Here is a 71,837-nt window from a genome sequence, read left to right as displayed (position 1 = left end):
TGGGTCCCGCCCGCACACATTGGAGCTGAACATTCACAGAGCAGGTGAGGGTGAGAGTCGCTGACTACTGTGACCGCAAGAATCCCACCTTCAGACGGGACCATCTTTCACTCCCCTCGAACCATCTGAGAAGGCTTTCTGGAGTAGAAGGTAAGATTCCAGAAGCTACACGAATGACAGAGAGACAGCCTGGTGTTCTAGCCTGCCAGGGGGCGCTTGACAGGACCGGGAAGGGGACATTCAGAGCGGGGAGTGTGGAGTGGTTTGTAGAAGGGACTTTAAGGTCAGGCAGCTGTGGAATCACAGCTCTGCCATGTACCGCCTCTATGTTCCTTGAGCAAGCTAATGGCCATCTCAGAACCTCAGTTTCCTCATCCATCAAATGGGGATAATGGTTCCTCTTAGAGTATTTCTGTCCATTCAGTGTAATCATTTGTATAACACATTTGGCACAGGACCTGGTACCTAGTGCCCACGTATGATTATACACACACACACACACACTATATACGCACACACACACACACACACACACACATATATACTATACGTGGTCATGGTTTCAACAGCAAATAGGACTCTGAGCAAGAGAGAAGAGTATTAAAATATGTGCTTTTTTTTTTTTTTTGAGACGGTCTCACTCTGTCACCCAGGCTGGAGTGCAGTGGCACAATCACGGCTCACTACAACTTCAACCTCCTGGGCTCAAACCATCCTCCTACCTCAGCCTCCCAAGTAGCTGTGACTACAGGTGTGGGCCACCATGTCCAGCTAATGTAATTTTCTTTTTTTTTTTTGTAGAGATAGGGTCTGACCTTGTTACCCAGGCTGGTCTCAAACTCCTGGCCTCAAATGATCCTCCCACCTTGGCCTCCAAAAGTGCTGGGATTACAGGTGTGAGCCACCGTGTCTGGCCAAGATATGTGCTTTGGGTCTGAAGTCCAAAGAGAAGTGTCCTTTGCTAGAGATTTGGTGGAGAAAGATCTGGCCTAAGACTTCAGACCTGGGCTTTTGTTGAGATTGTTACTTCTAAGCAGGGCAACTTCCTCCCAGGTGACCCCTGGACCACAGCTTTCTCATCTTAAAAAGTGAGGTCCTTTTCAACTCTGGAGAGACTAGAGGTCTCCAAGTAGGAAGATTTGGCACAAAAGAAGGAAGTCAACAAAGGTAATCAGGTGATCTGGAGCTCCTTGTCAAAGAACTGTGAAACAGAAAATCTGAGGGGGGGACAGAGAGTCACAGTTTGAGAAAGAAGAAAATGCCCCTAAGCACGGCCCAGAAAGACAGGAACAGAAGAATGGTCAAAACCAGAGGGAAGGCAAAAAAGGTGCAAGATGCAATCAATAAAAATTATAAGGAGAAACGACATGTTTTTTTCATGGATAAAAATAAAAAGAACACCAGGAAATAATAACTCACATTTGCAAAGTGCTAGCACATATATATTATTTCATTTTGTCCTCTGAGCACACTCAAATACAGTTCTTATTATCCTCTTCATCTTCCAACAAGGAAGCAAAGACACAAAGAAATACACTTCCCAGCGTCAACAGTTTATGAAGGACGGAGCTAATTCTCACATTCATTACGCTGATTTGTTCTAAAGCTATGTTTTCTGTCACCACATCTATGTTCTTACCATAACAGTGTCAGCTGGCATAGAGAGGTATAATGAGTCATTGTATTTTTTAATTTTCTTAATGTCAATCTACTGTTTTGATAATAAAATTTAAAATGTTAAATCCGTACATTCTTGTTAGAACCTTTATCTATTCTCTTTACAACTCACAGTATTTGAAAAGAAATACTTGATTTTGATGCCTTTCTTTTCCCAGTTTCATTTCTCAGCTGCTTCAGACAGATGTGTTTTTATCTGAGCAGGTGATGAGTGTGAAGTCACCGAAGGTGAACTCCTGCAGGTCCCCAGATTAATCATGCTGTGTTTTGTCAACTGTCACCCAAAGACAGACACTTATATTGTTTGCTCAGTGAAAAGGAAATTTTATGCATTTTGATTTTTTTTGCTTTTCGAATGTGAATCATTTAAGAAGCATACAAAGTTACCCAGACTTCAAGCCTAGTTAACGTAATAAATTTCAGATCTTTGAGCATGCAGCTACACGATTTCATTTCTTTTACAGTATTTTAGAATTTGGAAAGAAAACATGAGCCTTTCTGCTTTTTCAGCTTTCAAAAGACTTTTCTGCTTAGAACAAATTCATCTAAAGGAATATGATTTTTTTTCTGTGCACATAGAAAAGTGGAACAAACTCCAAGGTCATTTCCTAACCCAAGTGTTATATTCCTGCTGTAGCTCTCAGGAGGAGCCTTATGCCACTCTGCATCCTTTGACCTCACTTAATCTGACTTGGCCCTGGGTAGAGAAGCTTATATACACTGAGTCAGACCCACAGGCAAACAGGACCAGGAGGCTGTCTTCAGCAGACGACATTTAATGATACCTTCCAGTGTGATATTAAGACTTGTAATATCACATTCCCTTCCTTTATCTCATCTGGTCCTCAGGACAATCCTCCAAGGTACACAGGACAAGTAACATTCTTGCTAAAGCCCAGGGAGGCTGGACAACCTGCTCAAAGCCACAAGGCTGGTGGCTTGGCTGAGCCTCGCAGCAAAGTACCTCCAAAGCTGTGCCCTTCACAACATTAACGGTACATTCCAGACAGCCTCAGAGTCCCTTCATAGCTGTGATAGATACAACATTCGTGAAGATATGAACACTGGGGCCGGGCGCTGTGGCTCGCGCCTATAATCCCAGCACTTTGGGAGGCTGAGGCAGGTGGATCACTTGAAGTCAGGAGTTCGAGACCAGCCTGGCCAACATGGCGAAACCCTGTCTCTACTAAAAAAACAAAAATTAGCCAGGCCTGGTGGCATACGCCTGTAATTCCAGCTACTTGGAAGGTTGAGGCACGAGAACCACTTGTATCCAGGAGGTGAAGGTTGTAGTGAGCCAAGATGGTGCCCACTGCACTCCAGCCTGGGTGACAGAGTGAGACTTCATCAAAAAAAAAAAAAAAAAGAAAGAAAGAAAAAGAAAGAAAGAAAGAGAAAAAGAAAAAACATAGGGTAAGTAATTTTCCCAAGACCACATAGCTGACAAGTGCTGGAAATGGGGTTAGCATCCCAAATCCGTCTGACTTCTGAAATTGCTTTTAATGTTGCTCTGTGCTCTCTATCCAATCTCCCAACTCAACATCACCTTCAGATGTGGAAATGTTTTTGTTATTCTGTCCTCCAGAGAATTCATGAAGCTTTCAATAAGGTCTATCCACACAGAGATTCTTGGAGAGGGTTACTTGACAATGCTTTGTGTAGACAAGCTTCCAATTTTCTCTATGGTTGGTTTTCTGTTAGAAACAACTCCCTATCTGTAAGGCAATATAACATAGTTCAGAGTGTAGACCAGATGACGGCTTTTTTAAAAGCTGTAGAGTGTACAGGTTCCTCCACCTTCTGTTGGAATTCTGATTACATTCCTGACAAGCTTACTATCTGAATCTCAGTCTCTTTATCCTCAAAACAGGGAAAATGACATCTATCTCAGGTTGTAAAGATTAAATGAGATAACATCAATGAAAATGATAGTGTATGGCATTATACAACTTTATTATACAATTTTTCTCTTCATCATAATTTTTTCAATAGCCTTGGGTGTTGGACTTTTTTTAACATATTAAGAAAGTCTAAAACAAATGTTGCAAACTCGCTGCTGTCAAGCTGGATTAACAGATGTATTTCATTCCATTTGGACAGTATTATTATCTGAATTAATTGCCAAAATTTAAAAATCCAAAGAAGTCTGGTCTGCCTGTTAACATTGACCAGTACTTTACCTATACCATGCACTCAATAAATACTTGCTAATTGATTGATATAATTCTTTTGCATTCCCTCAGAAGATCTAGCACAAATCTAAGCAATCAGTTATTCAATAAATAAGCCCTTATTGAATCTCTACTACGTACCAAACAATAGTTGCTTAATAACTTAATTGCTTCCTGTGGTCTTCTCATCACAAAGAAAAATTACTGTGTCCTATAAAATAACCCTAATTGAATTAATCACAGCTCTACTCTCATGAGATGGTTCTTACATCACACATACATTCTTCAAAGTAACCAGAAGGAGAGCCTGGATTTCTAGAATTATAGATTTAAGGAGTATGGGCAATGGATTGTTGAGACCTTGGTCTCTGAGTCAGGCAGACCTGGATTTGAATACAGGCTCCACCACATGGAAGGCCTGTGACTTGGAGCAAATAATCGACTTCTCAATCTTCCATGTCCTCCTCTGTAATCCAGGCAGGAGAACAGGATCTACCGTATAGGGATGTGGGTATGAAATGAGATCATGTGGGTAGAGCCGTCACACAGAGTAAGTGTGCAGCGGATATTAACAATCGGACGCACAGAACATGGGACCTGGAAGGAATTTCAGAGATCCTCTCTTCTGAGCAGTTGTTCCCTTAAACTTCTGATTCCAGAGCAGTCCTCTGACATCTTGCAGCAGGGTATTTGAGAGGCCAGAATTCTAAAGACCCACTTCCTGTGCTTGGTCTATCCTCCTAGGCCTCAGCCCACGCCTCGGAGTCTGAGGCTGCCCCAGCTTCCTTTGGTTCAACACTGAACCACAGGCTGTGGCATAGGAGTGAGTTTAGAGCCTCAAGGCTAACCCCAAGTTTAACCAGCCAACCATCTTCAGCCCTGCCTGGACCCACCTGGGGCCCACTTGGTCTCGGTTCCAGTTTTGGGATGAGGAGTGAGGAAGACCAGAGAGTCCTCCTGTGCCACTACCTGATCCTCTGCTCAGCACCAGGTGCCCTGGCTGTCCACTCACCCCCAGTGCCTGGCACAGCCAGTTCTCCCAGTCTGCACTGGGCCAAGGCTGGTGTGAGGCAGAGCAGCTGAGTCATGGTCCCTTATTCAGTTTAATTACCTATGTGTGCAGATGACACACACAGAGGGGCTAACAAGGGTAATTACCCCGGGTGGGGTGAGCCCAGCTGACTAAGAATGCTTTGTTCTAGATGCAGAGAGCTGGGAGAACATGGCCAGAAGTGCTTCCTGAGTCTGGACCTTGTCTGGCCCTCCAAGACCCCCTTCCCACCATCTCCCAGCACTTCCAAAGGCCAGGGAGCTGAGGTCCTAGAGGTGGAGAGTGCATGTTCACAAATACTATGAGTTGCCATCTGTCAGTTGTGCATTTCTAGGTCCAGAGACCAGCTCATGGGACATGGGCCACCTGCTGTGTCTTCTCTAGAGCCAGGAGGCTATTGGAAGGGGCAGATCCATTCATTCATTTCACAATAAAATTTTAACAGCTTTATTGAGATAGAATTTACATACCATACCATTCGCCCATTTAAAGTATGCAATTAGATGGTTTTTGGTATATTCAGGGTTGTGTAAGATTGACCATCACAATGAATGTTAGAACATTTTCATCATTCCCAAAAGAAATACCCTACTCTTTAGCACTTACTTCCCCAGCTTCCCTCCCCTAGCCCTAAGGCAACCACGAATCTACTTTCTGTGCCTGTAATGTGTCTATTCTGGTCATTTCCTGTAAGTGGAATCATGCAGTGTGTGGTCTTCTGTGGCTGGCTCCTTTCATTCATCATCATGTTTTCAAGGTCCATCTGTGCTGTGGCTTATGTTGGGACTCAGAAAACAACACCTCAAAATGAAGACCTCAGAAACAAAAGTTTTTCTCTGACCTGCTCCTGCCCTCCTGTTTCTCAGTCCCATTCTCCCCCGAGGCCAGCCGTGGAGACTGGAGTCCCTCTTTTCCAAGGTAGGTCATAGAAACCCAAACCCCTTTTCTCCAAAGCCAGCCATAAAACCTAAAAGTATCAATCTCTCTTCCCCAACTCCACACTGCCAGTGTAAAAACTGGCCATAAAACATGATGTGACCTACCTCACCTGACCGTAGGTCATCAGACCCTCATACCCAGAAGAAGGAACACATGCTCAAAGGGGTGAACAAGAATCTAGATGGACAGCCTTGCTGGATTTCCATACTCAGTCTGTTAGCATTAGATCAGACCCTTTTTGTCCAATCATATTTCTCCACACAGCTGTCCATACTTTGTTGAACCTAAGCATAAAAATGGACAACTTCCCCTGTATCTTTGGGTCTTCATTCTGAAAGCTCCTGTGTCACCTAAAACTATGGTCAAATAAATTTATGTACCTTTTCTCCTATTAATCTGCCTCATGTGAGTGATTTTCAACAACACTTCAGAGGGTGAAGCAGAATTTTTCCCTTGGACTTGACACTTGTATCAGTACTTCATTTCTTTGTATTGTGAATAACTGTGGATAATACTCCATTGTGTGGATATGCCACATTTTATTTATCCATTCATCAGGTGATGTCAGTTTGAATTGTTTCCCCTTTTGGGCTATCATGAATAATGGTGCTATCAACATTGATGTGCAAGTTTTTGCATGAGCATATATTTTCAGTTCTTTTGGGGATATTCATAGGAGTGGAATTGCTGGGTCATATGGTAACTCTGTTAACCTTCTGGGGAAATTTTCCACAAATAATTTTGAGAGTCTCCTATATGTAAGGTCTGGGCTAGGTGCTGGGGGTTCCGAACAAATCTTGTGAAAAATTAGGAACAAATTCTGGTGAACAATACATGAGGATTCTAATAAGGAATCCACATTTTAGTAAGTGCTAAGGATTACAGGAATGAGCCACTAAGCTGGATGAGCTTGTTAATGTCTACAAAAAAACGTCAAATAGAATTTTGATTAGGATTGCAAAAACTCTGTAGATCAACATGGGGAGAAATAAACAATATTGAGTCTTATGATCCATGAACATAGTGTATCTCTCTATTTGTTAAGGTCTTCTTTAATTTCTCTCAGAAACATTTTGTAGTTTGCAGTGTATAGCTCTTACATACATTCTGTTAAATTTATCCGTAAAGATGTCATGTTTGTCAATGTGACTATAAATAGTATTTTTAAAAATATCTATTTCCAATCGTTCATTGCTAGAAATGCAATTGATTTTTGCATATTGACTTTGGACACTTCGGCCTTGCTAAAATTACTTATGAGCTATTTTGTCAATTCCTTGAGTTTTTTTTTTAATGCAGATGTTGTTTGTGAGTAAAGCAGTTTTACCTGTTTCTTTCCAATATATATACCTTTTATTTGTTTTTAGTACTTTGCTGTTCTAGTACAACATTGAGTTGAAATGTAATTATTTCTTGCTAGGGTTTTAGTACAATGTTGAATAAAATGACGAGAACAGGCATCTTTGCCTTGCTCCTGATTTTTGGGCGAAGTCGTTAGTCTTTCACCATTAAGAGATATGTTAGCTATAGATGTAAATGTCCCTTATCAAGTTGAGGAAGTTCATAGTTTCCCAAGAGTTTTAAACCATAAATAGAAGTTAAAATATGTCAAATGCTTTCTCTGCACCTATTGAGATGATCATTTTTTTTTTTAGTATATTGATATGGTGAATTACATTGATGGCACTACCTGATTTATGTTTTTAAAAGATATCTGAGACGTAAACCAGAGAAAGCCAGGGACACCAGTTTAGAGGCCCCTGTTATTATCTAGGTGAGAGATGATGGGGGCTTTGGCCAGGCTGGTAGCCATGGATCTGTTTTAGAAGTAGACCTGACTTGCTGCAAGATCACATGAGGGAAATGATGTTAAGACTCCAAGAGGTTTTACTAGATAACCGAGAGGATGAAAGTGCCATTTCTATCTCATGTAAAGGAAGAGGTCTGTTTTTGGTGGAGGCCTTGGAGCACTGTAGTTCTTGGAACTTTATTCTATATACCGAGCCCCTTTGCCATCAGCACTGTGGAGATTTCAAGGCTGAATCCCAGAATATTAGGCAGACTTGGGTCCTCGCACGGACTGTGCCAGTCCCTAACATTAGTGTGTAAAGGAGGGTCAGCCTCTGACCCCCAAATACAACCCACGTGGGAAGAGGCATGCACTGGAAATGGCCTTCACGGAAAGAAGGACGAGGAAGGGACTCTCTGGGACAGCACCTGGCTCTTTCCCCAGAGATCTCCTTTAGCTTCTCTAGTGGAGGTTAGAGAGACTGGGGAAGGGGAAGGCCAGGACAGAGATGAGACAGAGGAAATGACATCACCAAGTGATCCTGACCTCGTGATCATGGTCGGAGACAAGCAGCCTTAGAAGCTCAGGCAATAAGAGGTAGGAAGGAGAGAGCAGCAAAGGAGAGAATGAAGGAGAGAAAGAAGTATATTATGTCATCAATAGGAACAACAATGGCAACTCCAGCCAGCCCTGGGAGCTTGGGGAAAAATGAATTAATGGATGCACATATAACTAACTCACCCTAGATGAGAATCAGAGTGCCACAAAAAAACTTTAGATTAACTAGAGCAATGGTTTTCATTCCTGGCCTCATATCAAAACCATCAATGGGAAGTTTTACAAATCACTGACACCTGGGTCTCATACCAACCAAATCTCTGGCAGGAAAGCCTGAGTATTGGTATTTTTTAAAGAGACTCCTTGCCTATTCTAATTAGCAGCCAGGACCAAGAACGCTTGTTCTAGTCGAACTTCTTCATATTACAGAAGAGGAAGCTGAGAAGCAGTGTTGGGCAGAGACTAGCGTTAAGATGACTGATGTCCTGGTTTGCCCAGGACTGAGGGAGTTTCCAGGATGCAGAACTTTCAGTTCTAAAACCAGAACAGTCCCAGAATGTGGGACTTTTAGTGCTAAAACTGGGAAAGCCCTGGGCAAACCTGGATGCATTGGCCATCCTAAAACTCTCATCTCCCTATTTTCTCATCTCCCTGAAATTAGGGAGAATTTCCTTCCACTTGAAATGATAGAATAGGTGATTAGTGAATCCTGGACAGTCCATTGGGCCATTAGGTATCTTGCTATTTGATCAAATCCATGATGTGATAGAGTTTGTGTTTCTAGCTGCCCCTCAGGTCATGACAGCTCCCAAATCCAAATGCAAAGCAGTCAATTAACCTCTAGGGGGACAGAAGTCAGCGTGGAAGCAGGGGGTCTCAGCTCTGCTTGGACATCTGCTTGGATATCTGTTTCCATACTGGTTTCCTGGTTTCTTTCCATACTGGTGAAGGAGGGGCTTGTTTCTTGGCTAAATCCTCCTGTGACATGCTTTCATGCCACCATGTGCCTATCTGTAGCACTAATCACAGCCATCATTTTATATTTGTATGATAATTTGGTTGATGTCTGTCAAGATTTTAAACCCAGTGAAGACAGGCCATATCTGTTTCTGCTCATTATGGCATCTAAGTATCTACCTATTACAGTGGGTGATGTGTAGTAGGCACTCAACAAATGAATGAATACATGAGGGAATAAACAATGAAGATCATTACCTATTCTTGTACCCAGGGAATGATATTGTCTTGTATCCTTCTATCACCAGGAGATTTCAAACCAGTAGGAGATGAGTGTGAAGTCTTTGTCTAGTAGGATCCATAGTGTTACAATAAATGTAATCCATGTTCATCTGTAATATAGAGGCACAAGAATAAAAATGAGGGTGGTGATGGCTTTGCTGGGAGGCCTCTCTGTGCCAGCTGCTGCCTGAGACATGGCTGCTTCCAAAAAGAGAGCTGCTGGCTACTTTCATGTCCAGTGTCATGCACCTCCCTGCCTCAGTGACCTTTGACATCTTTAGTAATATCTGTGGTATTCAGACCTTGCCAGGCAGGGCCTCTGTCACATTCCTACCACCTCCTTGCAGATGGCCCACGGATTCATCATCATCAACATCATCATCATCATCAGATCTTCACTGAACATCCTAATGTCCAAGGTACCGTGCTAAAGCCTGGGGAAGCAGGGCTGGGTGGGAGCTGGTGAGATAGTGGTGAATGTGATATGACCTGGCCTGTTTTACCATTCAGCTGTGGGGCAGATAAGATATGTGCTTAGAAAAAGTTTATGCCGAGTGCAGTGGCTCACACCTGTAATCCCAGCACTCTGGGAGTGAGTTTGAGACAGAGCTGTGGGCTGGGCTGAGCCAGGGTGTTCCCCATTGCATCATCTACATCCCCCATTTTCCATGCTCAGACACCAGTTTTTGGACCTCACTCTCATCCTCCCACTACACTGCCCAAACTCAAGAGGGAGCAGGACAGGAGTCTCTTTGAGGAAATGCTTACCTTGTTGCTCTAGAACAGGTGCAATGCCTTGTACCTTGCAGTAACTCATTAGAATGCTGATGAATGTAGAATGAGAAAAAGAATGAATGAGTCAAGAGACCACCCTCAATGGCACTCATCACCCTGAGAACAGCTCAGCTCTAATGGGGTGATGCAGTGCTCCTGGGCCTCGCCCCACTGATCCCAGCGAGGAACATCCCACTGATGAAGTCATCCCCCCTGAGTCATTTCCTGGGAAGTGGCTTGGAGAACAAGCTCCCTTTGGCTTGCTTAGCCTTCCAGGACTTGGCTTAGGGCGCCACCTGGTGGCAGTCCTAGGAAAGGCTCTCCTGCTCACTCCACTCACTCCACCCACTCCACCAAGCTGGCCAGCCTGAGCCCCCCGGGCTAGAACAACCGCAAACCAGGGCCCCATGACAGCCAAGTCAACCCTCTTCCAAGACCTCCTCCCCCATGACTATATTCCCACTGTGTGGTTTTGGCCCTGAGCATCCTCTTGAGGAAACATGTCACCATATGTCAGCTTCTTAGATGTCCTTAAGGCATCCTGCTCTCAGAGTGGTCCAGCCCATGTATGGGCAAGGCTAGGGGCACTCTCCAAACCTTAAGGATTCCGGAGGGGTGTTAAGTTTCCCAGTTTTACCTCTATATCTGCATCCTATTCATGCCGCTCCTTCTGTATACCATGTACCCCATTAGACAACACCCCAGCCTCCACACCCCAGAGTGAAGAGCACACTTTACTGAACATCTCGAGTCAGAAGGCAGGGATCAAGTGGTTGGGGGGGTGAAGGGGCGGGTAGGGGGTGGCGACGTTGGCAAATCATTTAAAGCTGAGCGTTAGACATCCCTGTTCAATCCTGTGCAGGATATGAAGGTACAGGGATCAGGTCAACATGACGCCATTTGCAGACCTAACCTTATAGTGGGAAGACTGGCTCCAAGGCAGCTGTGGTCAGTTCTGGATAAAAGAGTGCTGCGCTGTGCAGATAGACAAAAGCCCTGCTCTCAAGAAGCTTACATTCTAGTAAGGAATGGGAGACAGGCAACAGACAACTGAACAAGTAAGTAAACTGATGATTTCTGTAGTATTAAGTGTCATAAAGAAACGAAAATGATGGCCGGGCGCGGTGCCTCAAGCCTGTAACCCCAGCACTTTGGGAGGCCAGGGCAGGTGGATCACATGAGGCCAGGAGTTCAAGACCAGCCTGACCAACATGGAGAAACCCCGTCTCTACTAAAAATACAAAAATTAGCCAGGTGTGGTGGCACATGCCTGTAATCCTAGATACTCGGGAGGCTGAGGCAGGAGAATCGCTTGAACCCGGGAGGTGGAGTTTGCAGTGAGCCGAGATTGTGGCATCACTCCAGTCTGGGCAACAAGAACAAAACTCCACCTCAAAAAAAGAAAAGAAAGAAAAGAAAATGATATGAAATGATAGGAAGTGGCTGGTGGGGCTGGGCGTGGTGGCTTCCTGTAATCCCAGCACTTTGGGAGGTCAAGGCGGGTGGATCCCTTGAGCTCAGGATGGTAAAAACCTGTCTTTACAAAAAATACAAAAATTAGCTGGGCGTGGTGGAGTGTGCCTGTAGTCTCAGGTACTTGGAAGGCTGAGGGGGGAGGATCACTTGAGCCCAGGGAGGCTGCAGTGAGTTGAGATCACACCACTGCACTCCAGCCTAGGCAACAGAGCAAGACACCACCCACCCCGCCAAAAAAAAATAATTGATTAACTAATTAAAAAATATTTTTGGCCGGACGCGGTGGCTCACCTCTACCCAGAGACTGTCACAGCCAAGAGGAGCCTATGGAGACATGGCAACTAATTATGACACCCTGGATCAGATGCTGGAATAGAAAAAGGATGTTAGGGCCTGGCGCTGTGGCTCACGCTTATAATCCCAGCACTTTGGGAGGCCGAGGTGGGTGGATCACCTGAGGTCAGGAGTTTGAGAGCAGCCTGGCCAACATGGCAAAACCCTTTCTCTACCAAAAACACAAAAATATTAGCTGGGCGTGGTGGTGCATGCCTGTAGTCCCATCTACTGGGGAGGCTGAGGCAGAAGAATTGCTTGAACCTGGGAGGTGGAGGTTGCAGTAAGCCGAGGTCACGCCACTGCACTAAAGCCTGGGGTATAGAGCAAGACTCTGTCCCCCTGCCAAAAAAATTATTTTTGTCTCAAAAAATAAAAAAAATAAAAAATAAAAAGGAAGTGGCTAATGGGAAAGAAGAGAGGCACCTCTAAAAATGAGGTCAGGGATCTAAGAAGCTGATGTAAGATGACACCTGAATGGTGAGAAGGAGACAGAGAGAGGGAGGAGAAGATTGAACAGTGAGGAAGGAAGACAGAGATAAAGAAGAAACGGCACTTAGGATGATGCCTCAATAAGAGACTCCCATGGCAAGGCACCCGATGTGATTCTCAAGCCAGGAAGATCAATGTGCACATTCAATCGTGTGTCCAATCAGGGCACAATGTGGTCTCTCCCCTGAGCCCTTCATTTTCACGAAATCGATCATAGTCATGGATGTTTTATGCAAGGGGATTTTTATCTTTTAATTTGGTTTCTGTCTTGGTTTTGGCGGAAATCAAGGGAAGAACTGAGATTGCTACCCATGGAGCAGAACAGAAAACACATGTTTGAAAACAGAAGCCCAGAGGTAAAGGCAGGGTGGCCCACACATCCCCCTGGAAATTCCTCTCAAGCAGGGCTCCAGACCACACCAGGCCTGGGGCTTGAGGTTCAAGCTTGTCTTATCTAAATCTTGAGGAGCAGGGAGGCCTTGGCTGATTTTTAGGATATAATCCCCAATGTGTATTGAGCACTTACAAGCTCTTTCCTTTCAATATCTCATTTTGTCTTTGCATCCAGGTACTGCTGTTATTCCCACTTTATAGATGAGGAAACTAAGGCCAGGAGATGTTAAGTAACTTGTTGAAGATGGCATAACTACTAAGTGGGAGAAGTAGGATTTAAATTCAGGTCTGACTCCATCCCTGTGCCCTGAACCACGCTCTACATATGAAATATATGAATGAATTTTAAAATGAATGCTTCTTGGCCGGGCGCGGTGGCTCACGCCTGTAATCCCAGCACTTTGGGAGGCTGAGATGGGTAGATCACAAGGTCAGGAGTTTAAGACCAGGCTGGCCAAGATGGTGAAACCCCGTCTCTACTAAAAATACAAAAATTAGCTGGGTGTGGTGGCATGCACTTGTAATCCCAGCTACTCGGAAGGCTGAGGCAGAGAATTGCTTAAATCTGGAAGATGGAGAGATGGAGGTTTCAGTGAGCCAAGATTGCGCCACTGCACTCCAGCCTGGGTGACAGAGCGAGACTCCGTCTCAAAAAAAAAAAAAAAAAAAAAAAAAATGCTTCTTTTGCTCACCTGCCCCCAACATTCAGATAAAAGCACTTTCTCTCTTTTGAACTTCCATAGCAGTTGCTCTGAGTTGAAATTGGAAAGAACCTTTGAATACATAGGGCAGCAGTTCTCAATCCAGGCTCATTGGCAATGTCTAGACATTTTTGGTTGTCACAACTAGTGGTGAGGATTGCTGCTGGCATCAATTGGATCCAGGCCAGGACACTGCTAACAACCCCAAAATGCACAAGACAACCCTCCACGAGAATTACCCAGACAAAAATGTCACAAATGCTGAGGCTGAGAAACCCTCCGGTAGAGGGTGTTGTCAAGGAAAGCAGCTGGCTGGCTGGAGTGATGTTATCGTGATAGTTTAACCTCAACCTGGGGTTTGTTTCTCAGCTTGTCAAGCCCAGAACCTCGATTTGTGAATTCTCTGAGATGAAAAGGTCCTGAAGAAATGATTCACATCAAACCAAAAAGCATAAGAAACTGATTTTTAATTTTTTAGAAAAACAGTTATCCTCCTCCAACCCAAAACAAGCAAGAATTCTTCCTATTATTAACCCTTCCACTGCCCCCACCAACACATACAAACAAATACCCACTGGAATCCATCCAGGGAACTGGGCAGTAAACCCTGGGTGGTCACCTGCAGCTCAGCACCACTTTTGACTCCACCTGTCCAGGGCTACTGTGGTGGCACCTGGGGAACAGGTAAACAGAAGCAACCTTTCTAGAAAGATCCAGACTTGGAGATAGTCTGAGATTTGCAGAGACAAAGCCAAAGGGAGAGAGAGCCCAGGACAAAGGCCAGTGAATTATCCAAAGTGACGTGCATGCATTTGCCACAAGAAACCCGGCAGCCACAGAGTCCAGAATGCTCGTCTGCAGAGCAATAAATTCTGTCCCCAGAGAGAAGCTCACTTCAGGCTACAGACAGACTCAGCCACTGAAGCAAACCCTCAGGAAGCCAGCTGCTCATCCAGTGTGCAACAAACCCTCACAACAAAGGTATGTGAACTTCGGAGGCTCTTCAGCCTTCCAGAGGACCTTCCTCATCCCAGGATTGACCACGCCAGACCCTGCTAGAAGGATTCTAGCGCCGAATGCACTCTACCTTCAAGCTCTGCCTCTCAGTCCTAGGGAGACCTGTACCGTGCACTGGAGGCCCTCCCTCTCACAGAGGCTTTCTTCCTCTTGTTGGCACATAGACCAAGTTGTGGCTGAGCCTCTCTGCAGCCTGAAGTTAGCTGGTCTCTAGAGTTGATCTGGGATGCGTTGACTTTCTAGTTTAGCTCTCTTGTGCCCCTTGTTTATCAGTACTACTAGTTCAGAGGGCACCTGTCTGCTTCACTCTGGCCCTGTGCTAGATCACCAGTCACTTTCTACACTGTGGTAGCGTCACCTGAGCATGTATGTCACCCTCCCCACTAAGTCTAGGGTTGGCAAGACAGCTCAGGCAAAGTCAGAATTGCAAGCCGGCTGTACCGAATACTGGCTGTGTAACCCTGGGCAATGGATTTCATCTCTCCAAGTCTCAGTTGCCTCATCTATAAACCAGGACTGCTGACTGCAGCTGGATGGGGTCAGTGTGAGGATCAGATCAGGATAGACACACACAGTGCCTCACATCATGCTTGGCGGGTGGTGAGCACTCAGTGTGTGTGGGCTCTCATCGTTGCAGCGGACGCCCTGCACAGAGCCTGGGAGCAGGAGCTGGCGCCTCACAGCAGCAGGTGCCATGCATAGGTGACTCAGGGGATCGGTGCAAACTCCTTGTTCATGACTTGTTTCAAGCACATATGCTTGTCTGACCACTGCAGATTCAAGACTTTAGTAGGACAGAAAGAACAGCAGTGTGGCTAGGTGGGGTCACAGGCTTGATGCCAGCCCTGGCTCCACCCCTTGCAGCTGTGGGACCCTGGCAGGTTACTTAACCACTCAGTGTCCTCAACGAAAAGTGGGGCAGAGGGCAACCCTTCCCTTCTAGGCCAACACTGCCCATTAGAAATGGAACCCAAGCCACAAACACAAGTCGTATATGTGATTTTTTTAAATGTAGTACCTACATGTCACAGAAATTTTTTTAAAGGAAATTGGCCTTAGTCATATCTTTTCTCTAACCCAGGATACCCAAAATATTGTCATTTAGATATGTAATCAATTAAAGAATGAATGGGAGATACATATATATGAACTCTTTGAAATCCAGTGTGGTTTTTTTTTTGAGATGGAGTCTTGCTGTGTCGCCCACGCTGGAGTGCAGTGAGGCGATCTCGGCTCACTGCAAGCTCCACCTCCCGGGTTCACACCATTCTCCTGCCTCAGCCTCCCGAGTAGCTGGGACTACAGGCGCACATCTCAGGTCACACTAGCCAGCTTTCGGGTCCCCAGCAGCCACGTGGGGAGTAGCCACGACTCAGGACTGTAGCTCCAAATGAGCGCATGGAGGTAAATTAGCTGGACCCAAGTAGGTACATGGCAAATGTTGGCATTATTACCTCCCCACTTCAAACGGACAGTGCGCAGGTGACTAAGTAGTTATATAACAAGGTTTTCTTTTTATTCATGTTTTCACATTATACAGATGGTATATAGTAGCGTATAGAGGCTAAGCACACAGGCTCTGATCCAAACTGTTCGATCCTACCTCTGCCGCTTACTAGCTATGTAGCCGGGGCAAATGACTTAACATCCCTGTGCCTCAGTGTACTGATTTGTAAGGAGTTAAAATAGTGTGGTTGTGAGGACAAAATGAGTTAATTTATATAAAGTGCTTAGAACAGTGTGTGACACATAGTAAATGCACAATAAATGTCAGGTACTATTGTTTCAAGTTTGTTGAAGAAAATCTGAAAATATAGAGAAGTTAGAAGAAACATTAATTAACCTGAGTCTTTTCTACCCAAAACAACCACAGCTGACATTTTTCTCTGGTGGTTTTTTTTGATAAAACATGAGGCCCCACCTACTTCCTCTCTTGAAAAGTTATTAAGTGTCTCTCCCTCCCTCCTTTACTTCCCACCCCACCCCTCTTTTCTGCCCTTGCAATCAATCTCTGGCCCCAGGACACGACCCAGAAGCCAGGTGGAGATGAAAAAATATTTCTATGAGCACGAAAGAAAAGTAAACAAATGAACTTGGTGCTTTGAACCCAGCACCACTTCTCTGGTCTGTTTTCCAGTGACAGTGTCATTGGTAATTAGCATATGACATCTTGCTTCCAACAAATGTCAATTGAGATGGGACTGTTGATTTGGTGATATCACAGCATGGAGCAGCTCTAAATGTCAGAGATGTGGCACATTACATGTGATAGGCCCAGGGCCCTCTCTCAGTCATGCTGGGCAGTCCTCATATGCCTTGGCGACCCAAATATGAGCAGGGAACACCTGTCCCTGATTACAAGGGCTTCTACTGGGCCTTCAGCTCTGATCAGGGACCCTTTCTTCTAAGGAAACGGTTCTCAAACTTAAGTGTGTGTTCATGAGAGTCACTTGGTGAAATTGTTAAAATGCAGATTCTGAGTTCAATACTTAGAAAATATCATTTAATAGCTCTAGGGATGCTCAGGAATGTGCATTTTTTATACATGGGATTCTGATGTAGGTGGTCTCAGGCCCATTCTCTGAGAAGCCCTAGAATGTAAAGGCTGTAATTCTCTTTGTACCTCACTGGCTTCTACAAACACAAAGACTAAGATAGAGATAGCAATAGCACCAGAGCAAAAAGGGGGAGAGCCTTGTCTCCCCTCCTTGCCTTGGAAACTCATTGTCTGCTTTCAACCCTAGCACGGACAGCCCCAGTCACTGGTTTTGAAAATGGTGTGACTTTCATGCCACATGACACTATGGTATTAAGCATTCCAATGATAATGGAAATAAATATTGTATCTGGAGTCAAATCTTGACTTTGCAGCTTATTAGTGGTGTGGCTTCAGGCAAATTTCTTCCCTCTTTGAGTCTTAATTTACTCATCTGTGAAAATGGAGATAATGAAGCCAACCTCTTGTGATTGCTATGGCCATTAAATAAGATACTGTATATGAACAAACTTAGAGCAGTGCCTTCTGCAGAGTAGATAGGAGATACTCATTTTATTTATTCAACAACTATTTATTAGGTTCCAGTATGTGCCAGGCTGTGCTAGCTTTTAAGATGCAAAGATGAATAGGAGGCACTGCTGATCTGTAAGGCGTCCCCTGTGTGCTGGAGGAGGCATCCAATGTCTCCATTATGAGATAGAAGGAAAGCCAAGCAGTCGGGTTTGGCTTCCCAGAAACATGACTCTCTTTTCCCCGTTTACCTTTTAGTTGCCAAATTGTGGAAAGGTTAGGGAGCGATGTTCAGGGCAGCCTGGAGTGGAGGACAGATTGGGTGCTGCACGGATGGTTCTGCTCTTATTTACTAAGCTGAAAATCCAAGTAATGGCCTGGCTCTGTGGCTCGTGCCTATGATCCCAACACTTTGAGAGGCTGAGGCAGTTGGATCGCTTGAGGTCAGGAGTTCAAGACCATCCTGGCCAACATGGCAAAACCCCATCTCTACTAAAAATACAAAAATTAGCCGGGCATGGTGGCATGCGCCTATAATTCCAGCTTCTCAGGAGGCTGAGGCACAAAAATCGCTTGGACTTGGAAGGTGGAGGTTGCAGTGAGCTGAGATAGCGCCACTGCACTCCAGCCTGGGTAGTGGAGTAAGACTCTGTCAAAACAAAAACAAAACACAAATAAGACTCAGAGAAGAATTATGCATACACTAAAAGTGGTTGTGTGGTACATACATTTGTCAGGAGTCACCAAATTATACATTTAGGATCTGTGGATTTTACTGTATGTAATTATGTCACAATTGTTTTAATTACTGTGGTATAGAATGTGGTCAAAAGCCTGTATTTTGAACTCAAATGGATCTGGGTTGGATATACCAGCTCTACCAATTCCTAAACAAATTGTTTAACCTGTCTAAGCCTCAACTTTCTGCCTGTAAAGTAAGGATAAGGATAGTATCTACTTCATATTATAGTTGTGAGGATTAAGTAAGATAATTACTAGAAAATACATTAATACAATGTTCAACTTTTAGTTTTCAATAAATACGAGACACCCTTTGATAATATAGAAAAATACAATGATAGAATATGAAATATAAAAGGCAAATACAAAATTATACTTCTGGCATGAATAAAATTGTATTTTAAAAAGACTGCTTAATCTATGTCTAAAACAAAGACAAGGAGAAAATACATCAATATACTAGCAGCAGAGCATGTCTATAATTTCAGCTACTTGGGAGGCTGAGGCAGGAAGATCACTTGAGCTCAGGAGTTCAAGTCCAGCCTGGGCAACATAGAGAGACCCTATCTCAAAAAACAACAAACAAAAACTAGCAGCAGTGGTTATGTCATGATTTATTTTTCCTTCTTGTAAACACTCTGCACTTGCAAATTTTTTTAATAAAGTGCACCCCTTTTAAATGAAGAAAAGCATATTTTATTTTAAATAAGAAATCATTGCAAAATCCTATTGGTTAGAAGATGGGAGTGCTTCCAAATGCTAGGGTTTGTTAGTGTTGCCTGTCCCTAGAGTACTTAAAAGGGGATGAACCTTCGAAGTGGGAGAGTCAAGGAGCCAGCTGTAGGGAACCAGAGTGTGCAAAATCCAAGGAATGGGGCACAGACAAAGCTGCCACTGAACACAAGAGAATTCCAAACAATCGATGAGTGACTGAGCACAATTTGTACGAAGCTTAACAAACTCCAAGCGGGAAAAATGCAAAGAGAACCACACCTTGGCACATCATAGTAAAACTGCCGAAGATAAAGTCAAATATAAAATCTTCTTAAAAAAGCCAGAAGAAAAAGATAAATAATCTTAAAAGAACAAAAATAAGATGACTGACTTTTTGTTATGGGTTGAACTGTGTATCTCCCACCCCCTACCAAATTCATATGTTGAAATCCTAACCCCCGTACCTCAGAATGTGGCTATATTTGGAGACTGTGTCTTGTCAGAAGTAATTAAGTTAAAATGAGGTCATTAAAGTGGGCCCTAATTCAGTATGACTAGTGTCCCTATAAGCAGAGGAGATTTGGACCCAAACTTGCACAGAGGGAAGACCGTGTGAAGACGGAGGGAGAAGATGGTCATCTATAGCCAAAGAGAGAGGTCTCAGAAGAAACCAACCCTGCCAACACCTTGATCTTGGACTTTAGAACTATGAGAAAATAAATTTCTGTTGTTTAAGCCAAAGGCCCAAGACTGTTCCTCTAGAGAGGCCCAAGTGGCACTTTGTTACAAAAGCCCTAGAAACTTAATATACATTTTAACAGAAACAATAGGAGCCAGCAGACAGTGGAATGATATCTTTAAAGTGCTGACAGACATATGTAACAGATCCACAGCCAATATCATACTGAATGGGAAACAAGTGAAAGCCTTTCTTTTAAGATCTGGAACATGACAAGGATGCCCACTTTTACCACTGTTATTTAACATACTACTGGAAGTCCTAGCTAGAACAATAAGACAAGAGAAAGAAATAAAGGGCATCCAAATTGGAAAGAATGAAGTCAAATTATCCTTGTTTTCAGATAATATGATCTTATATTTGGAAAAACCTAAAGACTCCACCTAAACTATTAGAATGGATAAATAAATTCAGTAAAGTTGCAGGATACAAAATCAACATACAAAAATCAGTAGCATTTCTATATGCCAAAGGTAAGCAACCTGAAAAAGAAACCAAGAAAGTAATCCCATTTACAATAGCTACAAATAAAATAAAATACCTAGGAATTAACTTAAAGAAGTGAAAGTTCTCTATAATGAAAACTATAAAATATTGATGCAAAAAATTGAAGAGGACACCAAAAAAAAGGGGGGGGAGGGAAGATAGTCTGTGTTCATGGATTGGAAACATCAGTATTGTTAAAATGTCCATAGTACCCAAAGCAATCTACAGATTAAATGCAATCTCTATCAAAATACCAACGACATTCTTCACAGAAATTGAAAAAATAATCCTAAAATTTATATGGAACCACAAAAGACCTGGAATAGCCAAAGCTATCCTGAGCAAAAAGAATAAAACTGGAGGAATCACATTACCAGACTTCAAGTTATACTACAGAGCTATAATAACCCAAACAGCATGGTACTGGCATGAAAGCAGACACATAAACCAATGGAACAGAATACAGAACTCATTTTCAAAGAAGATGTCAAGAATGTATGTATTAGCCAGGGTTCTCTAGAGGAACAGAACTAATAGGATAGATGTATATATGAAGGGGAGTTGATTAAAGAGCATAGACACACACGATCACAAGGTGAAGTCCCACAGGAGGCCATCTGCAAGCTGAGGAGCAAGAAAGACAGTCTGAGTCCCAAAACCACAAAAGTAGGGAAGCCAACAGTGCAGTCTAGTCTGTGGCCAAAAGTCCAAGAGCCCCTGGCAAACCAATGGTGTAAGTCCAAGAGTCCAAAATCTGAAGAACCTGAAGTCTGATGGTCGAGGGCAGGAAGCATCCAGCAAGGGAGAAAGATGAAAACTGGAAGACTCAGCAAGTCTGCCCTTGCATCTTCTCCTGCCTGCTTTATTCCAGCCACACTGGCAGCTGATTAGATGGTACCCACCCAGACTGAGGGTGGGTCTGCCTCTCCCAGTCCACTAACTCAAATGTTAACCTCCTTTGGCAACATGCTCACAGACACACCCAGGAAAAATACTTCACATCCTTCAATCCAATGAAGCAGATACTCAGTATTAACCATCACAATATACTTTGGGGAATGAACAGTCTCTCAATATATGATGCTGGAAAAACTGGATATTCATATGCAGAAGAATGAAACTAGATGCCTATCTCTCGCCATACACAAACATCAAATCAAAATGGATTAAAGACTTAAATCTAAGACCTCAAGCTATGGAACTACTACAAGAAAACATTGGGGAAACTGTCCAGGACATTCGAGAAGGCAAAGGTATCTTGAGTAATACCCCACAAGCACAGACAACCAAAGCAAAATTGGACAAATGGGATCAAATCAAGTTAGAAAGCTTCTGCACAGCAAAGAAAACAATCAACAAAGTGAAGTGACAACCAGTAGCATGGAAGAAAATGTTTGCAAAGTACCCGTCTGACAAGGGATTAATAACCAGAATACATCAGGAGCTCAAACGACTCTATAAGAAAAAATCTAATAATCCAATTTAACAATGGGCAAAAGTTCTGAATAGACATTTCTCAAAAGGAAAACAGGTATATGAAAAGGTGCTCAACATCATTGTTCATCAGGGAAATGCAAATCAGAACTACCGCGGGATATCATCTCACTCCAGTTAAAATGACTTTTATCCAAAAGACAGGCAATAACAAATGCTGGCAAGGGTGTGGAGAAAGGGAACTTTGTGCACTGTTGGTATTGGGCAACACTGTTGGTGTTGGAGAACAGTTTAGAGGTTCCTCAAAAAACTAAAAATAGAGTTGCCATGCAATTCAGCAATCTCGCTGCTGGGTATATACTCAACCGAAGGAAAATCAGTATTTTAAAGAGATATCTGCAGTCCCATGTTTACTGTAGCACTATTCACAATAGTCAAGATTTGGAGGCAACTTAAGTGTTCATCAGCAGATGAATGGATAAAGAAAATTTGGTGCATATACACAATGGGGTCCTATTCAGCCACAAAAAAGAATGTGATCCTATTATCTACAACAACATAGATAGAACTAGAGGTCATTAAGTGAAATAAGCCACGCACAAAAAAGACAAACTTTGCATGTTCCCACTTACTTGTGGGAGCCAAAAATTAAAACAATTGAACTCATGAAGATAGAGTAGAAGGATGTTTACCAGAGGCTGGGAAAGGTAGTAGGGGTGGAGTTGGGAAGGAGTGCAGATGGTTAATGGGTACAAAAAAATAATTAGAAAGAATGAATAAGACCTAGTATTTGCTATCACAACAGGGTGACTATAGTCAATAATAATTTAATTGTGCATTTTAAAATAACTAAAAGCGTATGATTGGATGTTTTGTAACACAAAGGATAAATGCTTGAGGTGAAGAATACGCCATTTACCCCAATGTGATTATTACACATTTCATGCCATATCAAAATATCTCAGACCCCATAAATATATGCACCTATTATGTACCCATCAAAAATAAAAATAAAAATAAATAAAGTGCTGATGGAAAATAACTTCCAACCTAGAAGTCTATAATCAGCAAAAATATATTTCAAAAATGAAAGTAAGGACTTCCTCTTCTGGCCAAGATGAAGTTACAGAAACTGCATTTATCCTCCCACCAGAAACATGCCCTCCCCAAATGGACAACATGTATGAAACAATAGTTTTTGAGACTTTGAACATCAGGCAAAAAAAAAGTCAGGGACCCTTAGAGACAGAAAACAAATACGTAGAGCCATATGATTGCCCCCAGTGAATTGCCTTGAGAGAATTTCCAGGTGGAGGTGGAGGTCAGTGGGGGAACTCAACCCCTGTGTGGGTGGGGTTCATAGGGCAGAATACCAGAGGAGAGAGCGGAACAGAAAGGGAGCTTTGGATATCTAAACAGGGTTTCCTTCAAGTGTTCAGCAGAATACTGATGATTGTACTCATAAGAAAAAACTATCTGAGCCCAGGCAAAGAAGCTTCTGAAAGAATGAGAGAGAACAGTACCTGGTATGCACACAGAATTGAGAATAGTGCCTGTTCCCACTATACAGACAAGAGAAACTTGTAATTCACAGGGAATTAGGTGGAGGATTCAGGATGATCTTGCCTCAGTAGGGGGAAGTAACTAGCCCTAGGCTAAACAGTACTTTAAATTTACCTAACAAATCACGAAAGCAAGACACAAAGGATCAAACTGTTTCCAAGATACTTAACTGCATCCCAAAACATAGTTCAAGAATAATTACAGGAATACCACAATATCAAGCACCCAACAAGGCAAAATTTACAATGTTTAACATATAACCAGAGATTACCAGGCATACAAAGAAAGAGGAAAACAAGACCCATAATGAAAAAATAATCAATCAATTGAAACCAACCCAGAACTGACACAGATATTAGAATTAGCAGAGAAGGATGTTAAAACAGCTATTATAACTGTATTTCATATGTTCAAAAGCTAAGTAGAGACATGGAAGAATATTTTTAAAGACGTAATTCTAATTTACAGATGAAAACTACAATGCCAGAAATGAAAATATACCAGATTGGATTAAGAGCAGAGTAGACATTGCAGAAGAAAAGTTAAGTGAACTTGAAACCCTAGCAATAGAAACTGCTCAGTATTTCAGAAAATGAAACACAGGGGAAAAAATCATCAAAAATGAAAGGGAAAAAGAAAACAGCGTCAGCGAGCTGTGAGTCAACTTCGAGTAGCCTAATATTGGATTCCCTAAAAGAGTCCCTAAAGCAAATGAGAGAGGAAACAGAAAAATATGAAAGGATAAGAGCCAAAAAGTTTTCAAGCTTAATGAAAACTGTAAACCCACAGGTCCAAGAAACCAACCAACCAAACAAACAAATAAGCAAACAATAAAACAAAACCCAAAGCACAAAAATATGCAGAAAAGTATAGTGAGGCAGATTATAATCAATTTGCTAAAAACCAATGTTAAAGAGAAAATCTTAAAAGCAGCTAGAGAAAGACATGTTACATACAGAGGAAGAATCGAGATATGGATTTCTCATCAGAAACAATGGAAGCAAGAAGACTGGAACAACATCTTTAAAGCACTTGAAGGAGAAAACAGTCCATCTAGAATTCCATGCCCGTCAAAAACATCTCTCAAAATAAAGACATCTTCAGACACAAAAAAGCTGAGAGAATTTCCACCAGCAGAACCACACCATAAGAAATGTAAAAGGAAATTCTTCAGGCAGAAGGAAAAGAATACCAGATGGAAACCTCGGTTGACACAAATAAATAAACAATATTGGAAACGGTAGTGACTACATTGGTAAATATATGAATTTTAAAAAATTATTTAAATCTCTTTCAAAGATAAGGGACTGTTAAACCAAAAACAGTTACAACATATTGTGGGGTTTAGAATATTTGTAATAGCAAAATGGGTGATTAAAAACAGCACAAAGGCTAAAAAGGATAAAAATGAAAGTATGCTATTGTAGAGTTCTTCTACTAGGCATAAAGGACTATAATATCAGTTGAAGTAGGCTGTGATAACTTAAAGATGTATACCATAAACCCAAAAGCAACCATTAAAAAAATCCCCAACAGCCAAGAGTTATAGCTAATAAGCCAACAAAAGAGATTTTAAAATACTCCAAAGAAGGCAGAAAAACATAGGAAAGGAAGACAGAACAGATGAGACAAGGAGAAAAGAAATAGCTAGACGATAGACCTAAACCCAACCCAAAAAGCAAGATGCAACTCTATGCTGCCAACAGGAAATTCATTTTAGGGCTGGACACAGTGGCTCATGCCTGTAATCCCAGCACTTTGGGAGGCCGAGCTGGGCGGGTCTCCTGAGGTCAGGAGTTTGAGAGCAGCCTGGCCAACATGGTGAAACTTTGTCTCTACTAAATACACAAAAATTAGCCAGGCGTGGTGGCCCTGGCCTGCGCCTATAGTACCAGCTTCTTGGGAGGTTGAGGTGGGAGAGTCACTTGAACCCAGAAGGCGGAGGTTGTAGTAAGCCAAGATGGCGCCACTGCACTCCAGCCTGGGCGACAGAGTGAGACTCCACCGAAAGAAAGAGAGAAAGAGAGAGAGAAAGGGAGGAAGGGTGGAAGGAAGGAAGGAAGGAAGGAAGGAAGGAAGGAAGGAAGGAAGGAAGGAAGGAAGGAAGGAAGGGAGGGAGGAAGGAAGGAAAGAAAAAATATTTATTTTAAATATAAAGGTACTATATGTTAAAAGTAAAAGGATAGGATAGTGTAAACCATACTAACACTAGTCAAGAGAAAACTGAAGTACGTGTGTTACTATCAGACAAGGTAGGTTTTAGAGCAAAGGATATTATCAGAGCTAGAGAAGGTCATTTTATAGTTAGAAAGGGATCAGTTAATCAAGAGGACACAATTCTAAAATGTTTATGCACCTTTAAAATATAGACAGTAAAAATTGCTAGAGTTGCAAGGACAAACAGACAAATTGACAATTACAGTCAGAGATTTCAATATACTTCTCTCAATAAGTGGTAGAATAAGTAGAAAATAAATGAGCATATAGTACATTTGAATAGTACTATCAATCAATTTGACTGGATTGACATTTATAGAACATTCCATCCAACAACAGCAGAATACACCATCTTTTCAAGTGTACACAAAGCATTTACCAAGACTGACCATATTCTGGGCCATAAAATAAATCTAAATAAGTTCTGAAGGATTTAAGTCATACAAAACATGTTCTCTGACCACAATGGAATTAAATTAGAAATTAATACCAGAAAGGTACCTGGAAAATCCCCAAAGTTCTGGTAACTGAGTCCCATACTTCTAAATGACCCATGATCATGACCCAATAGGAAATTGAAAGGGAAATTACAAAGTATTTTGAAATAAATTAAAATGAAAACACAACATAGAATTTGTGGGATGCTGTTAAGCAGTATTTATGAGGAAATTCATAGTGTTAAATGCCCATACTAGTAAAGAAGTATCAACTGGGCGTGGTGGCTCACACCTGTAATCCCAGCACTTTGGGAGGCCAAGGCAGGCAGATCACCTGAGGTCAGGAGTTTGAGACCAGCCTGACCAACAAGGAGAAACCCCGTCTCTACTAAAAATACAAAAATTAGCCAGGCGTGGTGGCGCATGCCTGTAATCCCAGCTACTCGGGAGGCTGAGGCAGGAGAATCACTTGAACCTGGGAGGTGGAGATTGCGGTGAGCTGAGATTGCACCACTGCTCTCCAGATTGTGCAACAAGAGCAAAACTCCATCTCAAAAAAAAAGAAAAAAAGAAGTATTAAGTAAATATGCTCATATTGCATCTAAAGAAACTAAGAAAATTAAGAGAAAATTAAACCCCAAAGAAGCAGAAAAAGAAAATAACAAAGATCAATGGGGAAATTAATGTTAATAAAACGGAAAACAAAATAAAACAAATACAGAAAGCCAATCAAGAGCTGGTTCTGTGTGATTAATAAAATGGATAAACCTGTAGCTATAATGATTAGGGTAAAAAGAGAGATGACACAAATTTCCAGTATTGGAAATGAGTGAGGTGACTTCATTCAACAGATTTTACAGATATTGAAAGGATAATAAAGCAATATTATGAGCAACTTTATGTCAAAAAAAATGGAAAACTTGCATGAAATAGATTAATTCTCTTGAAAAACACAAATTACCGTGGCTCATTCAAAAAGAAAGATAACCTAAACAGCCCTATTGTAGTTAAAAACCTTCCCACAAAGAAAACTTCAGGCCCCAGTGGCTTCACTAGTGAATTTCACCAAACATTTAAGAAAGAAATAATACTAAGTCTACACAAACGTTTTAAAAAAATTGAAGCAAAGGGAATACATCTCAACTCATTTTGTGAGGCCAGCATTACCCTGATGCTAAAACTAGACAAAGACATTTACAGAAAAAAACAAAACTAAAGGCCAAAATCGCTTATGATCACAGAGCAAAAATTTTAAACTACTTTGGGGCATTGAATCTAGCAATATATTAAAAGGATAATACATCATGACCAAACGAAGTTTATCTCATGGCTTCAGGGTTGAGTGAACATTTGAAAATCCCTCAGCGTAATTCACCTGAAATTCAAGCTGAAAATCAATTATCTCAGTTGCCATCTCAAGACGATAAAAAAAATTAACAACTAAAAAAGGAAAACCATGTAATCATTTCAATGGATGCAGAAAAAGCACTTGACAAAATTTAACATCTATTTTATCCATTCCTGAATTTTTTTTTTTTTTTTTCGAGACAGAGTCTTGCTCTGTCACTCAGGCTGGAGTGCAATGGCGCAATCTCAGCTCACTGCAACCTCTGCCTCCCGGGTTCAAGAGATTCTCCTGTCTCAGCCTCCCAAGTAGCTGGAATTACAGGTGCCCACCACCATGCCCAGCTAATTTTTTGTATTTTTAGTAGAGACAGGGTTTCACTGTCTTAGCCAGGATGGTCTCGATCTCCTGACGTTGTGATTCATCTACCTTGACCTCCCAAAGTGCTGGGATTACAGGCCTGAGCCACCATGCCCAGCCCATTCCTGATTTTAAAAACTCTCAGCAAACTAGAAATAGAAGAGAACGTCTTCCATATGATTTTTAAAAATCCACAAAAAGCCTATAGCTATGATCATTCTTTTTTTTTTTTTTTTTTTTTTGGACAGAGTCTTGCTCTGTTTGCCCAGGCTGGAGTGCAGTGGTGCGATCTCGGCTCACTGCAACCTCTGCCTCCCGGGTTCAAGCAATTCTCTACCTCAGCCTCCCAAGTAGCTGGGATTACAGGCGCCTGCCGCGATGCCTGGCTCCTTTTTGTATTTTTAGTAGAGATGGGGTTTCACCATCTTGGCCAGGCTGGTCTTGAACCCTTGACCTCGTGATCCACCCGCCTTGGCCTCCCAAAGTGCTGGGATTACAGGCGTGAGCCACTGCGCCCGGCCAGCTATGATCATTCCTAATGGCAAAAGACTGAATGTTTCCCCCTAAGATCAGGAACAGGACAGGTTGTCCTCTTCCACCAATTCTATTCAACATTTTGCCAGAGGTGCTAGCCAGAACAATCAGGCCAGAAGAAGAAATAGAAAACATCTAGGCTGGGTAGGAAGAAGTAAAACTGACTTTATCTTCAGGTAACATGATCATCTAGATAGGAAACCTGATGGAATCTACCAAAAAGCTACTGGAACTTGTAACTGATAACAGACAAGGTAACATGTTGCAGGATCCATATTTAAAAACAATTGTATTTTTATATACTAACAACAAATAAATTGGAAATTGAAATTTATAAAACAATGCCATTTATAATAGCATCAAAAATATCAAATACCAAAATTAACCATATGTCGGGACATAAATTGAGCCTCAATGACTTTCAAAAGTTAGATCATTTAGAGGATATTCTATGAATTAATACAAAAGAGATAACTGGAAAATCCTCAACTGACTGGGAAGCAAATAATGTACTTCTAAATAATACAAAGGCCACAAGTAATCATAATGAAATTTTAAAATATTTTATTTATTTATTTATTTTTGAGACAAGGTCTCCCTCTGTCACCAAGACTGGAGTACAATGGCACAATCACAGCTCACTGTAACCTCGAACTTCTAGACTCAAGCAATCCTCTCACCTTATCTCCTCGAGTAGCTGGGACTACAGGCCCAAGCCACCATGCCCAGCTAACTTTTAATTTTTTTGTAGAGACAGGATCTCTCCCAGGCTGGGCTCAAACTCCTTGGCTCAAGTGATCTTCCTGCCTCAGGCTCCCAAAGTGCCAGGATTACAGGCCTGAGCCACCTCGCCTGGCACAATTTTAAATATAGCATTAACAAAATTGCTGAGATGTGACTAAAACAGTGCCCAAAGGGAAAGTTATAACTTTAAATAATAAATTAGCGATGAAGAAAAGCTGAAAATCAATGATCTCAGCTGCCATCTCAAGATGATTAAAAAAAAGCACCTCAAACCTAAAAAAAATAGAAGGATATGATAAAGATAAGAGCAGAAGTTTAAGAATAGAAAACAGAATTTTAAAATTTAAAAAGCCAAAATTTGTTTTTAAAAAAAGATTAATACATCTGAAAAAAAATTAGCAAGACTGATTTTGAAAAAGAAAGAGGCCGGGCACGGTGGCTCACGCCTATAATCCCAGCACTATGGGAGGCCGAGGCGGGCAGATCACCTGAGGTCAGGAGTTCAAGACCAGCCTAGCCAACATGGTGAAACCCCGTATCCACTAAAAATACAAAAATTAGCCAGACATGTTGGCAGGCGCCTGTAATTCCAGCTACTCAGGAGGCTGAGGCGGGAGAATCGCTTGAACCCCGAGTCGGAGGTTGCAGTGAGCCTGAGATTGCACCACTGCACTCCAACCTCAGCAACAGAGCGAGAGACTCCATCTCAAAAAAGAAAAGAAAAGAAAAAGAAAGAAGGGAAGGAAGGAAGGAAAAGAAAGAAAGAAAATGTGAATTACTAATATTGGGAAAGAATAAAAAAGGCAACATTACTTCAGATCCTAGACAATACATTTTGAGCATTATTCCAATTTGGATGAAATGGACAAATTCTTCAAAAAGCCAAGTTCACAGAGATGAAAGAAGAAGAAATAGAAGAGTACTGGGATATTCTGACATCCATTAAGGAAACTGAATCTTTGCTTCCCAGCTCCCTGCTGGCTTCCTTGGAGGCTCATCCTCCGTGGGCGAATACACAGTATTAGAGTCAGTTAAAAGATGTAAAGAGAATCTGCAGGCAGTTTTGGGGCTCCCTAATCTGCCACTCCCTTCTTCCTGAGATCTTTCCTTCTCAATTTCCGGCTGCTCTGGCAGCTGGGAACCCTGACCTGCGACTGAGTTCTCAGCCCAGCAGCACTCACCCTCATGCGGAATCTGGTCTCCCAGGTGCCACCCGGAACCGGAGTGAGCTCTCAGGGACCTCACCTAGTTTGCTCTACTCCTTCTACTTAACACGACCCTCTCAACGCTGTTGGCTCTTGCTTGTGCTCTAGTGCCTTCAAAATAGTTGGATTTGTTTTTGCAGATTATATATATTTTTTGAAACATTTTCAAACTTTCAGAGGGGTTTCAAGAATAATACAAAGAACTCCTGTATACACTTTACACAGATTCATCAATTGTTAGCACATTTCCATGATGGCTGTTCCTTATTGGTAGATGATAGATAGAAATAGAGATATGTGTGTATGCATGTATATACATATTTTTAAATAGACTTTATTTTTTTAGAACAGTTTTACGTTTACAAAAACAAAAACAGTTGGGTGTGGTGGTGCACATCTGTAGCTACTTGGGAGACCGAAGCAGGAGGATTGCTTGAGCCTAGGAGTTTGAGTCCAGTCTGGGCAGCATAGTGAGACCCTGTCTCAACAAAAAATGAGGGGGGCCGGGCGCAGTGGCTCATCCCTGTAATCCCAGCACTTTGGGAGGCCGAGGTGGGCAGATCACCTGAGGTCAGGAGTTCGAGACCAGCCTGGCCAACATGGCGAAACCCCGTCTCTACTGAAAACACAAAAATTAGCTGGCCATGGTGGTGCATGCCTGTAATCCCAGCTACTAGGGAGGCTGAGGCAGGAGAATTGCTTGAACCTGGGAGGCAGAGGTTGCAGTGAGCCGAGATCGCGCCACTGCCCTCCAGCCTGGGTGACAGAGTGAGACTCCATCTCAAAAAAAAAAAAAAAAAGAGAACATACTGCAGAGGGTTCTCATATATTCCACATCCAGTTTCCCCTATTATTAACATCTTACATTAGTGTGGTACTTTTGTTACAATTAATGAGATTAATAAACTTAATATTGATATATCATCACTGACTATAAAGTCCATACTCTATTCACATTTCCTTAGTTTTCACCTAATGTTCTTTTTCTTTTTTTTTTGAGACGGAGTTTCGGCTCTGTCGCCCAGGCTGGAGTGCAGTGGCACGGTCTCAGCTCACTACAAGCTCTGCCTCCCAGGTTCACCCATTCTCCTGCCTCAGCCTCCCAAGTAGCTGGGACTACAGGCACCCGCCACCATGCCCGGCTGATTTTTTGTTTTTTTAGTAGAGACAGGGTTTCACCGTGTTAGCCAGGATGGTCTCGATCTCCTGACCTCGTGATCCACCCGCCTCGGTCTCCCAAAGTGCTGGGATTACAGGCATGAGCCACCGTGCCCGGCCTCTTTTTTCTTTTTTTTTGAGATGGAGTCTCACTCTGTCACCCAGGCTGGAGTGCAGTAGTGCGATCTTGGCTCATTGCAACCTCTGCCTCCCAGGTTCAAGCTATTCTCCTGCCTCAGCCTCCTCAGTAGCTGGGATTACAGGCGCCCACCACCGCACCCAGCTAATTTTTGTATTTTTTAGTAGAGACAGGGTTTCGCCATGTTGGCCGGGCTGGCCTTCAACTCCTGACCTCAGGTGATCCTCCTGCCTCGGCCTCCCAAAGTGCTGGGATTACAGGCATGGGCCACCGCGCCTGGCCCTAATGTCCTTTTTCTGCTCCAGCACCTGATCCAGGTTGTCATAATTAGCTGCCATGTCTCTGTAGGCTCCTTTTGGCTGTGAGAGTCTCTGGGTTTTGGTGCCCTTGACAGTTCTGGTGCATGCTGGTCAAGTGCTGTGTAGGAGGTCCCACTATTGGAGCTCATTTGATGGTCTCCTCATGGTTATCTGGGGTTGTGCTTTCTGGGAAGGAAGACTACAGAGGTTAAATGCCATTCTTGTCACATCACATGAAGGGTATATACTATCAACGTAACTTACTGCTATTGATTTTCATCTTATTCAGCAGGCTGACGTTGTTTGTCGGCTTCTCCACTATAAAGTTATTCTTTTTCCACTTTCTATGCTGTATTCTCTGGAAGGAAGTCACTGTATAGCCTGCACTTAGGAAGTCACTATGTGCAGACTGCACTTAAAGAGTGAGAAGGTTTTCTTCCTCCACCACCATTGATGGCAGATTATCTATGTAAGTGATATGAAATTCTTGTACATTGGAGATCTGCCTCTTCTAATAGCTGAAGTTTTAAATATTTTATTCAGAATTTATAACTGTTATCAGCCAAAGAGTATTTGGAAATAGCTTGTACTGGAATAACCCTTTGGCTGATAACAGTTTATAGACTCTGAGCGGGATCTTCTCATATCTAACATTTGTTGGACACTTACTTGGTACCATGCACTGTGCTAAACATAATTCACATATCTTATTTCATTTAATCTTTGCAATAACTCTACATAGTATTATTATCCCCTTTTTATGCATAAAGAATCAGAACCCTACTGGTGAGCCCCACTGCATTCCGGTGTATGCCTTGCACACCATACTTTAAAAATTTCAGTGAATTTCCTTGCCGTATTTGTCCATGTGGGTTTTGTGCTGCTAGGTGAGCCCTGCTCTCACTGGTCTTGTTCATGCATTTCTGGTTCCCCACCCTCCCTTCCCTGCTGGGCCTGGTTGTGTAGTAACTGGGTGCCCACCTCAGAATGCTCCGGAGCCAACCCCAGAATTCAGTTCCGTGATTTCTGATAGGTGCCTGAACTCTCAGGCACAGACTATGAGACCCTGGCCACCATAACAGTCCCAGGGAATGAGGGGCCATAGCCTGACACCTCCACTCACACATAAAGTACCCTTGCCACCCAAGGGCAAAAACAGCACCTCACACCCATGAGGACCTGAGAGATCTAGAAGTCTGTTTCACACTCTGAGCAAAATCCCCCACCCAGATGTTAAAAAGGCAAGAGGGCAGGGAGGGAGCTGAAGACTCAAAAGCCACTATGGTTGGAAAAGAAAACCAAACCAAACAATTTGTGGACGGTTAACCCACCTGCCCACAAAATAACCCTCAAAGGAGGACCCATGAGGTATGGTGGGGCTCAGCCAATTTTCGCAAGTATGAACCATTTAACGCTCAAGGTTTCACCCCTCCTTACTACCACCCCTAGTGCTTTGTGCTGGGCACCACAATCAGGTGAAAAGACAGCTTGGGTGCAGAATCTCATTTGATTTTTACAAAAGCCTTAGGAGGATGCAGGGCAGGGATTCATACCCTTACTTTATCATAGAAATGGAGGCTTAGAGAGGTCAAGTGATTTGCCAAACATGGTCCAGTAAGCGAACATGCTGTCCAGCTCCATCTCAGACTTTATATGGAATGGCTCAGTGGAAAAGACTGGAGCCATTCCCATTAAAAAACATCGAGTAGAGGCACCTAATAATAGTGGCCAATCCACAAAGATGCACATGAAACTGTTGGTCAAAACAGCACGTTCTTCCCAAAACTGGAGTACTCAGGAAGATTAGAATGTCTAGTGTTAACCAAGGAAGGTTCTCCATCAGCAGTATTGAGTATTCTGCAGAAGGGCGGAAGAGAAGGCACAAAGAAGGCCAAATAGCTCCACACTCCCGGGACTGTGCCCCCACTCTCTGACTGCCATCTCCTGGAGAGCTCTGCCTGGCTGCGGTCCCCATACAGAAATCACCTGGTGGCCTGTGCAAGGAAACAGCCAACCTCAGAGTTCTATTCCCACTCAGACATGTCTCTGCGGGTTGCCAGCATATGGCCTACTGCCTAGCGCACAGCGGGTGCACACTAAATGCTGTTGACTGGAATTAGCTGATAAATGTTTGCTGACTGAAGCACACACCGGTGAAGTCACTCTTCCAAGATTACACAGCCGGTAAGTAGCAGAAGTGAGATTCAACCCAAGTCAACAGACTATTCAGCACTTAACCCTCTCTGTTTTCCCCTCCACCATACAGCCTCTTGCCCCAAGGACCGGAATAATGTTGTTTTCTCATCCTATTCCTAGTAATTCCCAACACAATGTGTGCCACACAGTAGGCTCATAGGAAATTTTTGTTGACTGAAGCTTAGCGGTCTGCCCCAACACTGAGCCTGGGGAGTTTCCTTACTAAACAACAAGCCACACTGAGCAGGAAGTGGAGGGACGGGCCTGAGTCGGAAATAGGGGGAAGAGGCCCTGGACACAGAGCAGTAGCCAAGGGTGAGGACTGGGGTAGAGGGTGGGGAGGAGGCATACCACAATGGTCTCCACACAATCTCTGAAACCCCACCCGCCACCCCCAGGCCACCCCAAGCCCTGCACAACCTGCCAGAGCCAGCCATACCTCCGTTCTGCCATCTGTCCCCTCCACCTGGAAGTCTCTTCCTTCCCTCTTTGAAGGGAAGGTTACCCCAACTCATGCAGATTTAAGGGCACTTCCTCCTGGAAACTTTCTTGGCCTCCTTACCAGGTAAAGCCCCAAATACAGGCTCTCAGGGCACTTACCACAATTGCAACTCTGCATTTTATTTGAGTGGCTATTTTATTCACATCCATCTCTCCTTCTAAACTTCAAGCTCCTGGGGGGCTCTCCTTTGCTCACCGTGTATTCCCAGCATCCTGTACACTGCCTTGCACTGAGGAAATGGCCAGTGACCCTGTGTCAAATAGGGAATGACTGAATGAATATAGAGATGAATGTTGAAACTGGAACACTCTCTGTGGTAGGATGAAAATGACCCCCAAAAGATATCCAGACCTAATCCCTTGAACTTGTGAATGTTACTTTATATGGGAACAGTGTCTTTGTATATTGGGTCTTGAGATGGGGAAGTTATCCTAGATGATCAAAATGAGCCCTGAATGCAATTGCATTGGAGCTCTTAAGAAATTTTTGGTATAAGAAAGAGGCAGGGAGAGATTTCACTCACACACATGCGCGCGCGCACACACACACACACACACACATGAAGGCTGGCCACCAGGAGCCAAAAGAGGCAAGGAACACATTCCTTCCTAGAACATTCCAGCCCTGCGAGTACCTTGATTGCAGCCCAATGAAACTGATTTCAGACCCTCCAGAACCAGGAGAGAATCCATTCTGTCATCTTAAGCCACCCAGTGCGTGATAATTGGTTATAGCCATGGGAAACAAATAAACCTGACCTCCAAAACCCTCCCCACCCTGACCCCTAAAATCCTCCTCACCCTGATCCCCAAAACCTCCTCACCTGACCCCCAAAACCCTCCTGCGTTCTCCGTGTCTAAGCACATCAGATTTATGGGGGAAGGAATAATCTAGAATAATCTGAAATAATTTTAAAAGGAAAAAAGAAAAGGGGATCAAGAAGAAAGAGAGGAGAGGGTGAGTGTAAGGAGGGCTAGAGCCTGAGTGTGCAGGATGATCATAATTTACTCAGAAGCTGCAGGAAGAAGGGCCCTATGTCCATGCATGCCTCTCTCGCCTCTTCTCCAGGGAATGTTCTCCACAAGTGGGGGAGGCTGAGAGTTCTCGAGTCGCCTGTCTGTCTCTCTGTCAGCCAGTAGCCATGAGCCCTGTGAAGGAGCCAGCCCTCGCTCAGGTGGGCCTCACTCACTGGGTGTCAATCCCTCCCACACCAGCCAGGCACGCCCTTACCTGGAGGCCTGGCACTTGCTGTTCCCTTTGCCCACAACACCGTTCGTCCAGATATCCACACGGTTCATTCCTCACATCCCTTGGGTCCTCATTCTAATGTCGCCTACTGGGGGAGGCCTGCAGCCCACTCTATTTAAAATGGAGGTGGAGGCCACGCGCAGTGGCTCACGCCTGTAATCTCAACACTTTGGGAGGCTGAGGCAGGTGGATCGCTTGAGCCCAGGAGTTCAAGACCAGCTCGGGCAACATAGGGAGACCCTGTCTCTATAAATAAACCTAAAGAAAAAAAGGAAAAAAAATGGAGGTGGTGGAGGGAAAAGGAAAAAAAAAAGGCAACCCTCCCTCCCTATTCCCTAAACCCCTTTCTTACTTTATTGTTCTTGGTGGCGCTTATCACTGTCTGACATACTACACATTTCTCTCGTGTATTGACTCTTGGTGTCCGTTTCCTCTTGCTACAATGAACACTCCATGTGGCAGGAGTTTTGTTTGCTTTGTCTGCCTCGAATGAATCCTGGTATGTGGCAGGAAATCAACAGCTATTGAAGAATAAACACGCTCAGAGGGCATTTCTCCAGGAAGATGGAGGCGCTGGGGTGAGCACCATCAAGTGGGAGCAGATGGGAGTGGGATGATAAAGTCTCTCCTTCAGAAGCCACCAGCCCAGCCACGCCTTCTGCAGGTCCTCTGTGCCAAATGCAAACCCCGTCAAGGCATTTCTTACACTTTCTAGTAATTTTCATTCCCACAGACCCCACCCCTGGCTGCCTTGGGCTGTGAGCCTCCCATAGGGGGAATTGGCAGCATGCAAACACCTGCCAGTAGTCCCCAAAGTTGGTTCTTTCCCTGGCAGCCTTCCAACTGGCCCTACTGCTGGAATTGTCCCACTTGCTGCTTTTTATCTGTGGCTGGTGTGCGTGGGGCTGGCAGGAGCAGTCAACAAGAATAGTTAGAGTCAGACTTGGGCTTACAAGACAGCTGCACCACTTACGGAGTTACCTTGGGAAAAGCATATAACCTTTCTAAGACTCAGTTTCCTCCTCTGTAAATTGGGAAGAGAAGACCTATCTCACATAGAATCAGAGGAAGTACATAGTAGCAAATTGCCCAGCACAACAGTAAACCTTACCTTTCCTTTCCCCCACTCTTTCTAACTAAATATCCTCCAAGACAAACATAGTGTCTTTTCTGTTTTTGTCCCCAGGTGCTTAGCACAGTGCCTGACACAGGGACTACTCAATGAATGTTTGCAGATTTGAGCTACTGACCCAAGAAGAAGGTGTGGCAGTTATGAACTTTGTCACCAAATTGGGATCTCAGAATAACTGTGCAACTGACTTATGCTTTAGTATGTGGTGACCACAGTTGGCCTAGGGAGAATAATTGAGTGCAGAGGTGGAAGTAATCTTGAGTCTGGGGCTTAAGAAAGTGGTGTAATAGCAAGAGGCTGTTACCAACCGCCATAAGTATCTCGCTTTGTGGGTGGACAGGAGGCCTCTCCTGGGACCAGTGAATGGGTGAGCACCCAGTAGTCACAAGGAAACCCTTCTGTTAATGTATACATATAGACACACGTAGTGACCGCTTACCAGAATTTCACGCATCTCAGCATCTATTTACTTCAGCTTTCCAATGTTAGGCTGAGAATTTATTCCTACAGTGTGCAACAGTAAACATGAGTCACCTCTTTGAAACTTCATACTGTGCACCAAGTGTTGATCAAAACGGTGTATATTTCTGAATACGTATTTACTTAAATAACTTGTATGGGTTTTAAACACATTTACTAATTAAAGTTTAAAATTTCTTTTTTTTTTTTTTTGAGACAGAGTTTCACTCTTGTTGCCCAGGCTGGAGTGCAGTGGCACAATCTCAGCTCACTGCAATCTCTGCCTCCTGGGTTCAAGCAATTCTCCTGCCTCAGCGTCTTAAGTAGCTGCGATTACAGGCATGTGCCACCATGCCCAGCTAATTTTTTTTTTTTTTTTTTTTTTGTAATTAGTAGATACGGAGTTTCACCATGTTGGTCAGGCTGGTCTTGAACTCCTGATCTCAGATGATCCACCCGCCTCGGCCTCCCAAAGTGCTGGGATCACAGATGTGAGCCACCGCACCTGGCTAGTTTAAAATTTTTTTTAATGTAAAGATGACCTCACCATATACAAGAATTCAAAGAATGCTCAGAAGAAAAGCTAATTTATTCATGGTCCTGGTAATTTTCCACTGGAATTTTGGGGTGTCCTGAGAAGAGAGGCTGGGGTAGGACAGAGGGACAGGTTAGTGAAGACAGAAAGGGGGTTGGCTACGGACTATCAGAGATACCAGCAGGACCTCCCCCATCAAAATCACCCAAATGTTGGCCTGTTTAAAAGAGTTTGGAAAAGGAGGTGCGAAGAACATCACCTGTCTCGTTCTTCTGTCCCAAAAGGTCAGATCGCCACAGAATGAATCTGGGGGCGAGGTGTGAACCCACTATGCTCTTGAGATAGCTCTTCCTCTCTGACTTTCGTTTTCTTATAAATTATAAAACTTCCACTACTCCTTAGGACTGCAGAGCTTCTCTTTTCATGCCCCCCTCCCACACATCCTCTGCTGGGCACTGGTACATGCTCACCATTTGCCATCCCTGGCTGGCCTCCAGTTACCATTTCTTTTTTTTTTTTTTTTTTTGGGACAGAGTCTTGCTCTGTCGCCCAGGCTGGAGTGCAGTGGAGCGATCTCAGCTCACTGCAAGCTCCGCCTCCCAGGTTCACACCATTCTCCTGCCTCAGCCTCCCGAATAACTGGGACTACAGGCACCCGCCACCACGCCCGGCTAATTTTTTGTATTTTTAGTAGAGACGGGATTTCACTGTGTTAGCCAGGATGGTCTCGATCTCCTGACCTCATGATCCACCTGCCTCGGCCTCCCAAAGTGATGGGATTACAGGCGTGAGCCACGCCCCTGGCCACCATTTCTTTTTCTTTTTCTTTTTCCTTTTTTATTTTTTGAAACAGAGTCTCGCTCTGTCACCCAGGCTGGAATGCAGTGGCGCAATCTCGGCTCACTGCAAGCTCCACCTCCCAGGTTCATGCCATTCTCCTGCCTCAGCCTCCCAAATAGCTGAGACTACAGGTGCGTGCCACCACACCCGGCTAATTTTTTTTTTTTGTATTTTTGGTAGAGATGGGATTTCACTATGTTAGCCAGGATGGTCTCAATCTCCTGACCTCGTGATCCGCCTGCCTCGGCCTCCCAAAGTGCTGGGATTACAGGCGTGAGCCACCATGCCCAGCCCACCATCTCTTGTATTTGTCATTAATTCTGTGAAAGAGGAAAGACTGTACTTCCAGTGTGTCCTGGGAAGAGTGCTGGAAGGGAAGCATGTAGGTAGATGACAGGAGCTCCCTGAGAAGATTCTAGGGTTCCATGGGGAGCAGGGAGACCTCCTGGAGCCTGGGGGACAGGGAGAAGAGGCTCCCCACTGTGAGCTGCTCAAGACACGTTTGGCCCAGCAGCGAACAGAAAGGAAACCCAATTCGTAGGAAAAATGACAGCAGTACTAATATCCACAAGTATATAACACTTTATTTAGAGTTTACAAAACACTTTAGATCTAAGCTGTTTCTTCTCATATCATAATGAAGTTACCTACTGAAGTCTAAACACCCTAAAAGTGCATGAGCCTGATAAGGCCAGTGTCTTACTAATTTTTGGATCCTACCATGCCTAGGCAAGTGTACTTAACAAATGTTTGCTTGCATTCATCCTCTCAACAACCCTGATAGGTTGGAACAAGTGGTATTATCCTCCTTTTTCAGCTAAGAAATCCGAGACCTGGGGAATTCACGACTTGCCCAAAGTCAAGGATGGCAACTGACAGACCTGGGGCTTGAACCTCAGGCTTGGGTCTTCCCATTGAGCACTCGGGCTGCTGCCGGAGACAGGGGAGAATGTAGAGCTTTAAATCCTTGAAGCTGAGGAGCTGTAATTCAAGGATTTACAAGACATTTCTGCATGACAGAGGAGTGATTAGGATTTGTCTTCACATGGGAGTCTCCTTGTATTGGGTGAACCCTCTCAGTCTTGTCAATATAAAGTACATGCATATCCATTGTTCTGGAAGACATCCTAGACATCTGTGATGGGTCCAAGACAGAGCCCTCAGACTGAAGCGTTACTGGTTTCATTTAGCAATGTCAGTGGAGTATCTCCTTAGCAGAACCATGCCCCTGAGGAATTACAGAAATTGTTTCCCTAAGTCTCAATTTAGGCTGTCCCATGGCTGAAAATCATTGTCCTTCGTCCAGTCATTGTTCACTGCAGGGCAGGAGCCCAGACAACCGCAGGAAGAGCAGGCAGACCAAGTCTCTTCCCTTCCGGGCAGGAATGACTGGGGGAAGGCCCTGGATTGGGCCTGATTTGCCACTATCTGGGCCACACAGCTGCTGGCCCACCTGCAGGGTTATTTAAGGCTAAGGCAGGCTTAAGGCAACTAGCCCTATGTGAGCCATTGGAGCCAGGTTATACCTTCAGGATAGGTCTAGGAATTTCTCTTGAAAGATATTGATGTTCTTGCTGTGAATCATCTTGAGACAAAAAGTTAAAAACAAAACAAAACAAGATGGTCTTTGGGCAGGAAGAGGAAGGCCTCTCCTCTCTTTATGGGTAAGAAGGGTGTTCAGAGAGGCCTAGAGACTTCCAAAGGCAGGAAGTTCACTGGCCTCTCCCTGCCACCAACATTGCCAGAAGCTTAAGGAGGATTTGCAAAATGCGGCTGAACTGGTGGGTGCTCTGAAACTGCTGCTTTGGACAGTTGTAACCGACTATCTCTTTGGTACTTTTGTTATTTGAGAGCTTCCAATAGCATTTTTTCAAATGTGCTGAGCCTGTGTCCATACTTCAAACAAACAGCTGCAGCTCAGAGGCCACCACCATGAGATGCTCAGAGGTGAGCCGCAAGCCCTCTAGGATGGCTCTGGGATTGGAAACCCAAGAGCAGATGGACTTCCTGCATTTGTGGGATGGGAGTTCAAACTGTTGTTATTTTAGAATTAAGGGGAAATGACACCCTTAAAAACTGGAGAAGTCAAGGCCATCTGGGCTGCAGAAGGAAGACACAACTGTGTCTTGAAATGACATGAGTTATTTCTGTCAGTGTTCTGTTCTTCACTTCTTGCATCCCAAGTTCACAAAGCAATGACAATGGACTAAGTTCATGGACCAGGTCCACAGCCTTCCTGACAAGGTGATTTTCTTAAAATAATTCTGGGGGAGGGAGGTGTCCCAAGTACAGCCAAAGGCCCCAGTTGTCCCGAGATGGTGTGGTGGGCCTCAGCACAACATACAACCCACAGTGAAGCCAAACACATCCAGGCCATGAAAGAAAGGGGCTAGATCCCTCTAGTCAGTGTGCTTTTTGCTGAGTGTTTCTACAGACCGCACTCCCTCTCACTTGAGCAGCCATTATCAGTTATCAGACTGCTTTGTGTCTGGCTATACAACAGCCCAGATTCCAATCTTGCCAACAGCTAACAGAGCCAAAGGGACCAGTTCCAGGGTGCACGACTGGTAGTGACCAAGCCGGGGCTAGAAGTAGGTCTGTTGGTTTTGAGGTACCCAGGCTCCTCCCACCTTGGGCAACGACCAAGAACAGTGTCCCAGGCAGATTATAGGAATGAGAAGGCTCTTAGCCCCAGCTCTGCTGATTTAAAGGAATTAGCAGGGGCATTCCCTCACCTGGGAGATCAGTACTTCTTCCCCTTCCCCCTAAACTGATGGGCATGAAAACCTCACGCAGTCTTCACAGTTCCACAAACTTAGCTGCTGTGGTTTGATAGCCAGAGAGCTGAGCTTCAATCTGGAGACCAAAGTTTTAATTCTGTCACTAACGAGTGAGTTACCCTGGCTAGTCACCTTCATGCTCTAGATTTCCTCTTCTATTTAAAATGCAAATCTGCCATATCCCTCTCCTGCCTAAAACCCTTCACTGATGCCTTTCACCCACCCAGCTAAAGTTCTAGGAAATCCCCATTCAAGCCTGAGCCGCCACACAGAGTCGAGAGGAATGTTGAGAATGGGGTTTTGTCCCTTCTGAGCTCTTTGGTGCTCCTCCAGGAGGGAGCCAGGCAGAAGGTGAAGGGATGTGGACACTCATTAGGTTCGGCAGCCGGAGACTCCTCCCAGGGCTGTTGCTGGGGCTGGACGAGCCCCTCACTGTGCATCTGCAATTCTCCTGGACCCAACAACTACCAAGTTTCCTACCCACACAGTTTCCTTATCTGTGTCTCGTTCTCACGGTCAGTTCCCTCTGTGTCTCTCTCCCTGTTATGTGCAGCTCTGACACAGTGATCACAAGTCCTGGAACTTCCCTACTCACCAGTCGAGGGACAGAGACTGCAAGTTGCGCTTCTTAGCACACTCAAGCACAGACTTCCTGCCCACTCAGATGCCCATCCGACTCCCCAGGCATGCCCATTTAACAGCATCATCCTGAGCACCAAGATAAAGTAAAATGAAAATGAGACAATGGAACCACCCAGAGCCCAAAATCTGCCCTCAAAATTTCCCAGGGTAACCCTAGGGGCAAGATGTTCACCCAGCAGGTTCCCTGGTTTCCTGGGCTAGCCACATCCCTCTACCCTCTACAAGACTCTCAGCCCTCAGCTGTTCCTCCTCCCTTGCCCTCCCCCTTCTCTCTCTCTCCAACCCCATTCTCTCTTTCTCTCAATCACTTGACATTTGTCTCTCGCAACAACTCTTCCAAGATTCAGAAGGGCACTGTTCACATGGTGGTACAAGCATGAGCTCTGGAGTCAAACAGACCAGTTGAACAGGCTTCTAGCTCTGCTACTTACCGAGTGAATGACATGGGCAAGTGACTCAGTCTGTCACCTCATTTTCCCATCTGTAAAACACTGATAATGATGCTTATCTCACTGAGTGTTTATAAGGATTAAATGAAATAAAGTTTGCAGATTATTCAGGGTAGTTAACACTAGCTGCTATGAAAAAAATTTCACAAATCTCTGGCTTGAGAGGGTTTACTCCTCACCCAATCAATAGGCTGATGCAAACTGGGTGTCTTTTCTGCACAGCTGTCCTCCAAGAGGTGATTCAGGAGCCCAAGCTCCCTGTATTCCCTTGGAGTCCTCCACTGGACACCTCCAGATGGCTGGCAGAATAGCCAAGACAGAGTTAGCAGCCAGGCCTGGAAGTGGCACCCATCAACTCAACTTTACAGTGGTCAAAAGCCAGCCACATATTCTACTTAACTGCAAGGGGGACTGGGAAATACAGTTGCCCCATGTGCCCAGGAAGAGGAACTGGGATTACTAAGCATCTGGCCATTCTTTGCTACAACATGTGAAGTATTTCACACAGTGCCTGATAGGTCATTAAAAACTCAATAAATATTAATGGAAGATATGGCCAGCTGTGGTGGCTCACACCTGTAATCCCAGCACTTTGGGAGGCTAAGGCAGGAGGATCGTTTGAGCCTAGGAGTTCCAAACCAGCCTGGGCAACATGGTGAAACTTCATCTCTAACAAAAAACAAAAAAATTACCCAAGCATGGTGGCCTGCACCTGTAGTCCCAGCTACTCAGGAGGCTGAGATGGGAGGATCGCTTGAGCCTGGGAGGTGGAGGCTGCAGTGAGCCGAGATCAAGCCACTGCACTCCAGCCTGGGTAACAGAGTGAAACCTTCTCTCAATAAATAAATAAATAAATAAATAAATAAATAATAAATAAATATTAAGAAAAAAATTTAAAAAGAGAAGATCCTTTAACGATTGCCTCCTATCATATGTCTCTCTACTGGCGTGAATACTAGAATTCACAGAACTTTGGGGTAGACTTTTCAGAACACTGAATACAAAACAAAATAAACATGTGGATTCCATGTTTCTTTTTCTTCCTTTTCAAGTATAGTAATCACATGCCTGACATAACTCCTATTCTGGGTGCTCTCCATGAGGCAGCAGGATACATTGGAATAACCTGCATTGAAATCCTGGCTCTGCCCTGAGCAAGGTATTAACCTATGTTAGCCACTGTGGTTTTCTCATCTTAAAACAAGAATGCCAGTTTACCCACTTTCCAGGGTTCTTAAAAAATGCCATATTCCCTTATCTCCAAGTAAACACTTCCTTCTGTCTGGAATACCCTCCCTATCCACTCTTCATTAGCTACCTCCTATTCCTCCCTCAAGTCTCAACTTAGATACCACCTCCTTCAGGAAGTTTTCCTTATCTTCTGTCCCAAGTGTGGTTTAGTGCCTATGTCTTTTGTTCCCACGTCAGCCTGTACTTGCCTTCCCAGAGCACTTACCACTGCGTATTAAAATCTCTGTTCACTTTCTGTCTCTACCCAGATTGCTTCTTGGGGAAAGGGACCTAGTTTTGATCACCATTTTATTCCTAGCATCAGTATAGCATCTGGCCCACAACAAGTGTGCAGTAAATATTGTCATATGAACAAATTAAAAATTTTGATCCTCCTTCAAAATGGTAACGCGTAAGACTCTTATACGTCAACAAAAAATAAAAGTAAAGACAAGTTCAGGAACTGGCCGGGTGCATTGGCTCACGCCTGTAATCCCAGCACTTTGGGAGGCTGAGGCAGGTGGATCACTTGAAGTCAGGAGTTCGAGACCAGCCTGGCCAACATGGTGAAACCCCGTATCTACCTAAAAATACAAAAACTTCGCCAGGCGTGGTGGTGGGTGCCTGTAATCCCAGCTACTTGGAAGGCTAAGGCATGAGAATCACTTGAACCTGAGAGGTGGAGGTTGCAGTGAGCTGAGATTGTGCTGCTGCATTCCAGCCTGGGCAACAGAGAGAGACTCTGTCTAAAAAAAAAAAAAGGCCGGGCGCGGTGGCTCACGCCTGTAATCCCAGCACTTTGGGAGGCCGAGGCGGGCGTATCATGAAGTCAGGAGATTGAGACCATCCTGGCTAATACGGTGAAACCCCGTCTCTACTAAAAAAATACACAAAATTAGCCGGGCGTGGTGGCATGCGCCTGTAGTCCCAGCTACTCAGGAGGTGAGGCAGGAGAATGGCATGAACCCGGAAGGAGGAGCTTGCAGTGAGCCGAGGTCGGGCCATTGCACTCCAGCCTGGGTGACAGAGCAAGACTCTGTCTCAAAAAAAAAAAAAAAAAAAGTTCAGGAAGAAACATCACAGTGTCTTTCTCTTTTAAAAGGTCAGGAGGAACTAAGTAGTTGTTTCAGAAGGCAGCCACACCCCTTGGGTCATGACAGGGTACTCCTGAGCAATTTACCGTCTTAATTTCTCACTTGAGCAACAGAGAGTACAAAAAAACATCTTCACACATTAAAAAAGCCTGGGGCTTGCCCTCTCCACTCATCTGGGGGTGTGGCAACAACAGCTGTCTCCTGAGGGTGGCCCTGGCTGATCATGTGTCCTGGTAGGCCTACAGATATCACACTCCCCCATCCATGTAGCTGAGGCACCCCTGCCTTCTCTGACTATCATCAAGAGTGAGGTCTTTCTAGTCCCAATGTAGACTCTTAAATACAGGATGGGATCTCCCAACTCCCACCCCCAGCCAACCTGGTACACTTTCAGTCCAGGCCACTGGGCAGAGATATTTCCACTCTGAAAATATTGAAATAGGGTTTATATCTCCACAAACCATGGGGATAATACCTCTCTAACTCCTAGACCACACATAGTGCTGGTGTCACACACCTAAGTTAGGGGCCCTTTCTCAAAAGCTGCAGTAAATAAGGCCCTCCATGTGGGCATTGGGCACTGCCAGGGAAACCTTCAGGAGCAGGTGATAGTTACAGGAGGCAGTCAAATGCCTAGGCAGATAGGACTGGTCCCTGGTGAAACCCCACCTCCAAGTTGAAGACAATTTAAAACCTGAAAGCCAAGCTACAGGTTAAATCTTCGGACCAGATTGAGAACCTGTCTTCCCATTTGGCACGCTTTCCTCTGATTGATCCCCACCCTTCACCTATTTTACATACACCTACCCTTTCCTAATTGGTTTTCTACACTGTCGTACCCACCTTTGAGTGGTGTCTTCACTTTAACCTTTTTTGCATACTCACAAACCAATCAGCATGCACTCCCTATTCTGAGTCCAGAAAAAGCCCTGGACTCAGCCACACTGAGAAAAAAAACCACCCAACTGTGGGGGTGGGGAACCACCCCCCTCCCTATCCCCTCTCTGCTGAGAGCTGGTCCATCACTCTACAAAATTATTCTCTGCCCATCCTCACCCTTCAACTGTCAGCGAATTCTCGTTCTACTTGAACACAGGACAAGAGCTCAGGAACAAATGAAGGTACAAACTACAATACAGGCAGGGTGTGGTATGGCCGGGTGGGTGGGGCAGCAGGCCTGGAGGGGGCCGTTGCTGGCTGGAAATGTCCTGAGCCCCTCTTCTTTGGTTTCTCTGAGAACAAGGGCAGGGCTCCAGGGATGCACACACAGTCCCAAACACACATATGCACTTGGCAAACAGACTCACAGACGTTCTCCACACCACATTGAAATCCAAATCCACAGACTGGCCACTGCAAATCATATAAGACTGCAAGTGCATGCAAACACACACATACACACACACACACACTTTGAAGCAAGTGTCAGCCTCGAAGAAAAAGTGATGGACAGTCTGTCTCCCATATCATCACATCTTTGGTTCACCTGGAGATGGCCTCAGATGAGCCAAGTGACACAAAGGTGCGAGAGACTGAGGATGTGCTGAGGTGTTACCCAGCACTCCAGTAGTGCTATTACCCAACACAAAAATTGGTCTGAATATCAGATTTCAAGCAAGCAAGGGAAACCCAAAAGAGGCTGGGAGAAGTCCTTATGGAGGCTAAAGCAACTCTATGTTGGATGCTAATCCACAGTTTTGGCCATGTTGGCTTCGAAGCCTCCCAGAAGGCCTCTGAGATTCCCAGTTTATTAATTGCTCCTTGTGTAAGTGCAAGCACTTACTGTAAATCCGGCCCTTAGGTCAAACAACCTTGATATTATCATACTTCAACTGTCCTACACATCTTTTCTGAATCACCCTTCCCCTATGGTCTATAAGCCCTGGGCCTGGGGGTGAATCGTGGAGACACAAACGTAGCTTCTGTTTATAAGTCCTTATTAAATGTTTTTTTCTAAGGAACTGGATGTGTCAGCCTGTAACCTGCAAAAGGATCTGGCTGCTTGCTGCTTGTAGAAAGAATGAATAATAAAGGAAAATCTGCTAGCTGCCATGCTAGCAAGGGAAGAGCAGCAAACAATTCCACTCTTCAATTCATGGGGGGAATGCAGGAGTTTTTAAAGAAATGATCTGAAATGCAGAAAAGGCAAGGGGGAGGTTAGGAGGTACCAGGTGGCGTGACTTGCTCTAGTGGTCCTCTTTAATTATTGTCTTATTTGGTGGAGGGGCTGGTGCAATTGTGGATCCTGCCAGGTTATAAATTAGTTACTCTTCAGCAGGGTATACGTTCGATTCCTGAAGTAAGCTTTTGCTGGAGAGAGAATTCTGGAGGTGCCTGGTCCCTATCAGGACGCAGCTCCTGAGGCATCTAAGGAAATATATGACCAGATAAGAGCATAGCGTGTGCTTAACAAGCACATAGGTAAATAAACGTACATAAGGCATGGGAGTACAGTATGGGACAGGAAACGGAGTGGAGGTTCACAGCACATCCTGAGGCTGTATTTTAAGATGAGAGGTAACATACACGCAGTTTGTCTCAAAGTTATATCTTGAGGCCCAGAGGAGGAAGAGAAAAAAGGAAAGAAGAGAAACTAAGTTTAAAACACAGTTTAAGGCTGGGCGCGGTGGCTCACCCCTGTAATCCCAGCACTTTGGGAGGCCGAGGCGGGTGGATCACCTGAGGTCAGGAGTTCGAGACCAGCCTGGCCAACATGGTGAAACCCCGTCTCTACTAAAAATACAAAAATTAGCCCAGGCGCGCATGCCTGTAATGCCAGCTACTGCGAAGGCTGAGGCAGGAGAATCGCTTGAACCTGGGAGACGAAGGTTGCAGTGATCCGAGATCGCGCCACTGCATTCCAGCTTGGGCGACAGAGCAAGACTCTGTAAAAAAAAAAAAAAAATAGATAAAAAAAAATTTTTTTAAGCGCGGTTTGAGGCTCAGCTGCTAAGCTGCTGGATAAAAGCCTCTTTCTTGGGTCTCTCAGCTTCCTGGGACTTTGGGGGCAGGTCTGCATAAACTGCTTAGTCGTAGACCCCCTCCAACAGTTAGGTAGGGGACTACTCAGTACTCATCCATCGGTGTCCTCAGAACCCCACACGGGGAGGCCCTGGGGCAACGCCAGGACTCACACCCGCGTCCTGGCGCCCTTGCCCTCAAGCGCCTGCAGCTACCTCCTCCCCATTCGGAGCGGCCGCTGCCACATCTTTAACGCCGGCACGCCCGGCAAAAGCGGCTCGGACGCCCTCACCCCACCTTCCGCACTCAGGGCCGAGGCTGTGCCTGGCCACCTGCTCCCCAACACATGCACACGCGCGCGCGCGCGCGCACACACACACACACACACACACACGTACACACGGCCGGCCGGGCTACCCGGACCACTTTGATCCGAAGGCACTGGAGGCCCAGAGGGAAGGAAAGGGAGGGGTGGCCGGAGCCCGCTTTCGCCCCAGGACAGTCTCGGGTTGCCCCAGGCGGTAGCCCTGTGGAACAGTGGTTCCCTGTCAGCGGCCTCGGGGGCGGGGCGTCTGTAGGCCACGCCCCGCTGACGTCAGCCCCGCGGGGCGCGGGCGGAGCGGGCGGCGGAACTGTCAGTCCCAGCCCAAGGGTCGCTGGAGGCGCGCAGGCCGGCTCGGCTCCGGCCCCGGACGATGCGGCGGCGCCCAGGATGCTGCCGTGCCTCGTAGTGCTGCTGGCGGCGCTCCTCAGCCTCCGTCTTGGCTCAGACGCTCATGGTAAGGCTCTGGGACGAGGCCCTTCCCTGCCCTGCCCTCTCCGCGCCCGCTCCATTAAAGTTCTATATCCAGTGGAGAGTCCTGGCTGACTGGCCGGCCCTCTGGGGAGAGGGGTGCCCGGGCGCTCCCTTACTCTGGCAAACCTGGATCTCAGGCTCACCTGTTGTGGAAGTGGAAGAGGCTGAGATTGACAGGAACTGACGGACTGGGAAGGATAGAGAAGTATGTGCAAGGCCAAACCCCCAGCCCGCAAACCTCATCATCCACCCACTTCTAGATGAGCCATAAGTTTAGCTCTAGGTTTTTTGCTGTTTAGGTTCAAATGATGGGACTTCTTGTCCCCTTGGGGAATAATTTTGATCTCCTGACTCTCCCTTCTCTTAGTCCTTCAACTTAACCTCTGTCTGTCCTTCTCTCATCTCACCTTCATCCCTCACTCATCACCCCTATCTGATCCCCCTTGCTCCACCTGTAGCCCCCAACTCACTCCCACTGCCCCCCTGCCTCTCTCCTCCTAACCCAGCCAGTTCAGGCTCCTAACCCAGCCAGTTCTCCGGCAAAGTTTCTGCAACTAAGAAAAGTAAACCCCAGAGATGGAATGAAAAAGCCCGGAGTTGGAGGGACCAAGAGCAGAGACAGAGAGCAAGGACCGAAACTGCTTCTTCATGACACCGAAATACAAAGTGAAACATGCAGTCAGCCATTCACGTGATCGAGAGCTGAGTCGGGGATGTGCAGCCCAAATACTACAACGACTCGCTGCATTTTTCACTTTCCATCTAATGTTTTGAAATCAAGGCACTGACGTGAAGATCAAAGACAGTATAAGAAAGAAAGCAAGAGACAGATGACAGAGTCCCCCCCCCAAAAAAAAATAAATAAAAAACAGGTGGATGATTAGAGAGATGTCGTGAAGTTAGAAAACTAGGGAGCGGGAGCAGAGTTGCTGTCAAATGGAGAGAACTTAGGGGATCAAGGAGGAGAGAAAGGGAACCAGCCAGCCGTTGGCCTTACACATACTTTAGTCTGCTTGATCAACAAGACTCTTAAAGTAGAAATGTTTGTTGCATTCTTACAAAGAAGACACACAGCAGTGTTTCCCATGGTGAATGGTGTGTACTGGGGGTAAAGGGAGAGTGGAATTGGTATTGAGTATCTCACCTCAGAGCTACGGGTGCCAGCTCTTGTGGGGATGTCCTCAGCCATGTGTAGAGCCAGAGCTGATTTATTCCATCTGTCCTTGCTCAGCCAGAGGTTGGGCATCTGGCTACAGGCAAAGCCCTTCTAGAAACTAGGGAATGAGGCAAGCACTTAGCTTGAGGAGCCCAGGAGACCTATGAAGAGAAGGAGGCAGATGTCAGCAAGCAGGTTATCTGTGTACTTAGTGAGGTGGCTTTGAGCTGGAGCCTGGGCCAAGCCAGGGTGGGGCCAGGTGTGTGGATGGGGCCAAGCCTAGGAATAGTGCTAGAGCAGGGACGGGGATTGGGCAGAGCCAGGGACTGACACATCTGAGAGCTCATTGCCAACTTGCTTAGCCCTCGGCCCCTGCCTTCTTCCTGGGAGGCATCAGACTCAGCTTGGCTCTTCTCAGCCACCACTGCAGCTTCTGATCACAGACAGCACAGGGCAGTGATGTAGGGAGACACACTAGCTCTAGAATCAGACACATCTGGATTCATGTGCCCACTCTGCCCCTTACAGGCTCCACTGGCCTCGGGCGAGTCATAGCCTCTCTGAACCTCCCTTTCTTCTTTGGTAAAATTGGGGTCATCGATGCCTGCCCCCCCCCAGCTGTGGTACTGACACTCTTCTCCCCAGGGACAGAGCTGCCCAGCCCTCCATCTGTGTGGTTTGAAGCAGAATTTTTCCACCACATCCTCCACTGGACACCCATCCCAAATCAGTCTGAAAGTACCTGCTATGAAGTGGCGCTCCTGAGGTGAGGAAAAGGGAAGAGGGAGGGGGAGGGAGGAGTGAATCCCTGCCTTGTCCCCTACTCCCCTAGCATGCGGGGGGGGGGGGTACCTGCCTTGTTAATGAAGTGGGTGCCTGAGGGCTCCTGACACATAGTCAGCAGTTGACAAGTACTGACTGAGACTCCCATGCTGAGCAATGTGCCGGGAGCTCTGGGTGAAAAGGCCAGAGGTTTTGCCCACTCCAGAGTCAGAAAAGCCTTTGTGCCAAGGCTGTTCTCTTTTTTGTTTTGTTTTGTTTTGTTTTGTTGAGACAGCTTCTCGCTCTGTCACCCAGGCTGGAGTGCAGTGGTGCAATCTCAGCTCACTGCAGCCTCTGCCTCCTGGGTTCAAGCAATTCCCCCACCTCAGCCTCCCAAGTAGCTGGGGTTACAAGGGTCCACCACCATGCCTGGCTAATATTTGCATTTTTAGTAGAGACCAGGTTTCACCATGTTGGCCAGGCTGGTCTCGAACTCCTGACTTCCGGTGATCCACCCACCTCGGCCTCCCAAAGGGCTGGGATTACAGGCGTGAGCCACCACCTCTGGCCTCCAAGCCTTTTCTATCTTACTAGAAAAGAAGGAGAAGCATCCACAGTATAGCCAGATAACAGGGGAACCCTAATGACTGCAAAGGCAGTGGGGAGAAGGGAGAGACTGGGCTGTACTATAGGAGCTAGCAAGACTTTCTGGAAGAGCTGGGACTACTCGTATTCCTATCGAAAAATCTTCTAGACCACATGGAAATTGGTACAGGGTCCCAAGACCAAGGGAGACCCCTCACAAGGAGCTGTCGTGGACTAGAGGATATAGCCTGAGGGCTGTCCCAGTTTCTCCCACTGTGGGAGCTCTCTTCCTGGCCTCTTGCATCTCCCTTAAAGGAGGTAGGATTGAGCACAAGCTCCTTTCCGGTGCCTAACCTGGTATCTCCTCAGGTATGGAATAGAGCCCTGGAACTCCATCTCCAACTGTAGCCAGGCCCTGTCCTATGACCTTACCGCAGTGACCTTGGACCTGTACCGCAGCAATGGCTACCGGGCCAGAGTGCGGGCTGTGGATGGCAGCCGGCACTCCAACTGGACCATCGCCAACACCCGCTTCTCTGTGGATGAAGGTGCTTTTCCTCCCTTGACTTAGAACATGGTTCTGAAGTCCCTTCCAGCCAGGAACTCTAGTCTATAGCTTTTCTGTCTATTACCATAGCTCACCATGTCAGCCAGCCTCCCTGGCCGGAGAACTAGTTGCCCAAACAGGGCAGGACTTTGGAGAATGTTAGATAAAAATAGCCCAAGTTGTTTGAGATTTAAAAGGGAACTGGAGTTGTTTATCCTACAGAAGAGAGGTCTTGGGGTGGGTTGGGGAAGCTGAGTCACCAGGTCCAGGCCTGTGAACTTGTTTTTTCAGGGAGGGTTCAGGGAGAGGAAGCGAATCCATGAACACTCAGCATAGGGCAGCAAGCAATAGGCAGAATTTGGGTAAGCCCCCCGCTTCTTTAGGGGTGAACACCCAGGGATCATCCCTTTGAAATGGGAAGTGCTACTAAAGAGAAGTTACAGATCCCTCTCTGTTGAGGTAAGAGGAAAGGATAAGCCCCCAACTCAATGGGATTTTTCATCCCACCAGTTGGGATTGAGAAAGTTTTGTGCGCCTGGAGGCCTCGCTCTGTAGGATTCAGAGTTCGAGCCGATGGTCTAGGTCATTGGCTTCCAAATGCCTGCCCACAGGCCACTGCTCAGCTGGTGCGGAAACATTTCCCAGCAAGTGTGTTTAAAATATCTATTTCCAGGGCCCAGCCTCAGAAATTCAGACTAACTGTGTCTTGAATGGGTCCAGGGCATCTGTGTTTTTGTTTTTTTTAACATTTTGTTCTTCTTTGTATTTTGATTTGAGCAAGGCAATTATAAAAAGACATTTTTGAGGAAATCACCGTATTTATATATGAAAGGGTTTTTAGGGCATATTACCAGGTATTTGTTTGTTACATGTGATAACAGCATGGTAGTTATATTTACAAAGGTATGATATGTGAGAGATACATGCTTAAGTAATTCAGAATTAAGTAACACAGTGCTTGGGATTTTCTTTAAAATGCTAAAGTAAATTTCATGGGGGGATATTGATGACCCTCCCCCACCACTAATTACTTCAAAATTGGCCTAGTGTTTGCAATTACTAAAGCTGGGACTTTGGAAATCATTATATTCTCTTCTACTTTTGTGTCTATTGGAAATTTCTACATAAAAATATAATCGATGCAATTTATCACATTAACTATTTAAAAAAGAAAACAACATTTAAAAAGAAACTAAGCAAAGTTAAAGTAGAAAGAAAATGTCCTAACCTGTAGAAAGATATCTATCTACACATATCTACCATAAATATTATGCTTAACAGTAAAGTGTTGGGCTGGGCTCGGTGGCTCACGCCTGTAATCCCAGCACTTTGGGAGGCCAAGGTGGGTGGATCACCTGAGGTCAGGAGTTTGAGACCAGCCTGGCTGACAAGGTGAAACCCCATCTCTACTAAAAATACAAAAATTAGCCGGGCGTGGTGGCGTGCACCTGTAGTCTCAGCTACTCAGGGAGGCTGAGGCAGGAGAATCACTTGAACCCAGGAGGCAGAGGTTGCAGTGAGCTGAGATCACGCCATTGCACTCCAGTCTGGGCGACAGAGCGAGACTCTGTCTCAAAAAAACAAACAAATAAACAAAAACAAAACAGTAAAGTGTTGAAAACATTTTATACAAAAAGTTTTTGTTTTATTTTTAATTGACAAGTAATAATTCTACATGTTTATGAGGTAGAGGGTTATGTATACATAATACATGCATACCTTGTGGAATGATCAAATCAAGGTAATTAGAATATCTATCACCTCAAATATTTAGCATTTCTTTGTGCCAAAAACATTTAAAATATTATCTTTCAGCTATTTTGAAATATACAGTCCATTATTATTACTACAGTCACCTTGCCACGCAATAGGCACCAGAATTTATTCCTCCTGTCTCACTGTAACTTGGTACCCCTCTCCTTGTTCCCTATCCACTTCCCCCACCTGCCACCTTCCAGCCTCTGGTAACCCCTTCTACTCTCTACTTCTATGAATTGAATTCTAAAAGAATTCTACTTAGATTCTATACATAAGTGAGATCTTATGGCATTTATCTCTTTGCACCTGGCTTATTTCACTCATGATGTCCTCTAGGTCCATCTGTGTTGTCCCAAATGACAGTTTCCTGTTTTTTCAATTTGAGACAAAGTCTTGCTCTGTCACCCAGGCTGGAGTGCACTGGCTTGATCTCATCTCACTGCAACCTCTGCCTCCCGAGTTCAAGAGATTCTCCTGCCTCAGCCTCCTGAGTAGCTGGGATTACAGGCACGTGCCACACCCAGCTAATTTTTATATTTTTAGTGGAGATGGGGTTTCACCATGTTGGCCAGGCTGGTCTCGGACTCCTGACCTCAAATGATCCACCCGCCTCAGCCTCCCAAAGTGCTAGGATTACAGGCGTGAGCCACTGGGCCAGGCCTCAGTTTCCTATTTTTCAAGGCCGAATAGGATTCTGTTGTATATACATACCACATTTAAAAACCCATTCATCCGTTGGTGTTGGTGGGCATTTCCATATCTTGGCTGTTGTGAATAATGCTGCAATGAACGGGGGATACAGGTATCTCTTCAATACACTAATTTCAATATATTTCGATATATACCCAGTAGTGGGAATCGCTGGATCACATGGGTTCTATTTTTAGATTTTTGAGGAACATCCATACTGTCTTCCATAATGGCTGAGAAATTCACCACCAGCGACATGCAAGGGTTTCCCTTTTCACCACATCCTTGCCAACGCTTGTTACTTCCATCTTTTGGATAATAGCCAATCTAACAGGTGTAGAGTGGTATCTCATTGTGGTTTTAATTTGCATTTCTCTGACGATTAGAGACGTTGACCATTATTTCATGTATCTGTTGGTCATTTGTATGTCTTCTTTTAAATGTCTATTCAAGTCCTTTGCCCATTTTAAAAACAGGTTTGTTTTCTTGTTATTAAGTAGTATGAGTTCCTTGTATATTTTGGATATTAACCCCTTGTTCAATGTACATTTGTAAATATTTTCCACCCATTCATAGATTGTCTCTTCACTCTAGTAGTTGTTTCTTTTGCTGTGCAGAAGCTCTTTAGTGTGATGCAATCCCATTTGTCTATTTTTGCTTTTTGTTGCCTGTGCTTTAGGGATCGTATCCAAGAAATCTTTGCCCAGACCATTGTCTTAGAACTTTGCCCCAGGTTTTCTTCTAGTGGTTTTTATAGTTTCAGGTGTTACATTTGTCTTTAATCCATTTTGTGTTGATTGTTGTATAAGAGGTGAGACAAAGATCTATTTTCATTGTACTGTTTGTGAATATCCAGTTTTCCCAACACCATTTATTGAAGAGACTGTTCTTTTCCCATTGTGTGTTCTTGGCCCCTTTGTTGAAAATCAATTGTGGGTTTATTTCTGGGCTCTCCATCATATTCCATTGGTTGATGCATCTGATTTTAGGGTATACGTATTTTTAATGTGCTCCCCAAGAAATCCTTACATTCTGCTGCATTGACAAACCTGTGGCCTAGGTTTTAGGCCTAGGTTCTCATTAAGCTTAATTCTGGAGGCAAAGTCTCGGGTGGGGGACACCCAGGCCCTCCTCAGCCCTCAGGTCTCATGGTATTCCCCCTCCCCCTCCACTCCATTTAGTGACTCTGACAGTTGGCAGTGTGAAGCTAGAGACCCACAATGGCTTCATCCTCGGAAAGATTCAGCCCCCCAGGCCCAAGATGGCCCCTGCAAATGACACATATGAAAGCATCTTCAGTCACTTCCGAGAGTATGAGATTGCCATTCGCAAGGTGCCGGGAAACTTCACGGTATGGGGTTCCCCAAGGCCCCAGGGCCAGAGCTCTCTTGGCTTCCCTGTCCCCTGGGCTGGAAGCACCCTTGTGTGCCGTTGGGAACTTTGCTTGTGGACTAAAGGGAGGGTCTGGGATGGTGGGTGGGCAGAGGAGGGAGTAGAAACCACCTCAGCCCTCAGAGCTATGCTCTTGTGAGACGCTCCTCAAAGGAATTGTGTACTAGGGCAATTGGGCACCCCAGAGCCTTTCTAATGAAGCAATAAGGATCTGAGAGGCTATTGTAACCTACCAGAGGGCGCCCCTGTTATGGGAGAGCTGGCATCTGCAAAATCCACCCTCTTTCCTCTCCACCACAGTTGATTCCAGCCCCTTCTGGGAAGATCTTCAGCATTTATAAAACACCGCTTTTTCTTTTAAAATACAAAATAAAATTGTGGTCATTACAGAGATCATGTGCTGCATTGGTAATTGTGGGGTTTGTTATCTTAGACAAAGGATACTGAAGGGAGTTGGCTGAAATCACCTCTAAAGGCCCGCCAGCTCTCAGTGTCCGTGTGCCATGAAATAAAAGGATTTTGTTAATTGCTATCATTTTTGTTTCAGTTCACACACAAGAAAGTAAAACATGAAAACTTCAGCCTCCTAACCTCTGGAGAAGTGGGAGAGTTCTGTGTCCAGGTGAAACCATCTGTCGCTTCCCGAACTAACAAGGGGGTGTGGTCTAAAGAGGAGTGCGTCTCCCTCACCAGGCAGTGTGAGTCAGCTGGGCTGCTCTCAGCATGGGGAGGGAGACTGGGAGGGCCTGGTGCAATCCAAAATGCGTGCACCTGGGATGCTGGTGCCAGCCACTGTGTTAGGTGCTGCTTCACATAGCTCTGCATCCTTAATAGGAGAGAGGTCCTACTGTCCTCATTTTAGAGATGAGGGAACTGAGGCTCAGTATTAGCAACTTCCTAGGGTTGCACAGCTAGGACTTGGTGGCAGAACCAGGTCTCTTCGATCTAGGGTCCTCCCACTGGAGCACAGCGGTGTTTCCCAACAACATCCCCCTCCCCCAGGCCATCTTCAGTGAGCTGTGCTAGTTCCTGTTGTTATGGTCTTCTGCTGTTCTTCCTCGGAGCCAGGGATACAAAGGGCTTCTCCTTACTTCCCCTACTCTGCTCTGCTCCTCACCAGAGCTGCTAAAGTCAGCAAATACTGCTCCAGGCTGTCAGTCAGGTGCCAGGGCTGTAGGGGGAGGGAGAGAATAGAGGACGTGGAGGCCACAGTCCTGCCTAGGAGGATCTTGCATCCTGGCTGGGGAGATAGAATGTGCACAGAGGAGACTGTAACAAGCAACTCTTACTGGACAGCAGATGAGATGTCCAGTGCCCAATGAAACATGCCAACAGTAAGTGCTCTGGGAGGGCCCAATCCGGTGTGGGCAGCGTCTGGCAAAGATGAAAGTGACTCCTGCTAGATCTGTAACAAATTTCAGTTTATGAAGGACACTCAACAGCTCAGTGTCATTTAAGTCTCAATGCAGAGTAAGGCACTAAGTGGGTATCAGGCAATCTCAAGAGTTTTTCATACATTCATTCACCGATACATGAAATAGTTCCAAATCTCAGCTTTACTACTTTTGAGGTATATGACTTTGGGCAAGTTACTTAACTTCTATGTGCTTCAGGATCCTAATCTGTAAAAATGGGGCTGATGATAGTATTTACCTCCTATAAGTATAAAAGTTAAAAGAATCTGATGATATTGGTACATGGTCAGTGCTGCATACTTCACAACTACCTTATGAGGTCAGTGGCTCTGAGAGAGTAATTAATTTGTCCACAATTGCACAGCTAGTAAGTGGTGAAGCTGGGACTTGAACCCAGATCTAGCAGCCCCCGGAGCCTCGATTCTTACCTGCTGTACCATCCTGCCTCACTGTTCTGTTTGCTGTGATGGGAGTCGTGTGCAGAGAGCTGGAAGCAGTTAGCGCATCTCCTAAGGGAATCCTTCAGGGCATGGTTTGGAAGGCCAGGTAGGGATTCGCAGAAACCTAGGCACATCTAGAGTTGTGGCCTGTAGGTTGCCTTGGGCCACTCACCGAATGGTTCCTGACAGTGGCCAATGGATTTCATGGGACCAGAGTCCTATGACCAGAATCACCATGCCCCATGGTGCTAGGCCACAAACACATCTCTCTGGGCCTGCAGATTTCACCGTGACCAACGTCATCATCTTCTTTGCCTTTGTCTTGCTGCTCTCCGGAGCCCTCGCCTACTGCCTGGCCCTCCAGCTGTATGTGCGGCGCCGAAAGAAGCTGCCCAGTGTCCTGGTGAGTCTTGCAAGGAGGTCACTGCCCTGTCCTTCCCAGCCACACCAGAGCTTCCAGGAGGGTAGGGAGCTCTTTTCCTCCCAGCCAGTACATTGCCTTAGCTCGCGTCTGCTCTCAGCCCTCATGTGATTGGGAGATACCTTCATCAAGCACTGTGGGGACAGAGGGAGGAAGTGAGCCTGAAGCCCAGTACCGAGAATGTTGCCATCCAGTGGCTCAGATAAGACACATGGAATCACAAACCTCAATGACCATGAGCCATTTTGATATGATCTACTAGTAGTTGGCCATGGACTAGCCCCTGTGCATTGCATCTCTGATAATGAGGCACAGTTATTATTATCCCCATTTCATAAGTGAGGAAACTGAGGCACAGAGAGATTGTTTCACACACAGGGCCACACAGCCAGGAAGAGTCAGGGAGGGAACCCACTTTCCTACCGCTAGTGGCCATGGGTGTTCCACAAGAGAGAAAGAAGGAAAGGCCAGAAGTGCTGGTCCTCGGGCTGCTGCCAGAGTGGGCCAGAGGAGAGAGGACGCTGGGGGGCGGTGGGGATGCTGGGCCAGTGGAGAGGGGATGTTGGCGGTGGAGTGGGGAGGGAGCAGGGAGGGGCTCATGGAGGAGGCCAAGCCCTCCTCCCCTCCCAGGGGGTGTCCTCTTGCTACATTGTACTGACAAATGATACATTTGTGGCAAGCCAGCCTCCAAAACTCAGCTTGCAAAGATTGGGCAGCATTTTCCAAACCTCGGCCTGTCTCTGGCCTGGAGTTCAGGCCGCATTGAAGATTGCCCACCATAGCCTCCATAGCACTATTGCATGATGGCTGAGGGATCAGCTGGGAAGCAACCAGCTCCGTCTGCAAGGCAGGGGCCCCACAACTGGAAGGGGAATCTCCAGAGGGATCCTGGGATCTCTAGGGAAAACTTGACGAGAGACAAGTGCAGTGGCTCAATCTTAGCTCACTTGCAGCCTCACCCTCCCAGGTTCCAATGATTCTCCTGCCTTAGCCTCCTGAGCAGCTGGGATTACAGGCACCTGCCACCATGCCTGGCTAATTTTTGTATTTTTAGTAGAGACGGGGTGTTGACCAGGCTTGTCTCGAACTCCTGACCTCCGGTGATATGCCCACCTCAGCCTCCCAAAGTGCTAGGATTATAGGCATGAGCCACCGCGCCCTGCCCCTTCTGTACTTTTGGATCACGGAACTGACTTGTCCTTGGGGGTTTTTTCTCTTTAGGATAAATATAGCCCAATCTCTTCATCTGATGATCGTAGTCATTACCACATGAATAAATTATAATGCACAGAGCACTGACACATTCATTAGTTTGTTCTCATTCATTAGCTTGTTTGATCTGATCTTTCAACAGTTCATCAAGGTAAGTATTATTGGACAAGCAAGGGATTTCAAATCAGGACAGTTGAGGATGAATTCCAGATGTGTTCTTTACTGTTGTGCCACTTTGTGCAAGTCATTTAACTTCTCTGAGCTTCAGTTTTCTCCTCTAGGAACTAGAAGTAATAATACTTCTCTTACAGAATTATTGGAGGGTAAAGTTCAATTCAACATATATTTATTGAGCACCTTCTATGTACCACACTTTGTTGTAAGCCCTTTAGACACATTACAACATAAGGAGACAGGTACTGTCATTATTTCCATGTTATAGATGAAGAACTAAAGCACAGAGAGGGTAAGTAATTTGGTCAGGGCGACAAAGCTGACAAGAGTCAGAGCTGGAATTTGAACCCATGAAGTCTGGCTCTAGAGGACACATCCTAAATCACCAAGCAATGTGATAGGAATAGGGACTCAACCAATAAGAGCTGCATTTGAATCATCATGTACCAAGGAAATGAGGGCAGATGTGCAACAGTGAATCAGTGAGTCAGTCGGCAGAACTTAGGAGGGCCTACTGTGTGCCAGCTCAGTTCAGACTCTGGAGACAGGGTAGTAAACAACACTAGACAGTTCTGCCCTCAAGGAGTTTGTGTTCTTTTGGGAATGTGGAGTAAGTGAGTGTGTGTATGGTGAGAGACAGAAAACAAACAAGTAAAATAATTCTAGGAACAAAGTGCTAGGAAGAAGTAACAAGGTTAATGTGGAGAGAGTGGCAGGAGTACTGCTTTAGGCAAGGTATTCAGGAAGGCTTTGCTGAAGAAGTGACAACTGAGCTGAGACCTAAACCATGAACAGGACACAGCCATATAACGTGCTGAGAGCATTTCAAGCAGGAGGGAGAGTGTGTGCAAAGGCCCTGAGGCAGCATGGTGCTTGGTGTGTTCTGGGACAGAAAGAACACCAGTGTGGCTAGGGGAGAGGGGTTATGTGGCTTCCTTAAAACCCTTGGCAATTAACAGAGAGCAGCCCCTTCACTGTGAGTTCCACACTTGTGCCACTGCCCCACACTGCAGCCCCCGTGTTCGTGTGAGTCACTACTCAGGGAATAGAAAAATTAATTTGGTGTGCTACATCCAGAATTTTAGAAAATGAAATAGGCAGGAGGGCGTAGACTGGGATACAATAGAATAAGAACTGCAGAAATATCGTGGCACAGCTCATAATGATGAGTATCATTTTGTGAAACTGGTTTCAGTTATTTACATACGGGTTATATATACAAGTCATTATGCAACTTATTTCTGATTTTGAGTCATAGTCAAAAAAGTTTGAAACATGCTTCTAGAGGGGTCTAGCCTGCTTTCAGGTTTGAAAAACACTGTAGATGGAGCCACCTGAGAGTTTTCACCATGCTCAGCAGACCCTGGTTCTGCCTGTTACTCCATCTGGGCCTGAGAATACAAGTTTCTTGTGTATCTGGCCTGAGCCAAACTGGGAATTGCATTAGGAGAAAGCTGGATTCGAAAACAAAACAGAATACATTGCAGTGTAATTAAGACTGTAGTCCCCTCCACTGAGCTCTCCTCCTGGGCCTGGCCTTCCCTGGCAGCACTGGGATGGGCGCTGGAAGGTGACTCCTGCCTCTCTCACTCTGGCCTCTCTTCCCCAGCTCTTCAAGAAGCCCAGCCCCTTCATCTTCATCAGCCAGTGTCCCTCCCCAGAGACCCAAGACACCATCCACCCGCTTGATGAGGAGGCCTTCCTGAAGGTGTCCCCAGAGCTGAGGAACTCGGACCTGCATGGCAGTACGGACAGTGGCTTTGGCAGCACCAAGCCATCCCTGCAGACTGAAGAGCCCCAGTTCCTCCTCCCTGACCCTCACCCCCGGGCTGACAGAACGCTGGGAAACGGGGAGCCCCCTGTGCTGGGGGACAGCTGCAACAGTGGCAGCAGCAATAGCACGGACAGCGGGATCTGCCTGCAAGAGTCCAGCCTGAGCCCCAGCCCAGGACCCACCTGGGAGCAGCAGGTGGGGAGCAACAGCAGCTGCCAGGATGACAGTGGCATTGGCCTAGTTCAAAACTCTGAGGGCCGGGCTGGGGACACACAGGGTGGCTCAGCCTTGGGCCACCACAGTCCCCCAGAGCCTGAGGTGCCTGGGGAAGAAGACCCAGCTGCTGTGGCATTCCGGGGCTACCTGAGGCAGACCAGATGCGCTGAAGAGAAGGCAACCAAGACAGGCTGCCTGGAGGAAGAATCGCCCTTGACAGATGGCCTTGGCCCCAAATTCGGGAGATGCCTGGATGATGAGGCAGGCTTGCATCTACCAGCCCTGGCCAAGGGCTATTTGAAACAGGATCCTCTAGAAATGACTCTGGCTTCCTCAGGGGCCCCAACTGGACAGTGGAACCAGCCCACTGAGGAATGGTCACTCCTGGCCTTGAGCAGCTGCAGTGACCTGGGAACATCTGACTGGAGCTTTGCCCATGACCTTGGCCCACTAGGCTGTGTGGCAGCCCCAGGTAGTCTCCTGGGCAGCTTTAACTCAGACCTGGTCACCCTGCCCCTCATCTCTAGCCTGCAGTCAAGTGAGTGACTTAGGATGAGAGGCTGCTTTTTATTTTAGCCATGCCTGCTCCTCTGCCTGGACCAGGAGGAGGGCCTCCAGGGCAGAAGTAAGGCACGAGGCAGTCTGGGCACTTTTCTGCAAGTCCACTGGGGCCAGCCCCAGCCAAGCCCTGCAGGGCTGGTCAGGGTGCCTGGGGCAGGAGGAGGCCAACTCACTGATCTAGTGCAGGGTATATGGGTGGCACTGACCTGTTCTGTTGACTGGGGCCCTGCAGACTCTGGCAGAGCTGAGAAGGGCAGGGACCTTCTCCCTCCTTGGAACTCTTTCCTGTATCATAAAGGATTATTTGCTCAGGGGAACCATGGGGCTTTCTGGAGTTGTGGTGAGGCCGCCAGGCTGAAGTCAGCTCAGCCCCAGACCTCCCTGCTTAGTCCACTCAAGCATCAGGGCCTCCAGCAGAAGGAAGGGCTATGGGAGTGGAAGCTTCAGGGCCTTGCTGCTGGGGTCATTTTTAGGGGGAAAAGGAGGATATGGAGGCAGAGTTTGATCTCTGGGATGATCACATGGGGAACCTCCCCTCATCAGGCCTCTGAGGCAGGAAGCTTGTCACTGGAAGATCTGCAGTAAGGTATGTATTTTCTGGATACCCAAACGCATCATAATGGATTCACTGGGGGGAGACAAAGGGAGCTGAGACCCTGGATGGGGGTTCCAGCTCAGAAGCCATCCCTCTGGTGGGTACCTCTGGTGCCCATCTGCAAATATCTCCCTCTCTCTAGCAAATGGAGTAGCATCTCCCTGGGGCACTGGCTGTGGCCAAGCCACTCACATCCCCGCCCTGCTGCCCCACCATCTTGCTAACAACTTCCAGAGAAGCCATGGTTTTTTGTATTGGTCATAACCCAGCCCTTTGGGTGGCCTGTGGGCTTGGGCACCAGCTCATGCCAGCCCCAGAGAGTCAGGGTTGGAGGCCTGTGCTTGTGTTTGCTGCTAATGTCCAGCTACAGACCCAGAGGATAAGCCACTGGGCACTGGGCTGGGGTCCCTACCTTCTTGGTGTTCAGCTGTGTGACTTTGGACTAGCCACTTGTCAGAGGGCCTCAATCTCCCATCTGTGAAATAAGGACTCCACCTTTAGGGGGCCCTCCATGTTTGCTGGGTATTAGCCAAGCTGGCCCTGGGAGAATGTAGATACTGTCCACGGACTACCAAGCTGGCTTGTTTCTCATGCCACAGGCTAACAGATCCAATGGGAGTCCATGGTGTCATGCCAAGACAGTATCAGACATGGCCCCAGAAGGGGGCATTATGGGCCCTGCCTCCCCATAAGCCATTCGGAATCTGTCTTCAAACAAAGGCAGTTCAGTCCACAGGCATGGAAGCTGTGAGGGGACAGGCCTGTGCGTGCCATGCAAAGTCATCTCAGCCCTGCCTTTCTCTGGAGCATTCGGAAAACAGACATTCTGGCCCAGGGAATCCAGCCATGACCCCCATCCCTCTGCCAAAGTGCTCTTAGGTGCCAGTCTGGTAACTGAACTCCCTCTGGAGACAGGCTTGAGGGAGGATTCCTCAGGGTTCCCTTGAAAGCTTTATTTATTTATTTTGTTCATTTATTTATTGGAGAGGCAGCATTGCACAGTAAAAGAATTCTGGATATCTCAGGAGCCCCGAAGTTCTAGCTCTGACTCTGCTGTTTCCAGCAATATGACCTTGGGGAAGTCACTTATCCTCTTGGAGCCTCAGTTTCCTCATCTGCAGAATAATGACTGACTTGTCTAATTCAGGGATGTGAGGTTCTGCTGAGGAAATGGGTATGAATGTGCCTTGGACACAAAGCTCTGTCAATGAGTGATACATGTTTTTTATTCCAATAAATTGTCAAGACCACAGGAATCGTGTGAAACCAGTCAGATTGCTGATGGCACAGTGGCTCATGGAGGACTCGGTTGTTGATAATGAGGAGGGTAATAATGGGTGGGATGTGTGATGTCACTTTAAGGAAACAGGGCTGAGGACTCAGGCTTAAATCTGACAGATCCAAGGAGTCCTCGTGCTACCTGTATTGTGACGTTGGGCCCATTACTTATCTTCTCCAAGTTTTCGACTAACATCACACCATTTCAGACCTGTCACGTGGAGATGACAACTCCCCATGAGGATGTTGTGAGGTTTAAATGAAATTGCACATAAAAAGTTTAACATGGTGCCAGGCATGTGGTGGTCCCCATGTGCCACTAGCTTTCATTGGCTGTTGAGGCTGTAAAGAGAAACGGACAGTTTTTCTTGGAAACAGGTGAAAATGAAAGTGATAAGGAGTGTGCAGCGGGGCTCTTTCAGAAGACAGAAAAGGAAGAGGGGGAAAGCACAATGCAACGTTTTGGATGTGAGTTCTGACAATGTGGAGAGAAGAACCTGGAAACCCCTCCTTTCCAGGAAGACAGCAACCGGACCTCCCCGGAGCTCTGTCCCCAGAGCCCTGTCCCTGGCTCCCCTTGCCCAGGAGGCATGTCCCAGCGGTGGTTCTCGTAAGTGCAGAAGCCATCTGCACTCTATTCCAGAAGCAGCCTGCTCCCTCCATGAAAAACCCCATGTGGGTTTGACTTTCTCCCCGTGCTCAGCCCAGTGGGTAGAACAAACCCAGGCCCGCGGCCTGAGCTTCCTGGGTGTGCTTTTCTCTTCATCCTACCTGAATCCCCTAGAAGGTGACTGGGGACACCTCACCTCTTTTCCCCTGTGTCATCTCCAATCTTACCTCACCCTGTTCATTCTGAGAAAGTAACTAGTTCTGAGGAAGTGCTGATCCTATCATCTTCAGAGAACTCGACTAATATCACACCATTTCAGACCTGCTCAGGCTTTTGCCCTAGAGCCCTCCCTGTCAATACTGGAAAGAAAAGTAGTGTTGGTCACTTTCTCCTGGAAATGAGGTGTTAGCGACGGCTTATTCCCCATGGAAAAGGCCCCTAAGGTCTAAATATAAAGATTCAGAGAGTAAAAGGAATTACATTCAAGGAACTGCAGCCAGTTCGGTTGGATACGACAGATCAAGGAGCAGCTTGCAGGACAGAAGGAAATCAGAAGACGCAGCCCTTGCTGCAGGCCCTGCCTGCTCCGTTTCTGTGGAATGAGTAGGAGTTTGCGCTGGTTCACCTCTGCTTTGAGGCTGCTCTGTAACCACTCACCACAGATAGGCCCTTGGGAGAAACTAAGCGTGTCCTTCCAAGCAGCTGGGGCTGATGAGACACTTGCAGGTTTCTTGGGAATTTGGATCACAGTCCCCAACAGAAGGCCCCAGCTGTTCTTCAACTGAGCAATCTCCTTCAAGGGCTTTTCCAAGCCGAGGAATGCGTAATGCTGTCTTTCTGTGAGCTAATGGAACTTCCTCTTAGTACAGAGAGGGGGGTAAATGGGCCACCATTGAGTGAAGAGGAAATTCAATAAACTGTGTTTTCCCAGCTTTGTAAATAGCTATAGTCAGGGTGTGCCTTGTCTACCCAGCATATATCCATCCCCCCGCCTCAGTGTCCACACTTTCACGAAGACACACAGTCCCTAGGAGGCTGGGTCCTACCCCCAGAGCCCATGCTGCTCTGCTGGGTGGAAGGTCTCTGAGCCCCACGTGGGAACAGCACAGCAAGGGAAGCTGTAGGCCGTGACCACCTGGGACCACTGACAGGTCTGCTGCCTAAGTGGCAGGTCCGGGCAGTCAGGGCTGATTTGATCAAGCCTCAACCTAGAGGACCCTAGATACTAGGAAGCTTGACTCATTCATTTCCTGTTGTGCTCATGGGTTAAAAAAGCAAACCCACAGTTTTGGGTTTGAAGTAAACCCCAATTTAAGATTAAATGCATTGTTATTAATAACACACAGCACATTTTCCCACTATCATCTCGATCCTAACTTCACTTAATTTCCCATAAACCTCCGAAAAGGGTGGTGGGACCCAATAAACACTTTGCCAAGGAAGGATTGGGTAGGATAAAACTTGTGTTTTAAGAATATGGCTCTATCCAAAGCATCAGACATGAATCAGAAAGGATGAGGCAGGGGGTAGAGAGACCTGGCTGGAGACTTTTACTGTAGTCAGCATTTCATTTTGTCAAGAAACATTATGAAGCACCTGTTATGTGTTGGACATGCAGCCCTGGGTACAGAGTGGTGAACCAAACAAGCATGGCTTCATGGAGCCTGTCATCTGGTTGTGAAGATAAACACCAAGCAAATAAACACAAAAATGTATTACTACAATCAGTGATAAGTGGTGTGAAAGAAACTAGTATTCCACATGAAGGATGAGGCAGGAGGCAGAGAAACAGCGTAGGAGGCTGTCTTAGGCTGGGCTACTGTAACAAAACACCATGGACTGGGTGGCTTAAACAACAGACATTTATCTCTCCCAGTTCTGGAGGTGGGGAAGTGCAGGATCAAGGTGCCAGCTGAGTGAGTTCCCTGGGAGGGCTCTATGCCTGGCTGGGAGACGGCCTCCTTCTTGCTGTGGCCTTACATGGTAGAGATAAAGAGCTCTGGTCTCTCTTCCACTTTCTTACAAGGGCACTAATCCTATCATGGAGGCCCCATCCTCATGACCTCATCTAAACCAATTACCTCCCAGAGGCCCCACCTCCAAATACCATCACATTGGGAGTGACAGCTTCAACATGAATTTGGGGAAGACAAAAATATTCAGTTCATGAGAGGCTTATACAGTAGTCTAATCAAATGACAGGATTGAGCAGGGGCAGTGGGAACAGGGAGAAAGGGACAGACTCAAAGACATTGTAAAGGAAGAGTTATCAAGATGGGGCAACAGGCTGGAGTGAAAGAAGAAAGTCTCAGAAGTGCTGGTCACACTTGAACCTGATGATGAGAAAAGCGAGATATGGACATGGAAGGGAGACACAGGTGTGGAGGGAGAGGGGAGATGATGAGTTCTGGCTTAATAATGACAAGTCATCCAAGAAAAGGTCTTTCAGCAATTGGCAAGGCTGGCCTGGATCTGTGAGGCTCAGGGCTGGGGATTCCCATGTGAGAGTGAATGAGCCCATAGCCCTTAGTGTGAAAGTAAGGACGCCGGCTTGGAGAAGATCCCCAAATCCCTGCAGCCAATACGCAGTTAGAATATTCACGCGATGACTTCCTGCCTTGAGGAAAAGCAGGCTGCCATCCCTTCGACTCATTGAGTCACAGGAGCCATGGCTGTGTTTGGCATCTGTCTTGCAGAGCCCAGCCAGGAGTCTCACTGGGGCTCCTTGGTCAATCACAGCCCATCATCAAGGGTGCAGCTGAGGGCTCCCTTTAGTAAGTTGTCCAATCTGTAGAGCTAGAGGCTCAGGGAGGGGTACAGGCTAGTACATGATCTGCGAAGGCCTGGGTGTAGGGTGCCTCACCTGTCTACCTCTACCCACATGGGGCAGAAGGGCATGGTGGAGATTAAGACCTCACAGTGACCCTGGAGAGAACAGGAACATTCTTCAGGACCCTACTATCTGGTCACCCCAGCCCTGGAAGTGACCCTTGCCTTCCACCTCCGCACATCCCCTCTACCTGTCCCCTAAGGCAGAGTTTCTCAGAAGATTGCCTCTATCAGAATTACTTGGGAGTATTTGTCTTCCTAAGCTGCTCCCCAAGGCCCAGAATTTCTGAATGCCGGTTCCCAAGGACCTGCTAGGGAAACAACTTATAGCGACCACATTGCAGGTGATTCCAGCACACACTGAGTCACCTCTTTAAGGAACAACCTGATGATTCACTGCTTGTTCTATTAAAATCAGTCCTTTTTCTCTCCACTGCCCCCTACTTGTTATCACCCAGTCCACACCTTTAAGTGTTATCTGGATGCTGGTAGCTTCCAAATGTCCAAACAGGGTTTCTCTCCAGAACTCTATCCAGCTGCCTCATCAGTAGCTCCATCTAGCATACATCTCAAAATTATAGTGTCTACAACAGAGCTCATGATTCCCCCGACACTCCTTCCTCCCCTAGTCTTCCCCACCTGATAAATGGCACCACCCTTCCCCTAGTTCAGGCCAAAAATCCAGGAGTCAGCCCTTCCTGCCCCATCAAACTCCTTAGTAAGTCCTATCAGCTCTACTTTCCAGATAGATGGTGAATCCAATCACTTGTCACCACCTCCCACTGTCATCTGGTCAAATTCATCTTCACCTCTCCCCTGGACCACCATGAGGCTCTGTCCTGCTTCTCTGTATCCACCCCTGCTCCTCAGTCTAATCTCCATACCACAGTCCTCCTGATGCAGTGTACAGGGCTGCATGGGCTTCCCCAGAACTGGAGGAGCTGGGCAGTAAGCAGATGGCAGGCAGTGGGCACTGGAGACGAGACTTTGTCAGGCCAGGAGGACAGGAGGCACCGACTGTACGGGCTGTCATGGGGATGTGCACAGGGGTCGACGGCGTGTGGAGAGCGGGCATTTGGCCCAGCTGGCGCTTTCTGGGAGGCCTCCTTGAGGAAGACAAGCCAAGGGTTCTGAAAACTTCCTGGCCAGAACCACCTTCTCTCCCATCCTTCACAATCAACTTTTTGAAAGAATTGAAAGACTCACTGACTCCACTTCCAACTGCTTCTGCAGCACCGACAGCTCCAGGGACACCCAGCACATGGTAGGCTATAATATGCGAATGGCCGGATGGACTGCCACAGCAAGCTTGTTGGTCTGGAAATGCTCCAAGGGCAAACAGGAAGAGGCAACAGCCCCAGGGAGTAGAAAGAATGCTCAGCCACTTTCTGTTCTCTCCACATGAAACTGTCATGTCAGTTCTGGGCCTCAGTCGTCTCATCTGTAAAATGGACAGAGTCGTCTTCAAGTTGACTTCTTTATTAGTGCCCTGGGCACATTGCCATCCCTGAGTGTGCTACGTGCAGTACTGACTGTAGGCTCCTGGGCAGCAGAAACCCCTCTGATTTCTCTCTGTGTCCTTTGCACCCAATCAATGCCTAACACATCGCAATGGGTGCTCAATAAATTTGTATGAATAAATGAATGCATGGATGAATGAATTTCTTCCATTTGTGGGAAGGAACTTGAAGAAGCATAGTATCCAAACATGAGAAGGCAACAGTGGTGATGGTAGCTTGTGGCTGACGGATACTTGGGAGGCATTTTGACTGAGCCTAAAGAAAAGCAAGCTGTACATAACTATTATTTTAAATTTTATCTTCAGGCTTGTCATCTTCCTAGCTGAGTCGTATTACACCATGCTGATTCCCTTCCCTGCTATTTTCACCCTACAACTCTTGGGTGTTGTAGGAAGTCAGGGCTATAGACCAAACAGGAAGGCAAGGGGATGTGGTCAAGAGACAAGGCAAAGGACCATGAAAACATTCAACATGCATTCACTCTTTGGGCAAACACTCATTAAGCCTCTGTCATGGGCAGGCCCTCCGGAAATACAAAAGGCAATCAGACATGATCCTTCTCCTTCTTGGCTCAGTTGTGTAGTACACACACATGCACACTTGCACACACACATGCACACTTGCACACACACGCACACTTGCACACACACACGCACACACACACAGGGGTGTCTCCACCCATCTCCTTCTCCACTCCCCACCCCCACCGAGCACTGTGGAACTGATTAGAGTCCATCTGGAGGGAGAAGTAGGTTCTGGGGGCCAAAGATGTCAGAGTAGCTGCCAGTTTGGACTGAGGCTAGAAGTAGGTGAAAAAGGATTATTCAGAGTTACCTGAGCTCTGAAATAGCCTCCCAGCTGGAAGGGACCTCAGAGTCCTCAGGTCCAATGGCAGCCTTATACAAACAAACACAGCATTAGGGGCTCAGAGAGCTTGCGCTCACCAGCTACAAGGGGAGGAAATGGGACTAGAATAGAAGATGTGACTTCTTTTTTCTGAGACTGAGTCTCGCTCTGTTGCCAGGCTGGAGTGCAGTGGTGCAATCTTGGCTCACTGCAACCTCTGCCTCCTGGGTTCAAGAGATTCCCCTGCCTCAGCCTCCCAAATAGTGGGGGCTACAGGCACGCACCACCATGCCCAGCTAACTTTTGTATTTTTAGTACAGACAGGGTTTCACCATGTTGGCCAGGATGGTCTCAAACTCTTGACCTTGTGATCCGCCCACCTCGGCCTCCCAAAGTGCTGGGATTATAGGTGTGAGCCACCGCGCCTGGCCGAAGATGTGACTTCTTATACTGCTCACCATCATTCCCCCAGTGGCTCCCTGCTTATCATGAGAAACCGCATCCTCCTGATTAGGGAGGAGTAGACCAGCCCAATAGCTCTGCAGATAAAAACTCGCCTCCAGCACTGCCCAACCTGTTTTTTTCTTGGTTTGTTTTTCTCTTTCTTTCTTTTTTTTTTTCTTTTGAGAGTCTTGCTCTGTCTCCAGGCTGGAGTCCAGTGGCACAATCTCAGCTCACTGCAACATCTGCCTCCAGGATTCAAGCAATTCCCTTGCCTCAGCCTCCCTAGTAGCTGGGATTATAGGCACGAGCCACCACACTTGGCTAATTTTTGTAGTTTTAGCAGAGATGGGTTTTCACCATGTTGGCCAGGCTGATCTTGAACTCCTGACCTCAAGTGATCCACCCGCCTTGGCTTCCCAAAGTGCTAGGATTACAGGCATGAGCCACCGTGCCCGGCCACACCTGTTGTTTTGCTGGCCTGCTGCTACTCTGGGCAGGCAGAACATTTTCACTTCTGGTCTCCAAGTGTGAGAATTCACCAGGCCACTGGCTTCCTGTTTTGTACCAGATCTGTTTAAATATCACGGCTTCTAGATGGTTTTCGATCACTAAGCAGTTTTTAGAAATATAATAATGATCCTCCCATTTGCTCCCACTTTGAGTTTCTCAGACTCCTGGAGCAGAGAGTGGGGCACCATAGACTCTGGCCTCCTGGCTCCTGGCACCGGGCCCCCTCCAATGCCACTGGCATAGGACAAGACCATTAAGACTTGAAGAAGAACCTAGAGGAGAGAAAAGCTCCCTCTTCACCTGCCAGCCTTGTCACGGTTTTGATCATTCCTTAGTTTATCCTTTAAGATAGAAAAATCGTCATCTGTATGCTCTCTCTCAGAAATGTAACTGATCATGAGCACAAGGTTGAATGTAGTCAAGGATGGGGAGAAATCAAAAGTTTTGGTTTTCAGAGCACCTAGGATTGCACCAGGGATGAAGCAATGCCCAAGATGTTCTGAAAAGAGATTTCAACACAATTTCCTGAGAAGTTCCTGGCTGTGGCCAGAGCCATGCAAAGTACCACGGAGAACTCAGAAGAGGTTTAAAACCTGATTCTGCCTGCAAGAAATGCCTGTCAAATAGGAGAAAGCAAGGTTAATTTCAGGGAGACTGGATGCCCTCATGGTGCCTAGCATAGTTCCTGGCATGTTATGGAAGCAGAGTGAATAAATGAATGCAAAGCAATAATCAATAATAAAGTTATGGGAGCCTGAGACTATCTGTATTTAAAATCAGCAGAACACAAGATCCATGGGTCTTACAGAAGTCTCCCTGGAGAAGGGAAATTTGAGCTGGTGTGAAGAATGGGCAGAATTTGGTGATTTGGAGGTCAAGGAAGGTCTAAAAAAATAAAAGGAAGAAAGAGGAGTGGGTCAGTGGGAAGCTCAGAGCTGAGGATGGGGCCTGGGGAGGACTGGGCTCCTAAGCGCCCTTCTCACCACACAAGGAGACCCCAAAAAGAGATTAGAGACCATCAGGAGGGAGGAGTATGTTCTTGGGGGCCAAGGATGGCCAGGATAGCTGCCAGTTTGGACTGAGGCTAGAAGTGGGTGACAAAGGATTATAAAGAAAATAGATTCTCGCTTGGCCTTGAACAAATCACTTCACAGCACTCTGGGCCTCTGTTCCCTCACCTGTGAGGCTGTGAGGATGTGAGGATGAAGACGTGCATCATAAGCCTCTGCCCTGCACTGATATGTGCTCAGCAAACGTTAGCGTTTCACCCTACAGGTAAAGAACGATTTGGTTGGCCATGGGCCAGACTTGGAACCTGGTCAGACACGTGCAGAGTCAAGGAAAGGCTAAGTAATGTTTAGAATCCTGGACCACTAGGGAACTGCAGCCATCACCTTTCAACTGCCATCTCCTAAAATGGAAAGATATATTGACACTTTGTACTTGCATCTTTTAATTGTTTACTGAGCACCTACTATGGACCAGGCTATATGCTAAGAACTGAGA

The 71,837-nt window shown here is 46.0% G+C and overlaps 1 protein-coding gene across 2 annotated transcripts; it reads left to right on the top strand.

The window, feature by feature from the left end:
* Positions 1–48,397: 48,397 nt before the first annotated feature.
* On the top strand, positions 48,398–63,550 carry IL10RA (interleukin 10 receptor subunit alpha). 2 transcript variants are annotated; one of them, XR_004033665.1, is made up of 8 exons: positions 48,398–48,579; positions 50,398–50,518; positions 51,469–51,647; positions 55,276–55,445; positions 56,034–56,184; positions 57,623–57,744; positions 60,758–62,285; positions 62,894–63,550. XR_004033665.1 is itself a non-coding variant. In XM_003253214.3 (7 exons), exons 1-7 carry the CDS (start codon positions 48,513–48,515, stop codon positions 61,682–61,684), a joined length of 1,737 nt encoding a protein of 578 aa, XP_003253262.2. In that variant the 5' UTR covers positions 48,398–48,512; the 3' UTR covers positions 61,685–63,550. The 2 variants fall into 2 exon arrangements, 1 of the variants encoding a protein (XP_003253262.2); XM_003253214.3 differs by having other exon boundaries at positions 60,758–63,550.
* Positions 63,551–71,837: the final 8,287 nt, after the last annotated feature.

The sequence above is a fragment of the Nomascus leucogenys genome, chromosome 15 (assembly GCF_006542625.1).
Source record: "Nomascus leucogenys isolate Asia chromosome 15, Asia_NLE_v1, whole genome shotgun sequence".
NCBI lineage: Eukaryota > Metazoa > Chordata > Mammalia > Primates > Hylobatidae > Nomascus > Nomascus leucogenys.
Note: the sequence above shows the minus strand (reverse complement) of the source record. Positions and strands in the feature narration are given on the sequence as shown.

Excerpts from the sequence above, each read along its gene's own strand:
- IL10RA (XM_003253214.3), top strand. The coding sequence starts at position 48,513 with ATGCTGCCGTGCCTCGTAGTGCTGCTGGCGGCGCTCCTCAGCCTCCGT. Across the intron at positions 48,580-50,397 it reads TCTTGGCTCAGACGCTCATG|GGACAGAGCTGCCCAGCCCT; the intron begins GTAAGGCTCTGG and ends TCTTCTCCCCAG. Across the intron at positions 56,185-57,622 it reads CGTCTCCCTCACCAGGCAGT|ATTTCACCGTGACCAACGTC; the intron begins GTGAGTCAGCTG and ends CTGGGCCTGCAG.